Source organism: Macrotis lagotis, chromosome 7 (genome assembly GCF_037893015.1).
Source record: "Macrotis lagotis isolate mMagLag1 chromosome 7, bilby.v1.9.chrom.fasta, whole genome shotgun sequence".
Taxonomy (NCBI): domain Eukaryota; kingdom Metazoa; phylum Chordata; class Mammalia; order Peramelemorphia; family Peramelidae; genus Macrotis; species Macrotis lagotis.
Genome location: NC_133664.1, coordinates 44,546,214 through 44,618,302, shown reverse-complemented (window position 1 = coordinate 44,618,302; position 72,089 = coordinate 44,546,214). Strand labels below are relative to the sequence as shown.

Sequence of the window (72,089 nt, the reverse complement as noted above, 5' to 3'; positions counted from 1 at the left end):
GGTTTTGCAGACTTCTCCTGCCTACTTCTTAAGGTTTCTTATGCCAGAAAAACATCTTATCCCCATTTTTACTTTCTCTACCACCCCCAGATTTGATTTGAGGCACTGTTTTTAAGTTGTATGGAGATCCCATCTGGGTAGTTGCCCCTAGTCTACTATTAGTTTCTATCTATATAGAATATATTTGTTGTAAAGAATTCACTGTTTAATTCCACAATGGAATTAGTGCATCAACAAATGAAGATTTTTGAATATTATATTCTAATTTACATGATTTTGTGAGCAAACCAAAAAAGTTCCATTTATATACAATTGATTTTTAGTGCAGCAAAAACTTTTCTAGCCTGTAGTGGTACAGTGAAATCCAATAACCAATCACTGGATAACAGTTTATATGTACCTTATTCAGGACATAAAATATTCATTGTTATGTGACCAATGATGAGAACTGAACTCAGAATAAAAAAAGCATTGGGAAGTTCTCTTCAGAGGAAGTTGATCATTGATAATTTATCATTTAAGGGGTGGCTAGGTGGCGTAGTAAATAGAACACCAGTGCTGGAATCAGGAGAACCTGAGTTCAAATCCGGCCTCAGACACTTAATTACCTAGCTGTGTGGCCTTGGGCAAGCCACTTAACCCCATTGCCTAATTAATATATAAAATTAATAATAAAATAAAAGGATAATTTGTCATTTAAAACCTTGGTGAATGAATGTTTTAAAGAAGGAGCTAGGATGTCTCAGGGTGCTTTTTATGAAAGTTAGAATATATTTATTGGGTGATAGAGTACTCAATGGATATTCTCACTTGAATAGGTCTGTAATTAGAATTTTAGGCACCTTAAATTATGAAATAACAATTCAAGTATAAAACTTCAATTCTTTTTGTGGCTATACCAGACCACACTAGGGAAGAAGAGTAACAAATTTGTGATTTTAAAGTCCTATTTGTGTTTTTCTTGTCTAAATAGATCACCTTATTGAAAATGAATGATACTTATCATAATATTGTTAGTCCCCAGAGTACCTGAACTTAACAGGTATTTTACATTATGGCAATTACATAGTCTCATCTGTTCAGTAACTTTTTGAGTACAGACTGAACAAAACTCTTCCCCACCTGTTTAACATACTTTTTGAGGCATTAAATATGAATTTTTTAGGTATTTTACAAGGCAAATGGGGTTAAGTTGCTTGCCCAAGGCCACACAGCTAGGTAATTATTAAGTGTCTGAGACTGGATTTGAACTCAGGTACTCCTGTTTCTAGGACCAGTACTCTATCCACTGCACCACCTAGCCACCCCAAATATGAATTCTTATATATACTAATCCTTTTATTATTAACTATAAAAATAATCCTAAAGGATTAATTTGCCCATATGCAAATTAGATTCTTTTTTTTTATTTTGGCAACTAGGTGACATAATGCATAGAGTCTCAGGTCGAGAGTCAAGAAGATGAATCTTCCTGTGTTCAAATCTGACCTCAGACTCTGACTAGCTGTGTGGCCCTGGGCAAGTTGCTTAACTCTGTTTGCCTCAGTTTCCCCAACTGTAAAATGAGCTGGAGAAGGAAAGGATAAACTACTCCAGCATCTTTGTCAAGAAAACCACAGAAATAGTCATGGAGAGTTTGGTTTCCAACCTCATCTTTTAATTAAAAATACTCTCTCCAAAGTTATCAGTGATTTTTTTTAATTGTCAAAACTAACGGCCCTATCCAAATCCTAATCCTTTTGACAGTAAGTAGCTGTCTTCTGCTGGATACTCTCTCTTCTTGTTCCTGATTTTTCTTTCTGTCTGACCATTCCTTCTAGCTTTCCTTTGCTGGTTCTTTGTCCAGGTTGTGTCTACTCACTATGGCTCTGACCTAGAACCTCCTTTCTTTTCCTTCTATACTTTCTCACTTAGTAACCATCCCCTCCAGTCAGATTATTCCTAGATGGAGATATCTAGCCTCAGTCGCCCTCCTGAGATTTTCCTTACTGTGTCTGGACAAATCCAAGTAGATGGTTCCTTTTGTCCATAATAGACATGGTGTCACTCTGGACTCTATTCCAACCACACATATCATCACCACATCTTGTTGTTTCTACTTTAACAAAACATCTCACCAAATATATCCCCCCTTTTGCACCAACCTAGTTCAGGTCCTCATTACCTCGAACCTTTGTTAAGTCAAAGGCCTGCAGGTGCAAGGAAAGTGGTTATTTTTGGATAGAGGAAATATATGGAAAGAACCTATAGGCACTTTATTCATATTTCCTCAGTAAAATTCCATTTGAATGCAATGTGTTGGATTAAAAAATCAGATCTTAAGATTTTTTTAATAAAATTTTTTTAAAAATAGAATTTGCTAAATTACTATAAGGATTCTATTAAAATAGTTTTGAGTGATTATGGAATTTAAAGTATCTCAATTTTTATATTAGTTTGAATATTATTAAACTGTTAAAATTCAAAGTAAAATTAAAGTACATTATCATTTAGATATTTTTAGTCATTTATTCTCTTTATAGACTTTTTCATAGAAACTATTTGTTTAAAAATGAGATTTTACTATATAATAATATATTTAGTATTTATTATATGTATGTATTTCATTGAACACAAGAAAAGTCTTTGCAAGGGCTTCTTAAAACTTTCTTTAGTCTTTGGTGAGTTTTGGTTTGATAGGCTTTTTTATATTTTTATAGAATGCAATTCTCATTTTCCTAAGGCAAACATAGTATTTTAGTAGAAAAAAAATGTGGTAGGGTTTAGCCACTTCCTTTATATGCTTCCCCCCCCCCCCCCCGAAAAAGAATTATAATGGCAACAATGAGGCTAGTAAATGTAGCAATTGTAATTTGGGAGGACAGATTCATTGTCCCATTTCAACAGCAGCAATAAACCTTTAATGAACATCTGGATAGATTGTAAGTGAAAAAAGATAACATACAAAATTATTTGCTAAAAATTGTTCTTTTTGTAACTTAATATAGTGGTCTTCCTGGACCAGTGGCCAAATACTATTTGAGTTTATGAAATGATTTATATGATGTCCGTAAGAAATTTCAATAATGTTCATGTGATTCGGGGTCAACTGTGCAACAACTGGCAGAGAACAAAACTTCAGAACTGGAACTTCTTCTGCTTTGTCTCTGGCTTTGAAGATCAGGGTTGACCAGAAAGGTCATTAGTGATAAAATGTGCTAGAAGTTTGGATCCTCCCCCCCCCCCCCAATTAATTTTATTGCTCCTGGAGAAAATGCTTATATTATGTTGAGTTACCTGTAGGCATTATTTTAGGTTTTGTCATCTTGACACTGTGTTATTAGCTTAGGAAAGGATATATCTAAATGTGTTGTAGCCCTTAATTCTATACAACTTTCTCAAAGTCTGTTTTATAATTTTTTTTAAAAAATAAAACTTTTCAATTAGAATAAATTTAAGTAACAGTCTCTAACTGAATAGTTTAGACTTCATTATTCATTTATCTCCTTTATGCTCTTTTTATTAATCTCATACTCTTCCAAATAAATTACTTTGGGACTCACAGGAAAGGTTGTGTTTAACACTATGGTGCGATTCTTTGTACTTTGCAGGCTTTCCCATCTACATTGATCCAGAAATTATTAAGGGGTTGTACTTCTCCATATCAAGGTATCTGTGGTCTCTGGGTTGTCTACTCTATAAAATGTTTTCAGGTGATTTATTTTTCTTTAAATTTCTACTTAAGATACCTAATGAATATCCATAATGTTTTTACTGAGGCCTAAGTTGAGAGAATATTTAATAAAATATATTTTTTTGTCTAAAACTTCTGCCTTTAAGGTAATAGTAGGTTTGACTCACTTTTTATTTGAACTTCTTGAATTTGATTAAATTGATGTTTATTATGTACAGTGCACTTACAGAGTTCTTCTTCCCATTCTTCCTCCCTCTCCCACTCCTTTTCCTCTTCCTCTCCTCTCCTTCTTTTCCCCTTCTCCCTCCCTATTTCCTCCATTTCCTCTTCCTCTCTTGCCCCCCCCCTTCTCCCACCCCCTTTTCTTCTCTCTTCCTTCTCCTTTACTTTGCTTTCCCCTCTCCTCTTCTCTTTTCCTCTGGTATATATATTAGCCAAGTATAGATGAAAACAAGTCTTTTTACCCCAATGCCTCAGGCAACTCCCCAAGGTTAAGATATAGATAACTAAATGAAATCATAAATCTAGCTCCTCTTCTCCATATTCCCAAATCATCAAGAAGCAAGAGATGCATATATTTATTAAAAGCAGGTTCTAAAAACTTCTAAAAGTACTCTGTGAACCTCATGGTAGTCTGTTGGTAGTCCATGTTATGTGTGACCTGCAAATGACTTTTTAACTCATAGAATAATCTATAATTTTTTTTTAGAAAATACATTTTGAAATTCAAAATCTAAAAGTAAAGGCCATTATCATATTAGCCAGAAAAAAATAAAATTAAGTCTTAACAACTTTATGCAAAATAGCTAATTTTAAAAGTTACAAAAGAGTAAGTCAGGACACATCTGAGAGATAGGATCATGGTCATTGAATGTTAGAGTTTCAAGACACTTTCTTTAGGGGTCATTTGGTCAGGAAGCATGATTTTCCCCATGACTTGCCTGAAAATTCATTATCTTCCAAAAGGCAAGATCAGTCAGGAAGTTCTTCCTTATTCTGAGTTGAAATCTGCCTCTTTTTGGTTTTCCTTCAATTCAGTCCTTTGGGACCAAGCAAAATCAACAGGATCCTTCTTCCTTTCACATAGTTGAGGACAGCTACTTTTCTCCTTTCCTAAATCACATTTTCTCTTCTTCAGGCTATACTTCTCTAATTTCTTCCACTGATCTTTGTGTGAATGCCAGTCCTCCCATTATGGTAGGTGTTCATTATGGGATAGGCCTCAACTTGTTGGTACCCTTCTTAAAATTGTGGCCCCCAAGAAGGTGACTAGGTACTGTAGAAGTGATCTAATCAGGGCAGGTAAACTGCCAATAAACATTTATCAAGTACCTGCTGGAGCCAGGTACTTTGATAATCTCAGGGGATACAATCCCAAATTTCAACAAATAGAACAGATCTTGACCTCAAGCAATTTACAATCCAATGGGAAGAACCCAAGGAAATTATCGCTTGTCTTACTTTGAACTGTATACCCTTAAAGTAAAAATGTTGATGTGCATCTCCCCATGTACTGGTTCCTTCCAATATGAAGAATTCCAGTTTTTAAACTGCTTTGGAAATTTGTTAATACTAAAATATTAACTAATTTTATAAGTGAGTTTGTCATTTTTAGGAAGACCACCCTTCTTCTCAGAAAGTTTTTCTGGCTTAGTTGAACAGATTTTATACCAAGATCTTTTGCCACCTACACTAAAGGCAAATTATTTCATGTTACATGTGTTTACTTACTGTTTCTGTAATTCTTATAACTTCATTTTAATTCTTATTTTATTTCACAGTTTAAAAAATAAACTTATTTTCACTGTACTTCATTTTTCTTATATTTGCTGAAATCTTTTGGGAGCATAACCAAGTCTCTTGCCAAGTTAGTGAAGTAGGGAAAGTTTCTTTTAATAGTGCAACTAACAATATTTTTTAAAGTTTTTTGGAGTCATTGACTGAAAACCACAGAAAATATTTGATTCTCTTATAACCAAAGTGATATTTAAAATGTCAGTTTTAAACATTGCTTTATTATCTAAAACATTTCTGTGAGCTGTGTTCAATTCCAGTGTCAGCATTTCCTAGATGAATTAGAACAGCAACATTTAATAAGGGAATTTGTTAGACTCATTGATTGCTCAGTATAGGTTTATCTATATTATAGCCTCATTCTTTCCTAATGTGCTGAGAGTTCTTTCTTGCGTTTTAATCATCATTACCATCAGCTGGTGTGTGTCTACTTGCAGATGGGGCTATACAAAATTGAGGTGGAGATATGGGACTTTTTCTGTAAAGTCTGTATTAATGGTATATAGAGCACTGCAGAATTACACATTAAGAAGACCAAGTTTGACAACTAGCAATAAAGTGCATATCATAGATGTTAATATGTTGCATTAGATGGTTCCCAGCTATCAGCCAGGCTGTTATTTTTTAATTAATATTTTTATTTATTTGTTTTTCTAACAACTTGCAACAGTAGTATTCACCAATCTTTTTTTTGCAAGATTTTGACTTTACATTTTTTTTCCCTCCCTCCCCACTCCAGAATAGAAAGCAATCTGATATAGGCTCTACATGTATCAGCCAGATTGTTGAGCTGTACATGCTTTGTTCTTTGGAGAGAAGCTGGCATTGGTGGTCTGCTGGGTAGAGTCCAGCCAATTTGAACTCTGTCAATTTGAGCAATCCATTTTCAGTCTTCATTGCTCTCTCAGCTAAGCTCTGGTCAGTTCTTGAATGATACAAGGACTCAGTTTCTAAATTGAGAGGATTTCAGAACATCTCTGATGACCAAACCATTACGAATCTTCCCAGCCTGCATCTTGTGAGTGCAGGGTCAAAGATACTCATGACTATTCCCCTTGAAGAAGTCTAGCAGTTCCTTGGTCATCTCATCTGTTCTTTTTATGGTATACTCAGAAGCAGGAGGGATGTCCAGCTGTTAGTATACTAATCCCTTTGGTATGTATCTTAGATCAGTTTTGAGGAGAGATTTCTATTTGTGGCTGGGTTTAAACATATTTATGGATATAAATTTTAAAAATTAATTAAAACTTTAACTGGTTGTCTTCCATGGCTTATTTAAAACATATGAAATGCAATGTGACAAATTAAATAAAAAGTCACCAGGATTAAAGCCCCTTCTTTGACACATGGAAAAGTCATTCTCAAAGAGGACCGTGTCATCAGGAAGGTGATGTCATGCCATGCAAGTGAACTGATTTAACGGGGGGGGGGGGCAGGATTTGGGAGGAGGGAGGGAGGTGGCTGTGCAAATCACCAGTCTCACTTTCTCTTCTGGAGCTATCTGGGTCCAGAGGCCAGATATAGATCAGGACCACAGGAGATGGTCCTCTGGTCTCTGGATGATTTCGTTTTGACTGATTTTATCTTCAGTTTCCTCTTAGAACCTCCACATGCTCCATGTACCTACTTCTTCACAGTTATATTTCTTTAGCTGAATGCACTTATATAGGATCATAAATTATATAGGATCATTGATTTTGAACTAGAAAGAATATAAGCCATTGTAGGATAGATTGTCTCCTGTTTCACTTTGTATCACCATCACAATAGTAACTGTTTATTGAATTCAATTGAATTATAGGTAGGTAAAAGTTCCCATGCAAGTATTCAAGATAACAGTTTCCTTATTCATATTAGTCCATAAATAAAGAATACTCTGTATCTTTGTGCAAGTATTTTTACCCTTATTGCCTCACATCCAGAACCATCTCCAGTCATCCTGACTCCTACTGGACCAGATGACTCTGGAAGCAACTGTGAGGTTGGTGTCTCGGGAAGGAAATTATCATTGGGGTTGCTGGAGAGACATTTCTCTTTGTATCAGACCTGCACCATGTGAATAACTCACAGTAGGAATGAAGGGAAGTTCAAGTTTTTTCTCTTCATGGTCTTTATTGTCTCTTCCTGCTTCTCCAGCTGTCGGACCAGAAAAGTAATTCTCTTCTTTCAAAGAGGATGGCGTTATCTCCTCCTTCTTTACTTTGCCTTCATTGCCTTTTTCTCTCATTCTGAGACAGTTTCAGAATGCCAGCACCCCACTGTTATTGAGTTACTTCCCTCTCCTTTTTTTAGCTGCACCTCCTCCATGGTTAAGACTGCATACAGCTATATTATACAGGCTTTTTCCTTTCTCAGACTTGGATTTACCCTCATTGTCTCATGTGGTCATTAGCTTCTATTTGGTTTATTTTAATATCAGTGAATATATTACATAGGTAAGATTTTATCTCTTATGTCAAGCTGTCATGCTGATAATTCCCTTTCTAGTTCTTTTTTCCACAAACCTCATTCTTTTTCCATTTTTTTCCTCTGTAGCACTCTCATTTATAACAAAATGTCTTAAAATTCTTAACAAAATCTATTGCTTTAGCTATTCCAGGAAATCCCTGAATGAACTTGTGCTCTCTGTGTTTTTCTTTCAGGTTTTGCCAATAGATATTTTAAAGTAGTTTTCTTCTTCTGGGTTTGATCTTGAGTATCCCTGTCACCTTTTATAATGAGATGTTTCTTCTTGAAATGTACTTCCTGATTTCAGACAAGGTTAGAACCAATCCTGTTGCTGTTTCCTTGGGGTAGTAGGAGTTGGGCTATTATAGGAGTCTAGGGACAGCTTGGCTTTCAGTCCTCCTCATGAAGTCTGAGCTCTGCAAGTTCCTGACCTGGTTTGATTCTGAGCAACACACCTGGGAAATTGTGCCAGAGGGCAGTTCAGGGTCTATGAGATTCCCTCCACCTCTCCATGCTGGGAAGCCCTGGTGGACTAGGGTGACAGAGTGCTTCCCCTGGAGCTCAAAAGACCTGGATTCAAATCAGACCTCAGTCACTTAGCTGGCTGGGTTCCTCTGCCTGTCATTTGATCTGCCTCAGTTTCCTCCAATGTAAAATGAATATCCTAATAACTCTCATCCCAGTGCCTGCCATGTAGCATGCACTTAAATAAAAACTTATTTCCTTCCTTGCCTGATAATTTTTTTCTGCAGCCTTCAGACTGGTCTTGAAGCTGTAACTGGACCCCCTCTCTCCTCCTGAGGTCAGAGCTCCCAGCTTTGGCTTGCTTCTAGAAGACCCTCTTCCCACCTTCCCTGTGCTTAGGACCTAGAACTTGTCCTACAGCTCCAGAGCTGCCAGCTGGCACCTATTTCTGCCTCTGGCTCAGTGTCTTCTGGGCTGGAGTTGGGGTTTCTTTTTACTGTCTTAAGCATAGCGCCTCTCTTTGCTGCAGGGCTCTGCTTGGCTTTCTTTTTTTTTCCAAGGCAAATGGGGTTAAGTGGCTTGCCCAAGGCCACACAGCTAGGTCATTATTAAGTGTCTGAGACCGGATTTGAACCCAGGTACTCCTGACTCAAGGGCTGGTGCTTTATCCACTGTGCCACCTAGCTCCCCCTGCTTGGCTTTCAATGGCTGGTCTGGATCCTCAGTGTCCCCCAAGCTGCCTTCTCTCCCTCTGCCAAACTGGGCTGGGAATGTGACTGCCATGTCAAGGGGAAATGGGGCAACACTCAACTACCCTCCTCGCCACTCTGCCATTTTGGCTCTGCCTTGGTTCTCTGGTCTGTGCTTGGCCTGCCTGATTTTCCTCCTCCCTGTTTAGACTCAGGAGAAAGGAAAGATGCCACTTCACAGCTGCTTGGGCCCCATCTGTCCCCAATCCCGAGTCAGCTCATTTGTGCCAGTGAGGTTTTGAATGGGTCAACAAGTCACTGGGTCCAGGAAGCTCCCTCACTTCCCTCTGGGAAGTTTAAGTAACCCGGAAAGGTGTGCCCAAGGTCCACAACAGAGACTCACCTCCTTAAGATTGGGTGATTGACTGCTGGCAACAATCTGCTTTCATCTAGTTGACCAGGCTTTTCCAGTTAACTCTTTGTAGTGTGTGAACTTATAGCTTAGCCTTTTTTTCCCCTAATGAATTGAATCTTTTAGGGAAAAAAAAATTCAGGCAATGATCAAACTAATGGAAGGCAGACAGTGTATACAAGTGATGAAACTTTGCTCCAAGAACATTCTTTTGCAAATGCCAAATGCTTCTTTAATTCCTTAGTTTCATCTCCCTCTGCTGGTGAAAAAGGTAAAGTCCTTTCTTTGCAATCTGTTTCCACTTTCTTGTGGGTTTAAAGATCACCAAGATCTCTTCCCTTGCCCTGGCCTCCTCTTCTCCTCTTCTGAAATCTGTGAAACCTGGTTTATCATGAACAAAATACTCTTTCATCCTGGGTCTTTTCTTCTTGCTCACTTTCCATCTTGCGTTGGTCACAGTGTCCTGGTTTTCTTCATTTCAAGCCATTCTACTCTTATGCTCTTGTCACCCTGGCTCAGAAGGAGGAGTTGGCATGCTTCTGGAGCCCCTCTACCCCTTTCATAGCCCTCCTTCAGCAACCACCCTCCTTTGACATTTACTCTATTTTTGCTCCTCTTTTCAGATCCTTTTTGTTCCAGGCTATTTCCTTTACCTTTTCCTCCCAGGAATTGGGTACCTGGTTCCCAGGCTTCCTCTCCATTACAACCCAATAGTCACATGAATGACCAATAAAGTGTCCTGCTTTTTCACTTAATCAATTCTCATGACTTCCATCTTTATTCCATCTTAGCTAGCCCCAAGGTAATTCTATCCTCATAGTCTGAGTCCTGGAATTTTCCTTTATCTTATCTTTCCATCTCTCCCTCTGTCTTTGCCTCAGTCTGTCTAAACTTTCTCTTAGTAGTCATCATCAATTTCTCCTGTCTTTTCTTGTCTCCCTCTTCTGCTTTATTATCTCTGCTCCTTTCAGTAGTGAGTCATTCAAAGGTCCATAGCCCCCCCTCCCTGGAGTACCTTGTCTCTAGATCATCTCCCTAAACTTCTGGCCAGTTCCCTCCCTCTTGTTTGTCCCATGAGCTCTGCCCTCTGCTCCTAGGAAAGTTGCAAAATAGAATTTACTGCAAATGTGTGTCATCTTACTTTAATGGGTCCCCATTGCTACACAGAAATCATTTTATTCATCTCCTACTGACTCTTCTAGGGGGTCTGTTTCAAACTCTTTAAACTTTCTTTAGAGCCCAACAAGGCAGCTCTTCTCTTTCCTTAGAACAGATGACCTTTCCTCCTGTCTTATTGAGAAGATCAGATGGTTAGCTCCCCCATCTCCCCACCTCCCATCCTTGGCTTCCATTTCCAGGGTCCCCTTTTCTTTGCCCAGGCCAAGGTTCTTGTCAAGTATGGAGGACACTGATGAGCTGGAAAGCATGAAGAGTATATTCAGGATGGCAAAGGACTTCAGTCATTAAAGGGACTAGGATAATTGAGTCTGAAGAGAAGACATGACATGACTGTCTTTAGAGATGTAACAGACTTCTGTGTGGACTATGCATTAGGCTTGTTTTTGGCCTCTGAGGATGGTACTTGGAGCAGGGGGTCAAAAATGCAGAGAGGAATGGTGAGACAATTTCTAACACAAGTGTCCAAAAGGATAGTGGGCCTCAGGACTTGATGAATCAAGTAAAAACTGACTTGCCACTTGATATGTGTGTGTGTGTTTGTGTGTGTGTGTGTGTGTGTGTGTGTGTGTGTGTGTGTGTGTGGTGAACTAGGTGTTCACTAATGGCAAACTATAAATCCTCCCAACTCTGACATTCTCTGATTCTTGGACTTAGTAAGCTGATAACACCATGATCCTCTTCTGCATCCAGAAATCAATGTGTCATCTGTAAATGTAATTAATTCCCAGTGTCTGCATCGTGTCAAAAAGCACACATTTACATGTAGCTGACAAAAGTGGCAAAGAGAGGAATTTGTGGTGGGCCTTGTTCTGCATCACAAATGTTTTTTTGGTGGAGTCACAGAGAATACCTTTGTGTTTTATAGGTTTTTATAGTTTGAGAAATTCTGTCTGCTGTTGGACTGCATATCACTATGGTCTTAGGACATCATCAGGAGGTCCATCCTACTTTCTCAAATCCTTCCTTCAGCTCTCTTGTCATTCTCTGATTCTTATTGAGTTCCTGGAGCTGCCCATCTTTTGTCCATTCTTTACTTCTAGCACATTATCAGCCACCTTCCTTCCCAAGTCACTCATCTTTGAACCCAGCTCTTCTGCCACATTTCTAAAAATTAATCATTTAGAAATTGTAGCCTCCTCCTGCCCACCAGGCACCTCTATGTTGCCATTGGAATGATCCATAACCTTAATACTGGCATAATATTGTTTTTAAAAAGATATACTTTTGTTCTGAGAAGAGCTTGAATTCAGTTTCCTATCTTTGATCAGTGTAATCTCCTCTGCTTGTTTTCTGTTTTGATAGGTAGGGAATAAAATAGGGAAATGAATGCTTACCAAAGCATTCCCAAAGCATACCTTTGGGATGATGTCCACATGCAGTAGTAAATTGAAAGAAGATTTCCCTGTAAGTGGGGATGTCATCTTGAGATGGTCTTGACATTGGCTGTATTCCATCAAATCTTGATAGATTGTAGAGCATCCTAAATGAGATCTGGAGATACTTAAAAGTGTTTGGCCTATTTATACCCAAAGAGGTAATAAAATAAAGGAAGATTGCCTATTATATGTGTGTTTTGAATTATGCATATGTTTGTGTGTGTATGATAGACTATGTATATTGATAGACAAGGTTAGAGACTCAGATTGAACAGAATTAATGATTAGGTATGTTATAAAGAAAATTTAGAATAAATGACTCCAGATAGTTGAATCTTATCTAATTATACAGGAAAATAAATCCAAGAAAGTACAAGAAAGAGTAAAAAATACTTAGTAGTTAGAGAAGTCTATATGTTTGTAAGGCATATGATTAATGGAGAGATTATTACATTGTTAAGGAAAATAGTTCATTCGAGAATTTTCTTCCCAGCCCAAGATCTGTATTTCTTTATACCCTGTGTAAAATGGTTTATCACTCTTTCCTTTCTTTTAAAAGGAGATGATATAATTTTAATCAATTGATATTCATAAATACAACTTAGATTCTTTTCCTAATAGAAATACTGATTTGTGTATCTCTTAAACTTTTCATTTTATGAATTTTATTTTAATTTTTTGATATCTAAAATTTTACTTTTTCTAGAGAAGATACTCTTCCTGAAACCTCTTCTGAATTTCTTAATTTACTTGATGGACTACTTCAAAAAGAACCTCAAAAAAGGTATTTTGTTATCAGCTCATAATTTTTTGGTGGGTGTACTTTTTCCTCTCCCTTCACTTTCCTTTGCTTATAATTCAGAAATTTTCTTCTGTAAACACTTCAGATTTTTTTTTAATAAATTGATCTTTTTTCTATCTTTGAGAGGAGAGTAAATTTTCTTAATTTTTAGCAGCATTTTTGGTCAGAGTTATTTAAAGTTAATTATTTTGTCTTTACATTTCATGTCAAATCTCAGTGGAATGAATAAATTGTAATTCTTGAATTCAGGTAGTGTATTTCCCTTTCTTTCTCAGGGTTAGGCCAGATAAATGTCAGATTGTTGAATTGGGGTTCAAACCTTCAAAAGGATTGTTATCTCTGTGGGGGGGGCATCTATATGAAAACCTAATTGTGTATTGCAATACAATGTTAACCAAAATGATTTTAATTCATTTCACTTCAGTGAATATTACTGTTTTTTTTATGGGAGACCTAAAGGGGGAGGAAGTTGGATTATTTTTTTAAAAAGATATGATCCCTGTTCTTCATGTATGTGTCTATGTCATGTGTGATATGATACATGTCTAACTCTTATGCCCCGAAGTGCAAAGGAGAGTTATAGTGGACATAAGTATGCTATAATGTTGGCATTCAGGGATAAAGGGAGGACCTGAATTACACATTCTTCATCTTGTACCATAAATAATGACAGTAAGGTCATTGGTTTGGACATCAGTTCTAGGTCTTGTGCACTGAACATCTTTGAATCCCTCTTATCTCACCTAGAAAATAAGTGATTTGAACTACTTAATTATCAATTATATTTTAATTATCTTAAAGCTCTGTCCAGTTCTAAAATTATGATTTTATGCATAATCTTTGTAGGCAGGAGACTTCATTTGAATCATAGTATAAACAAGTCCATGATGCCTCTATGTTACTATAATGTTGTTATAAGAAAAACTGTAGGGGGGAAGAGTCAAGATGGTGGCCTGAGAACAGCCTTTCCTAGGAGCTCTCTCCAAAATATTCCAAAAATCTTAAAATTATGATCTAACTAAATTTTTGAGAGACAGAACACACAGAAAGATCCGGTGAGGCAATACTCCAGCCCAAGGTAACCTGGAAGATCATGGGAAGGCTCTGTTCCCCAGAGTTGGCAGGGGTGGCAGCACAGCCAGGATTGCCACACCAGAGCGAAGGAGGTCTGGCCTTTCAGGAATAGCCGACAGGGTGCCTGTGTCCCTGGCGGCACTGGCTCATGGCATCAGAAGCAGTTTCCTGACCTGCCAACCGAGGGAACACCAAGCACAACTTAGAAGATCAGCAAGGAAACCTCTGCCAGAGTGAGTGGGAGCCAACATGGCCCTCAGTGTAGCCCAGATCCCTGGAAATGGAAGCAGATGTGCAGAGCCACCCAACAGGGAGCCACTGGGCAGCTGCTTCCAAAGCACTCTGGCCCCAGAAGGTAAGGTGGTGAGGGAAGACTGTCAAGATCTTCCATAAGACAGGACTCTTGTGTTTTGTCCCTATCCAGACCCTGATCCCAATCTGGGGCTCCCCACTGCCATAGCAGAGCAGGGATCCTCCTCATGTCTCCAGGGCAGAGAGGTGTGCTTGTGGTCATCCACAGACCAAAGCACAGGCCAGGAGAGCTGTCAGAGTTTCTCATAAGACCTTGAAGGAACTAAGGTCCTTGTGGAGGTGTCCCAATAACAATGCAAAAGCTCAGCAAGCAACCCAAAACCAGAGCACAGACTGGGGAAATAAGTAAACAACAGAAAAAAAAGGAACCTGACCATAGACAATTAATTTGGTCCCATGGAGAATTAAAACATATATTCAAAAGATGACAAAATCCCAAGCTTCTGTGTCTAAAGCCTCCAAGAAATATAGGAGTTGAGCTCAGGCTATAATAGAGCTCAAAAAAGATTTTTAAAATCAAGTGAGGGAAGTAAAGGAAAAATTGGGAAGAGAAATTCAAGAGAATCTGGAGAAACATGAAAACTAAGTCAGCAACTTAGTCAAGGAGATTCAAAAAATGCTGAAGAAAAAAAGTTAAGAGGGGTGGCTAGGTGGCACAGTGAATAGAACACTGGCCTTGGAGTTAGGAGTACCTGGGTTCAAATCCGGCCTCAGACACTTAATAATTACCTAGCCGTGTGGCCTTGGGCAAGCCACTTAACCCCATTGCCTTGAAAAATCTAAAAAAAAAAAAGAGTAGTTTAGGTCAAATGGAAAAAAAAAACAGTCTAAAAAGTTAGTGAGGAGAAGAATACCTTAAAAAGCAGAATTGGCCACTTGGAAAAGGAGATAAGAAAGCTCTCTGAAGAAAACATCTCCCTCAAATGTATAATGGAGCTAATGGAAGCTGATGGCTTTGTGAGGACTCAAGAGACAATAATACAATACCAAAAGAATGAAAAACTAGAAGAAAATGTGAAATATCTCATTGAAACAGCAACAGATCTGGAAAAAAAGATCCAGAAGAGACAATTTAATAATTATTGGGCTACCTGAAAGTTATGATCAGGAAAAGAGCCTTGACTTCATTTTTAAAGAATTTCTCCTGGAAAATTGCCCTGGTATCCTAGAAGCAGAGGGTAAAATAGAAATTGAGAGAATCCACCAATCTCCTCCTGAAAGAGATCCAAATAAAATAACCCCCAGGAATATATTATAGCCAAGTTCCAGAACTTCCAAGTCAAAGAGAAAATATCACAAGCAGCCAGAACAAAACAATTCAAAAATCATGGTGCTACAGTCAGGATCACACAGTACTTAGCAGCATCCACATTAAGGGTTGTAAGGGGATAATAGATAGAGTATGTGGCCATGAGGAGTTCATCCTGAGAGTCATTGAGACCTGGGACAACAGGAATGTCCATACCAGAGTGCTCTGAACTCAGGAAGGAGCTCTGGCCCTTCTCTCTCTTTGTTCTCCTGCCTTTCATCCTTATCTTGTTGAATATTCTCAGGAAGGACCTTTTGTCCTTATCCCTCTGCCTTTCATCCTCATATTGTTCAACTGTCCCAGGAAGGAGTTCTGGTCCTTATCTCTCTACCTTTCATCTTTATCTTTTTGAAGATTCCACATTTTTCCAGGATACAGACCTTTTGTGGCATACCTGTTATACTTCCACAGGCCTGGAGATGAGGGATGCTGATACAAGGGGACTAGGCTTATATATACCCTTATTTCAACTATGTGAGTCAGAGATGTAGCATATACCTGCAATAAACTCCTTGCTTATCTCTCACTGGCTGACTTTCATTATTGAACATGTGGGACATGTCCGGCGGAGCTCCCCGAAGAGGAGAGTTTTAATTCATACATGAATTAAACTGAGACCTGGCTGCCCAGAGTGGACCGCAACAAAGGGTGTGTAGTGCTTGGAATATGATATTCTGGAAGGCAAAAGAGTTTGGAATGCAACCGAGAATCAACTACCCAGGAAAACTGAACATCCTCTTCCAGGGGAAAGGATGGACATTCAAGGAAATAGGGGACTTTCAAACATTCCTGAGCTGAACAGAAAGCTTGATCTTCAAGTACAGGATTCAGGTGAAGCATAGAGAGAGTGAATGAGAAGGATTAATTATGAGGGATTTAATGAGGTTGAACTACATGTATTCCTGAATGGAAAGATGATACTGATAATACTCGTGTGAACCTTCTCATTTATTAGAGCAGTTAGAGGGAACTTTTATAGTCAAGGCACAGGAACAAGCCAAATTTGAAGGTATAATAATTTGTAAAAATGGAGTCAATGAGTGAAAGGGAAATATACCGGGAGAAAGGGAAAAGAAAGGTGGAATAGACTAAGATATTACATAAGAGTCAAGAAATAGCTTTTTGCAATGGTATGGAAGCAGGGAAGGTGAGGGGGAATAAAGGAGCCTTTCTTATTGGAAATGGATCAGAGAGGAAACAACATACATACTTAATAGAGTATAGAAATCTAGAAGAAAAAGGAGAGAAAGGAGATAGGAGGAAGAGTACAGGGTGAGGGAAGGGGGGACGTAGGTGATAGAGGAGAGGATAGATCATAGGTGAGAATAGTCAGATATAACACATTTTCTTTTTTTACTTTTTGCAAGATGGGCTGGGTGGTTGCTGGGTCTCTGGGGTGGGATGTAGAACCAGGGCTGGTTCTCTGACCACTATGCCACATGGCTGCCCCACAGCACATTTCTGAAAAGGGACAGAGTGAAAATAAAATAAATGGCAGTGGAGAGGAATGGATGGAGGGAATTACAATCAGCAACAGCAATTGTGGAAAAGTATGGAAGTAACTTATCTGATGGACTTATGATAAAGAATGCTATCCACTCCAGAGTCAGAGCTTATGGTATTGGAACACAGACTGAAGGACATTTTTTTTCTCTTTCCTTCACTTTATTTCTCATGAGGTTTTTTAATTTTGTGTGTGGGGGGGTATTATGTTTACTTTTACAACAAGACTATTTTAGTAATGTTTAAATAAATTAAAATGTAAATTTAAAAATCATTTTTAAAAACTGTAGAAAAAAGAGCTTGACTGTTGTTGAATTTGTACCACTGGCTCTCCTGAACCTATGAGGAACCTAAAATGACTCTGTTTCTCATCCTAAAGGGATTATTTGAGAGGCTGTCAGTACAATAAAATCAAACTGTTTTATTGTAATACATAAATATATAAACTCTCTTACTGAATAATTAGAATGTAATTTTTCTTATCAACACATGAATTATCCCACTGTAATACTGTTTATTTTTTATGTATGGAGGCAACTTCAGTAGTAGGTAGAGTTATGGCTCGAGAATTCATAATCCCATTTTCTTTTGTCAGAGGGATTCCATAAATGAAGTCTAAGACTATGGTGAATTTATTAATCTAACATTTTTTAAAGAACATTAAAAAAGCATAAAATTAATAGGAATTTTCTTAATAAAAGATAGCAGAAGATCAATCTCATAATCATTTTTCTCCAGAAGGCAAACTGCTTTTCTAACAACTTAAAGTTTTTCACCCTACATTAGTTCTTATCCATTTTTTGAATCCTGAGCCCCTGGGCAGCATCTAGACTTTTTTTTTCCCCTGGATAATGTTTTTAAATGCATAAGATAAAATTCAGGGGATTACCAAGGACACTAATCACAATGAGAACAGATAGCAAAATAACAATAAAGAAAAATTCACAGATTCTAGGGTAAGAACTGCAAGTGTCTAACAGCCTACACAGCATTCTGCTTTGGAGTCCTGCAGAACTCCCCAGAGAAGAGGGAGACATGCGCCATCTCCTGTGCTCCTGGAAAAAGTTTGACCATGTAGCTATTCAGTGTTTATTTGTCTTTACATATTTTCATCTGATTATTAGAGCCATTGTGTGTATTCTCTTGGTTCTCTTCAGTTCAGTTGGCATCAGTTTGTCCAAGTTTTCACAGACTTCTTTGAATTTCTGCTATGTACTATTTCATCTATCATCATTTTTTAAAGTTATTCCTCAATTTTTTTTTCTAATTTGTGCCACTAAGAAACGTGTTGCTTTAATTATTCTGGCATATCTGAAAACAAAAGTTTTTAGAGCCACATTTTATGGATAAGGTGAATGATCAAACTGGATTCAGAACTAGAGTATTGATGAGAAAATTAGACCACTTCTTTGTGATGTCTTATGAAATGATGCTCAAAGTGATTCCTGAAAGAGGGAATCTCAGAACATTTTGAACAGTGACAGTTTTTTGGAGTAAACATGGCCTCTCAAGTGACTACCTTGAAGCTGTTACATATTTGAACACATCCTTTTTTAATATTTCAATCCTGGACACAGAATTGCTAATTTAAAAATCATTCACATTAATTTATAATTATTTTCTATAGACTGCAGTGAGCTTGGAATAGGTCACTTACAGATCTTAAACTCTGGTTTGGTTTGGTCTCTGGAATTGTAAAGCATAAACTGCCCCTTTCTGTACCAGCTGAGACAACTGGATATTTTCTGAAAGTGTTTATCCACTATTTGTGAGTGTTTATTTAGCATGGGTCACATCTTAAAAAGAGATTAGATTGAAAGTTTTTTACTCTTAGATTTATATTTAAGGGGAAATAATTTATAAATTTCTACACTGCAATTCTTCTCTGAAACTTGTTGTAAGAACTAGTTCTAGGAGTATCTAGCAAGTTAGAGGGGCCTTCAGTCTTGCTTCATTGATGGCTTGTTTTGGAGGCTCATGTGTAGAAGGGTGGCCATCAAGGACACATTTATATGGTCCCAGACTTGGGAAACCACCATTAAGAAAGAGTGGGTAGCAATTTTCATGAGTACCCACACTGGTAAAATCACGGGATGTAATTTGTAACCTGTGTTAAGTATTAAGGATATCTTCTGGGGATTATCAATTCCACTTTGGTACCAATTTCAGTCTTTTTTCTCTTTTTTGACAGATTAACTTGGGTAGATGTGTTACAGAATCTATTTTGGAAGAAAACTTTAAACAAAAAAAGATCATGATTCTCCAAACACCCAAGATGCCAGCTTCAAGTGAGGTTCATTGTTTAAGAGGATTTATAGGGGTGGCTAGGTGGTGTAGTGGATAAAGCACCAGCCCTGGAGTCAGGAGTACCTGGGTTCAAATCCTGTCTCAGACACTTAATAATGACCTAGCTGGGTGGCCTTGGGCAAGCCACTTAACTCTGTTTGCCTTGCAAAAACCTAAAAAAAAAGAGGGTTTATAAATTTAATTCTTTACATGAAGTGTATTTATGAATGCACGAAACATCACTGAGCTCTAGTCTATGACATTTTTGCCTAAAGCAGTAATATGAATTTATATTCCTTTGTAAAGAGGAAAGTCTCGGGCATTTAATTGCAAATTTGCACACATGTGCACACATATGTGTAATGTATGTACAGCATGCATGTGGATACTGATACTTGTTTATTCAGATATTGAATAAACAGTATGTGTAGGCACACATATATGCATGTGTATAGAGTACTTGTTTGTTTGGAGATACATAGAATCTAACTCTTTATTGAGTCATGTGTACATGTCTATATTCATGTGTAATATATAGAGCAGAAACAGGAGAACATTTGAACACATTATCAGCAACACTGTATGATGATCAACTATGATGAACTTAACTCCTCTCAGTAGTTAAACAAAGACAATTCTAAAACAGTGGTGATGAAAATGCCATACACATCCAGAGGAAAAACTTTGGGGTCTATAGACCAAAGCATAGTATTTTCATTTTTCAAAACTTGTTGTATGTATTTTTCTTTCTCATGTTTCTTTTCTCTTTCATTCTGATTCTTTTAACAACATGACTATAAGTAAATATGTTAAATATGATTGTACATAAGTAGCCTATATCAGATTACTGGCTGTCATGGGGAGGGGGGAGGTAGGTAAAAAAATGTGGACCTCAAAAGTTTGCAAAAGAATGAATATTGAGACCAATCTTTTTTTTTTTTTTAGGTTGTTGGGTTTTGTTTTTTTTTGGCAAGGCAATGGGGTTAAGTGGTTTGCCCAAGGTCACACAACTAGGTAATTATTAAGTGTCTGAGGTCAAATTTGAACTCAGGTATTCCTGACTCCAGGGCTGGTACTCTATCCCCTATGTCACCTAACCACCCCAAAACCAATCTTTACATGCATTTGAAAAACTAAAATAACATAAAAAAAAGAAAAAAGGGAAGAGGAATTTAGGGACACTTCTTTTTTAGATTATATTTAGTTTTTGTATAAAGGTATTTTGGGGTAAGGTATTTGTGAGAATTAAGTTTTCCTTAGGTTTTGAACTATTAGTTTAATTGAGATTTTGGTTTTTATATACAGTATTTCTGGAAGAATTTCTTGATGTAATTGTAGATTAAGATCTCTTATGTTTAAGAATGTTCTGACACAAGCTGTCAGTGAGATTTGTTTTTACTTTTCTGTGTTAAAAGTATTCAATATTTAATTGATTTGATATTTTTTCAATGGTTAGAACCTTGTACTGAATTTTAAGAGCCATTTTAACCTTGCTTTTATCCCATAAAATGTTTGTTATCCCATTGTAAATTTAAGTAATTTTTGTATTCCTTAATATTGAGACTTGGTTTGTCAAGAGGAATCATTGCCTTGTTTTGCTGTGTGAACTATGGGCAAATCATTTAACTTCTCTGGGTCTCTCCTAGTTTATAAAAATGAGAGGTTTGGACAACATGTCTACAGTGGCTCTTTCTTGCTCTAAAGCTTAATCCATGTTTCTTGGACCTTTGAGTGCCTTTTAAGAGTTTTCTAATGATCATATTTTGTATGTTTTTAAAGAGAAATTTAGAGTTTACCACTGGTGCCATATGACTGATGTTTTTCAGAGAGAAAGAAAAAAATGAGAGAGAGAAAGGGATAGAGACAAAGACACTGTGTGTGTGTGTGTGTGTGTGTGTGTGTGTGTGTGTGTACCTATATACATTCACCCCTTAATTCTCTGAACCTCTGTGTGTGTATGGATGTGTGTATGTGTTGTATATATATGTATGTTTGTTGTGTGTGTATGCAAATTAAAGTATCTATGAGATACCACCTCACACCTCTCAGACTGGCCAATATGACCAGAAAGGAAAATGATCAATGTTGGAAGGGATGTGGGGGAATCTGGGACACTAATTTATTGTTGGGGTTTAACCTTTCTGGAGAGCAATCTGGAATTATGCCCAAAGGGCAATAAAAATGTACATCTCCTTTAATCCAGCAATACCACTACTAGGTCTATACCCTGAAGAAATGATGCAAAAGGGTAAAAATGTCACTTGTACAAAAATATTCATAGCAGCCCTGTTTGTGGTGGCAAAGAATTGGAAATTGAGTGAATGTCCATCATTTGGGGAATGGCTGAACAAATTGTGGTGTATGTATGTTATGGAATACTATTGTGCTACTAGAAACCAAGAGGGATGGGAATTCAGGGAAGCCTGAAAAGACTTGCATGAACTGATGTTGAGTGAGATGAGTAGAACCAGAAGAACATTGTACACCCTAACAGCAACATGGGGGGTGATGATCAACTTTAATGGACTTTCTCATTCCATCAGTGCAACAATCAGGGACAATTTTAGGGTATCTGCAATGGAGAATACCATCTGTATCCAGAGAAAGAACTGTGGAGTTTGAACAAAAGACCATTCTATTACCTTCATTTTTTTTTAAAAAGTGTCTTATGAGCTATATAATTTTGCTATCTCTAACATTTTATTTTCTCCTCAAGGATATGATTTCTCTCTCAACACATTCAATTACAATCAGTAGATAGTATGGAAGTAATGTAAAGATTATCAGGGAAGGGATGGTGGTGGTGTAAAATTGTAAAATTCAAAACCTTACAAAAAACTACTATTGTATATAATTGGAAAACAAATAAAATATTAATAAAAATGAATTCTTACTTTGCTAAGATATTGAGTATAGTCATATAGTATCATAGAATGTTAGAGATTCCTTAGGGATTCTTTGGATTGTTCAACATCAAAATTTTCATCATACAGATGAAGAAACTGAGGGTCAGAGAAGGGACAGGATTTGCTCATGGTTTGTAGTTAGTTCTCTAGTTAGTCTAGTTTCTATAGACAGTTCTAAAAACAGTTTTATCATGAATTATAAACTGGTTTATTTTATTATAAGCAGAAAAATTATAGAGTATTCTTTACCTGAACAATATGATGTAGTATTGAAAAACAAAGAGTATGTACAGGCGATAGGGCTGAATATCAGCCAACAATTTAACAAGTCTTTTAAACTACTTAAGATTTTTATGTCAGTAAATGCCTCTAAAATTGCTATGGCTAATTATGCCTCATTTGCAAGGTAGGATGACCTTTCTATCACAGCCACTGGCTTTATTCATGATTTGTTGTTGTTCCTTTATGGGTGTTAATAAGTTGCTTTCTTATCACAAAAAAACCCAGCTGACTTGTGGCCCAAGTGTACTCTGGGAAGTAGTCAGTTGAAAGAATCCATTATTTCTTCTCAGGTATGTAAAATGAAAAAACAGGAAAGGATTCAATTGAAAATAAAATATGCTGATTTATGACTCATGTAGTATATCATACAATTATTATAAGAACTGTTTGAAAGCTTATACAGGAATTTAAGTCCTTGCCTCTAGTTTTATATTAAACACCAATTGAAACATATTCTTTTTTTGATTTATTGTGAAGGTTAGTCTAGAGACAAATTTTGATGGGGAAGCTAGGAGAATCCTTCTAGGGCATTCATTAGGAAGGAAAATTCAACTTGTGCTGTCCCTAGAGGACAGAGCTAAGAACAGTGGGCAGAAGTGGCAAAGGAGAATGTTTGGGTTTAAGGATATCCTGAAAAGTGGGATTGTGTAGATGAATGGCATGAGGTGAAATGGTAACTACAACTGATAGGCCCAGGCAACAGACTGGTAAAGTCCAGCGATGAAATTAAAGAGCCTCAATACTTTTGCTGATCCCCATTGTCTTTAATTCTCTCTCTCTCTCTCTCTCTCTCTTTGTGTGTGTGTGTGTGTGTGTGTGTGTGTGTGTGTGTGTGTGTGTGTGTGTGTGTGCTTAGAACATGGTATATCAGAATCTGGGAGAGGGCATTGTTATATGTATCTTATGGAACCCTAACAGGAATATGGGGGTGATGATCAACCTTAATGTACTTGCTCATTCCATCAGTGCAATAATCAGGGACAATTTTAGGGCATCTGTGATGGAGAGGCTTTATGATTAATTTTTTATAGATGAGAAACTGAGTCTGAGCTAGGTCTTTGGGAAGGTGGCAGTTAGGGCTTGGGGCATGAAGTAGTAGTTTGGATTTGACTGAGGAGTTGGTAGCCGATCAGAAAGATTTATTTCTGCAGCCAGGTCCCCGTATTCCCCTAGGAAGGATGATAGAAAGCTTAGAAAGACAGTGGCTATTGAAGGCATATAACCTCTGAAAATATGGTAAACTAGGATTGGCCAAGTATGTGCTAGGAGTCATAGTATTTATCTCTGGGTCTGCAGTGACCTCTTATGGAGGCCCAAGGACATTAGGCTTATTGAAGCAGAGCTGCTCTTTTTCTTCCTTTGCCAACCTAGCATGTCTCCCAATTGCCTGTTTTACCTTGGGACTCTTAGAATACCTCTCCTCTAATGATATTTGGCCTTAGGGACACTAACTTGTCCTGCAAATACTGGTGGAAACTGGAGTCTTGAGAAGGAGGAGGAAACTAGTACAGAGACCCTTAGGGTCTAGAGCTGGAAGAAAAGGTTATATTATTTATTAATTTTCTTAAATAATGATTATTATTTATATACATTATTCATATATTTATTTATATATAAACAATATATATAATATAAATATAATATATAAATAGATTTATACATTCATATATAATATTTATTTAATAATATTAATAAATAATAATTAATATTTATATATAATATATATTATATAGTCACCAACTCCAGTGACAACTGAGTTTAGCCTTGGCTATTCACCACTGCAGCTCTCAAGGGCAGAAAGAAGGTCCAATCTGGGCAAGAATTGTAGAAGAAAGAACATAAGACTGGGTGTAACTTTAGAAAAGTGAAGGTCAGAGCTAAGAAAGAACTGCAGAACAGAGAATATCCAAGCTGGATGAAACCTTAAAGTGATGGTCATAGTTGGGCAAGATATGTAGAACACAGAATGTCAGGGATGAGTTGAACCTTAGGAAAGAGAAGATCAGAGCTGAGAAGGGACCATAGATGATGAAATGTGGTCTTTGGGATGAATCTTGGAGTTAGTGAAGGTCAGAGCTGGGAAGGAACCATAGAACCTAAAATGGCAGAACTTAGAACATAGAATGTTAGCTCAGGAAGGGAAGGAAAGCAGTAACCTTTTATCTAGCACCTCCTTGGGGGCAGCTAGGTGGTACTGTATCCATAGCATGGAACTGGGAAAGACCCAAGTTCAAATCCAGTCTTGGATACTTACTGGCTGTGTGACCATGGGCAAGTCACTTTACCCTTTCTGCCTCAATTTCTTCATCTGTCAAATGAACTGGGGAAGGAAATGTTAAACTCCTCCAATATCTTTGTCACAGAAACACTAAAAAGGGGTATCAAAGAGGCAGGCACAGCTCAACAACAAAATAGTGCCCATTACACTAAGCATGTTTTTCCCCAAATATTTTCTCCTTTGATCTTCACAACAAGGTTGTTATTACTATCCCTATGTCACAGATGAGGAAATTGAGGCAAACAGAGTTGAAATGATTTGCCCAGGGTCACAAAGCTTGTAAGTGTCTGAAGCAAGATTTGAATTTGAAGAATCTTTCTGATTCTGGGCCAGCACGCTAACTACTGTACCACCATCTGGGAAGGATTTTAGGACAGGAAATGTCAGAACTAGGAAGGTTGTGGGAACCTAGGTCACATAGGATTGGTAGTCCACAGTCCTTTAGTCTAAAGCTTTCCTTTAAAAGAGGATCAAGGGGTGGCTAGGTGGTGCAATGGATAGAGCACCGGCCCTGAAATCAGGAGTCCCTGAGTTCAAATCTGGCCTCAGACACTTAATAATTACCTAGCTGTGTGGCCTTGGGCAAGCCACTCAACCCCATTGCCTTGCAAAAACTTAAAAAAAAAAAGAGGATCGATGTGAGATCCAAAAGAGAACAAGAGAACATATGGCTCTCCAGTTTAGTGACAGAGGTCAAGCCAGACCCCAGGTATCCCATCCAAGTCCGTGACCCTCTCTTTTCCCTCCTTGTCTCCTGCCAGGGACTAATCCTCCAAATATATGGCCTTGCTCATTCTGTGTTTCTCACATAATGTATTAAAAAATCTGTCCCCTACACACCCCAGATGCATATGTTATGAAAACAGAAATGAAACTTGCAAAAGGCCAAGGACTTGGAAGCGGCTGTGGTCAGCTGGGAGGGGTGGGCAGGGAAAGAGGAATGGACCAACTGATCCACCTCTGGAAGCTCCCATGCTCTCCTCATATTGCCTAGTCTAGGATCAAGCTGGTCAGTCGTGTCTCCATGACCCCACCCCCAGAACACAGCACCCCAGGCCCTTCTCTCCTCCACATTCTCTCCAAGTCTGTCCAAGTTCACAGGCACAAGTAGCTGAGGAGAGATCTGAGAGAAGATAGTACCCCATGTCACCCAGAAGTTCAGTGGCAACTTTGCCCCACTCTAAAAAACCATTCAGATGGGTTCTAAAGGAAGGTTGAATGTGGCATCTTTCAGGGAAGGATGCTGTTTCTAGTCCATCATCCACAGAGTTAGGGAGACTTTTTAGAACTTTTATGAATGGAAGGCTCTCTCTCTCTCTCTCTCTCTCTCTCTCTCTCTCTCTCTCTCTCTCTCTCTCTCTCTCTCTCTCTGCATCTCTCAGATAATCCACTAGGAGTTGTGGGCTGTGTTGTAGTATTCTCTTCCTCATTACCATACCTCCATTACTAACAGTATTGAACATTTAAAAAGTACTTTTTAGCTCTTCTTTTCTCTCTTAAAGCATGTCTACCTTAACGTGGGCAGGGTAAAATCATCATGTTCATTTTACAGATGCCAATACTGAGGCCAAGACCTGGCCAAAGTCACACATCTGAGCCAAGACATGGACCTTAGTCTTCTGAATCCTAACTAGGCCCCTCTCCTATGCATCCTTCTCTCTCCTTGGAATAGATTCCTTGTGCTATAACCTTCCTGTCCTTTTCTTTTTCAACCTCTCCTGCCTCAATGTCCTCTTGACTGTGTACTGGAGGGCAGGCATCATGTCTTTTCTTCCTCTTCTCTCTGCCATAGATGCAGACAGCCATGAGCACAGAAGTGCCTCAAAAATGTTTGACAAAAATGAAAGACAGGAAAGACAGCTGTGACTGGATTTTAAAGTCAAAGGCCCTGGGTTTGAATCTCAGTCATACCCCTTACTTGAGTAAGTTTGGGTGAGTCCTTTAGCCTCCTCAGGACTCAGTTCCCACTCTAAAAAAAGAGAGGGTTGAACTGGATGGTCTCTGGAACACACTCTAAATCCATGGCCTTATATGTGCCCTTAAGTCACTCTTTGCCTCAGTTTCTTCCTTTAAATGAGAGGACTGGGCTAAATGATCTCTGAGGTCCCTTTCAGCTCCAGATCTATGATCCCATGAATCTGTAATTTGAAGGGCTGTCAAATTAAAGAGAGGCACACTTTTTCTGCCTAGACACAGAAGATAGAACCAGGAGCCATGAAAACATCCAGAAGATTCCCTGGTAGTAAAGTGGGGATCTTCTAATGATTAAAACTAGTCCTAAGGGGAATGATATGACTTGGAGATAGTGAGGTCTCATTCTTGGAGGTCAATCTGTGAGTGATAAGCATAAATTTCAATTGTCTTTTTGATTAGAAAAATAAAGTTATTCAATGAGGTGCAATGAACCAAAGAATCCTTCCTAAAGATGACAAACTCAGAAAACAGAGGTCTTTGTAAATTCTGGGGAAAGAACAAGGGTATAGATTAATTCTTAGTTCACCACTTGTTTTCTGCAAATAGAAATGATTTGATTGTACTTGCTGTATGGCCTTCCCCCAGGTGGCATCATGAACTTAAAGTCTCTTAAAGTATCCCAAGCTTTCTTCCTTTTGGACAACATGGCCCCTTGGGGTGCCTTCATTGGTTCTAAGAGCCTAATGAGAGTGCAGGGTGCTTGAGGAGGGGGCTCATTGCCTGATGATTAACTGGCCTCTTAATGAAGTTTATCTGATTTTAATGAACTCTGTGTCTCATAGATTTAAATTTTTTAAAATACTTGGAAAAAACTACTATGTAACATGTTCCCTGTTTGTCATGAAGTGGTAATGAATGTGTTCCATCAGCTGACTGCCCTTTATATAATGATTTTCAGAAATAATTTTGCTTTTCTATTATAGACACATAAAATGTTTTTTTTCAATTCTATTTCACTAACAGAAATAAATCTTGCTGTGTTTAAGTTAGTACCTGAAGTGTGTTTTTTAGGTTTTTGCAAGGCAATGGGATTAAGTGGCTTGCCCAAGGCCACACAGCTAGGATAATCTCAGAAGTCTGCTTGTAATATTGATTTTTTGCTCCGGCTACTAGGTCTTGAATTCCACTCTCATACCTCCAGACTCAAAGGAACAATACAGACAAGAACTTGGGCTTCTCAGTTTCTCTACAGATGTAGACCTAGATTTTGGAGCTAATTCAAAATTGTAGAGTGCTTTGTGTTTTCCAGGGCAATTTCCACAAGTCTTAACACCTTTTACCTTCATAGTAGCTTGGTAGGGAGAGAGAGGACAGAAGTCTCTATTTTTTAGATTAGGAAGCTGACTTTTAGGCTATGATTTAACACTTGGCAGTTTCAGGATGAATGGCCACTTTTCTGGCTCCTGTTTCATTCTTCTTTCCACCTTATCATAATGTCTCTGACTTTCCCTCCTTGTGACCAGAAGTTATAATGTTTGATCCATTTTTTTTTACTCTGCAGTGAGACAATTATTTTATGTTTTTCAATTAAGAATGCTGACTCATTGTTAGCAAGACATAGGTTCTTAGATTCATAGAATGTTAGAGTTGAAATTATCCTTAAAGATCACATAGGACAATGATCCTCATTTTACAAGGGAGGAAACTGAGGTCAACAGCAGCTTAGTGATTTCCACAATTCTCATAGCTAGTCAATCACTGAGCCAGTATTAAAAACCAGGTCTCCTGTTTCCCAAGCTGATCTCCCAAGCCATCTTTATCTTGGCTATTATTTTTGTTCAGTTTTTCAATTGTATTAGACTTTGTCAAATACAAATCAGGTCCTATGGAGCTTATATAACATGTCAGGCCCTTCTATCTTCCACTATATCCCAATCTGTCCAAGCTCATGCTTATTGCTTTCTTGACATCTCATCCACTGCCCTCCCCTTCTCCTTTTTCCTTTCGTGTTTCCCAACATCAGGGTCTTTTCCAATGAGTCATGTCTTCTCATCATGGAGCCAAAGTATTTAAGCTTTAGCTTCAGTATTTGATCTTCCTATGAATTCCCTAAATTGATTGAAGTATTGACTGAGTTGACAATTCAAAAGCATTGATTCTGTGGTGCTCAGCTTTCCTTATAGTCCTACTCTCACTACCATACATTGCTACTGGGGGGAAAAACCATATTTCTGTGTTTTGTTGGCAAGGAAACATCTCTGATTTTCTTAGTATGCTGTTCAGATTTGCTTATAGCTTTCCATCTAAGGAGCAAGTGAGTGGCTTTTAATTTCATGACTGCAGTTGCTTGTGGCCAAGAATATCAATCTAACACTGCTTCCATTCTTCTCTCTCCATTTGTCAGGAAGTGACAGACCCAGTTGCCATGATCTTAGTTTGGTGGGGGTGCTGTTTTGGTTTGGTTTTTGCAAGGCAAGAATTTAAGATTAAGTGACTTGCCCAAGATCACACAATTAGGTAATTATGATGTTTCTGAGTCTGGATTTGAACTCAGGTCCTCCTGACTCCAGGGTTCTATCCACTGCGCCACCTAGCTGCCCCCTCTTAGTTTGTTTTTGATGTTAAGCTTCAAGCCAGCTTCTACACTCTCCTCTTTCACCTTCACCAAGAGACTTCTTCACTTTCTGCCACCGAAGTAGTAACATCTGCATATCTGAGATTCTTGGGAGTTCTTATGCCAGTTTTTCACTTATCCAGCCTAACATTTCATATGTTATATTCTGCATGTATGTTAAATAAATAACAATAACGATATAAACAACCCTTGTCCTATTTCTTTCCCAATCTTTAACCAATTGGTAATTCTGTATTCACTTTTAACTGTTGCTTTTTGATTCCCATAATAGATTCCTCAAGAGACAAGATGATCTGGTACTTCCATTTCTTTGAGGACTTCTCACAATTTGGTGTGATCCACACAGTCAAAGGCTTTAGAACAGTCAGTGAAGCAGAAATAGAGATTTTTCTGGAATTCCCTCTCCATAATCTAACAAATGTTGGTAGTTTGGTCTCTAGTTCCTCTGACTTTTTGAAAATCATCCTGTACTCCTGGTATCTTGCCTGTTATTTCAATTATCTTTTGATTTCCTTCTTTAGCATTCTACTTTCCTAAGATGATGAATATGACATCTATTTTTGGCTTATTTTTAGAAAGTGTTGTAGGTCTTCAAAGATCAACTTTGGCCTCTTTAGCATCAGGGTTTGGAGCACAGACTTGAATTACTGGGATTTGAACAGTTTGCCTTGGATTCAAATAGATAACATTCTGTCATTTTTGTGATTATATTCTAACAATTCCACTTTTCTTGCCCTTTTATTGATTCTTTTGGCTACTCCATTTCTTCTAATTTAAGAGATTCTTCTCCTTAGTAATATATATCACAATATACATTATGATAGCCTGAATTAAATTCACCCTTTCCTTCCATTTGTTCATTGACATGTAGTATGTTGATGTTTAAACTTTCCATCTCCAATTTGACCATATCCAGCTTACCTTTGTTCATAGATCTTACATTCCAAGTTCCTATGCAAATTGATCTTCATGGCACACAACTTTCATCACCAGACTTCGTTACCATCCTGCAGCTGAGCTTTCTTTTGGCTTTGGCCATTTCATTCCTTCTGGGGCTACCTATAATTGTCCTCTGCTCTTCCTCAGGAACATGTCAAACACCTTCTCACCTGAGGGGCTCTTCTAAAGTGTCATCTTTGATCATTTTCATACTATCCATGGGGTTTTCTTGGCAAAGATGATGGAGTAGCTTGGCATTTTCTTTTCCAATGGATCATAGTTTCATTAAGCCCCTCTGCCACAGCATGCAGGCCTAATAAGAATTATTTCTAAAAAATCTGACTGAATGGGAGAGCATTGGTTAGGTGCTAGCAGAAAGGTAACTTTGCAGGAGGTAAGACAGAGTTCTATTTGTGAAGTCCAGAAGTTGGGGAAGGGTTATTATTTGTTTTATATGTTTGTAGAGTCATCTGGGAGGAGAACTTGAGTAATGACAAAAAATGGAGTGATAAGACCCTCACAGGCTGATTGACTTAGAGCTGGAAGGAGCCTTAGAGACCATTTAATCCAAACTCCTCATTTTATAAATGGGGAAATTTGAGGCTTATAGAACTGAAATGAGTTGCATAACATCACTAAGTGACAGAGGTGGGGTTGGAGCCATCCCTTCCTAGTGGTATCTGAAGCTCTGGCACTATGATACATTAGATACACTAAGCCTCTGCAGAACATTGGATCAGGGGCCGCAAAGGCAGGGCAGAGAAAGGGGATCCAACATTTAGGTTAGAAGTCACAAACTTACCCTCAGAGAGACAAATTTTAAAACCCCAACAAAACTACTTTTGAGCATTTATGCAGGTAGGAGAGCCAAGGGCTTGATATCCACCCTCTTGTCTCTTCATTAGTTTCCCAGCCCCCATCCAACTTCTATGCCTGAGCATGGAAGAAGTCTGGGAAATCCCAGTGTCTTAGGAGGGGGAGAGTAGTGGTGGTGCTGAGCGTGGGACTGGAAGTGCTTGTTTAGGTTTTATTTCTGTGGAAAGGATATAGGCTCAGAGGATCCCAGATCTAGCGCTGGTAAGGGCCCGAGAGGCCAAATCACTCACTTTATAGATGAAGAACTTCAGGAAAAGAGAGATTGAGTGCCTTGTTCACAGTCACACAGGTGACAGGCAGAGGAACCAGGATTTGCTTCCCACCATACCACAATGTGACAACCTACTTTGCTTGTTTTTTTTAAATTTATTTTGAGTTTTACAATTCCCCCCCCCAATCTTCCTTCCCTCCCCTCTCCCCCACAGAAAGCAGTTTGTTAGTTTCACAATGTTTCCATGGTATACACTGATCTAAGTTGAATATGATTAGAGAGAAATTGTATCCTTAAGGAAGAAAATTAAAGTATAAGAGACAGCAAAATTATATAATAAGATAATGGGGTCCCCCCCCAAATTAAAGGTAATAGTCTTTGATCTTTGTTTGAACTCCACAATTCTTTCTCTGGATCCAGATGGTATTCTCCATCTCAGATACCCCAAAATTGTCCCCAGTTGTTGCACTGATAGAATGAATGAGTCCATCAAGGTTGATCATCACCCCCATGTTGTTGTTAGGGTATACAATGGTTTTCTGGTTCTGCTCATCTCACTCAGCATCAGTTCATACAAATCCCTCCAGGCTTCCCTGAATTCCCATCCCTCCTGGTTTCTTTTTTTTTGCAAGTGAACTTTAATTTATTATTACTATTATTACAATAATTTTGTTATGAGTAAATATAACCCCCGTTCCCCCCAAGAAAATTAGAAACCTCAAGAATAATGAGAGAGAGAGAGAGAGAATGTACTTCAGTCTATGATAACCTATTTTGAATTAAACTTTTGGAAAACCACTCTTCTGTGAGTAGAGCTAACACTCTCTAATGAGTTGGTCTTAAAACAGCATCTTGTTGGTTGCAGGATTGTTTTTTGGGGTTTTGGGGGATTTTTTGCAAGGCAAATGGGTTTAAGTGGCTTGCCCAAGGCCACACAGCTAGGTAATTATTAAGTGTCTGAGGTCGGATTTGAACTCAGGTCCTCCTGACTCCAGGGCTGGTGCTCTATCCACTGTGCCACCTAGCCACCCCCAGGGCTTTTTTATATGTATACAGCATTAGCACCATTATTGAGATGACAGTGAATCTGTACAGGTCCATGCAGAAACCCACCACCAAGACTTCAGTCAAAGCCTTTTGCAGACTTATTGAGCTTCTCCAGGAAGATTCCTGCATGATATAACTACATTCTATAATAACTGATGACTAGCTCAGGGATCTCTAATGATTTAACTCCTCAAGGGTTTTTGACTCTTCTTAAAGAAAGACCTGGAAGGAATTACACATGCAGATGGGCCTGGGAACCAACACATAAACAACAAAAGCCAACATCAAAGCCTTCATGTTGACACTGACTGACCTTAAACTTGAGTTTAAGTTACTGCACTTGTCCATGATATCCCTGTCCAAGGTACCATGTAACCTTTTGGTTCTCAAAAGTTCTTTTTTCTTGGAAGTTTAAGATATTTTTGGTTAGCTACAATATCCTTCTCATGCTTGCTATCATTTTCTAAGTTTAGCTTTGCAAAATCCTTGCAGATCCAGTGATCTCCAATGAGTTTTATTTGCTTTGTCTGGAATCCAGGCATACTGCCATGAAACCAGGTCTTGATCTTGGGTCTGAGCAGGAGGTCTCAGAGTGGCTGTCCTTCATTTTCTCTTAACAGGCATACAGAAAGGCCATTGGGATTTCAGGCCTTTTCTGCCTACAGTGGCTGAATCTTTGATTCAGTAGGAACATGTGATTTGAGGATGTGTCTTGGGTAGTTCTTGCCTTATAGGTCTATTCTTGAGGTCTTTTTCATTGATCTTCATCACCAATGGTTAGCTGTCCTTTTGAACTGGCTTACAGTGTGAGAAAGAAAATGAAAATTCTCTTACTTGTGTTTCTCAAGGTTTGTGAGTACAGTTTCAAAAGCAACTTTCTTCTTTCTTTCTTTCTTCCTTTCTTTCTTTCTTTCTTTCTTTCTTTCTTTCTTTCTTTCTTTTATTAATAGAAGAAACTCTATTATATTGCCTGGTCTTCTAAAAACAGGTAAAAAACTAACTGCTTTAATTACAAATAAAGGCAGAATAATATCCATTCTTTTTCAGATCTTTTCTTTAGAGGAAATGCAGTTATATAGGAAAATAAACTTGCATTTACAATATTACATTTAAGTTGAAATTTATGGTTAAAAGCTCATAATTAGTCCTGTTTCCTCCTACCCTTTAATAGTGGGAGAATTAGTAACCTTCCTTTAAACTGGTTCAGAAATAGATTTCATATGAATACTTACTGGCAAGCAATAGTCTATCCTAGACAAATTTCTAAATGACATTTGTCCACATGTATGACTGTATAAAAGATTAGTAAAAGAGATTCTTTTCAGTATTTAAGAATTTCAGAGTAATATCTTATGAGTAACAAATTACGAAAATATTGAAATACATCAGTGAGTCAGTGGCAAAGAATTATAATAATGCAGTCATTGGAGAGGGTTTTTTAACTTCTGGTTCTTAAAGGCCAGAGTATACATTTTCCAGAAGCAGTCTGGTTGGGGCTGATGCTATTTCACATGTAACCCAGCACCTTCAACATCAAGCTCTTCATTCTATTTCTGTGGACAAGGTATGTTGTTCAAAGTCATCTTCATCAAATTATGTTGACTTTAAGGGCGTTTGTAGGTCTTTGTCTTTGAACTTTTGTCTTACATATTAGAGCAGACTCATTGCTGTCCTCCCCGAAGTAAGACTACCCTGACTGGGTTTTAGTTTGAAATGTTAGGCCAAGCCTTTCCCTGAAAGTGGCACATGATATAATCATATGTTAATAGTCATCAGTTAAAAAGAAGACTTGCATTTGCAGGCAGTTTTGTGTAAGAGTATGTTTGATGTGTTGTCTGCTCATCCCAGAGCCTAGCAGACAATAATATGCAGAGATTCAGTGCAGGCCACTCTCAACCAATGTCCAAGGAACCTCAGACAATGTGTTTTACTTTGTCACAAGGAAGGACTCAGTCTTGTGGGAGACTTGAAACAAAGAGATGACAAAAGAAGACAATGGAATAGAAGAGAAAAGCACTGTTTCCATTATATAAATATTTCGTTTTCCAATTACATACAATGGTAGTGTGTTTGTATTGAAAGAGACCTTCAAAAGTAGAGTCTAGCTCTGGTATCTGTTTATAGTACATGAGATCATAGCTCTAAGGGACCATGAAATCCAAGTTTTATAAATGGAGAAACTAAAGCCCAGGGAAGTGAAGACTCATTGACCTAGAGCTGAAAGAGAATTCTGAAGTCATCCCCTCATTTTACAGATGAGGAAACTGAGGCCCAGGAAGGGGAACTGGACATCTATTTGTTAGTCTCTCACAACCATGAGTCTATAGACTAAGTTTTGGATGGGAAAGAGAATGATGTAAGGAAGGATGGTAGAGCCTATCCAAGGAGCTGTGCATTGGGATACTGAAGGGTGAGCTCTTGTGGCCCTAAGGTGGGATGGAAAGGGGGCCAGAGAGAGAATTTGAAGAGTTTAGACAGTGGGCTTTCTGGTGGAGTTGATTCCCAATCTATGATTTGAGCAAGGGGATCTTGGCTCTTCTCTGGTGGGTAGAAGAATGGGAGTGGACCTAATTGCAACTCTACCTTCACAGATCCTCCAGTCTTATGGTGGAAAGATGGGCATCTTCCTGGTCTTTTTGGCAAAGATAGGGTTGGGTTTGGGGAACTGGCTTACTCAGGAGGGAGGCAGGGAACTCATGCTCTGCTCAATGAGGGCAGATTAGAGCCCAATGTCCCTTCTAGAAGTCAAATATTTACTATATATGGAATATTTGGGGGAGATGGATACATAATTTAGTTAATTCATTATTCCTCCTCTCAACATGAATTTTAAAAAACAATTTATTTTTCCCACAATTACATGTTAAAATTACAATATGCATATATTAAGTGATAGGCACTGTGCTAGATCCAAGCACTACAAAGTCAAAGAATGAAACAATCCTTGCCCTCAAGAAGCTTCCATTCAATTGCTTTCCATTTCAGGGTGGGAACAGAGAATGGCACATCACTAAAGAAAATACACAATATTATAGGAAGTAGTACATTGGAGAAGAGCAAGGGAAGGAATAAATGTGATTGGAGGGACATCAGGGCAGATTTTCTGAAGGACACAGCCTTAGAATCAGGCTTGAAAAGATAGCTCTGGAAAGGCTGTATGGTATACTCTTTCATGACCCCCATTTGGGGTTTTCTTGGCAGAGATACTGGAGTGGTTTACCATTTCCTTCTCTAGTTCACTTTATGGCTGAGGAAACTAAGGCAAACAGAGTGAAGTGACTTGCCTAGGGTCACATGAGTATCTGAGGTCAGATTTATACTCAAGTCCTCCTGACTCCAGCATTGTAATTCTCCCCACTACACCACCTAGCTATCCCTAGGGCTAGACTGAGCTATCCCTTGGGTGGAAGAAATTTCCTCTTCTAGTTCCAAAGATAGTTCCTATCCCTTTAAATAATGCTTGAGAGTTCAGTAAGCAGGGATAGAAATAAGTTGTTGAGCTGTGAGGGCATTGCTGGCATGGGGAATAGGTGGGGTGAGAAACGTAGCATAGATACAACAAGAAATTTTATTTAACTGGAACTCAAGAGTGCAAGAAATAGAGTGAAAATAAGGGAGAGAATCTGAATGACTGATCAAGGGGACTGAAATTAACTTTAGAAGGTATAGCCTGGGAAGTCAGATTAGGCTGCATGTAGGCAGGAGGGAACCATTGCAGGCTTCTGAGTGGAAGAGGAGAGCAACCTGGCCAGGTCTAGCTGATAACATGTTCTAACAGGTGAAAGTTCCGTGACAGAAAAACCTGTAACCCAGGTAGTGGGGGGAGGGGGAAAGAGTTTACATAGCTACTGCTTATGTTTTGGAGAAGGGTGAGAGTAGACATTGAGTGGAGAGTCATCATCCTGTCTTACAATTGAAAAGATGAGATTAGACCGAATTGAGCAGAAGGAAGGCTGCTCCATTGAACAGGCAGAATCCAAATGGACCTCCAGTCTGTACCTTTTGCCCCTCTTAGAAATAGTGAATGAATGTGCAGAACATTCAAGGAGCCAAATAGAAAAGTGGAGATAGTGGTCAGGACTTCACCATAGCTCAAGACTGCACCATAGCTTTTGAATTTGTCAACTGGGTGCTGGGTGGTGAACTTGGGGTGGGAAGGGGTGGGTGATTGGGAGGATGAATGGTTGCTCTTGAATTCCCTATGCTTTAGGCACCACTTATATGGGCTCTTACCATCAGCCCTGTAGACAATTATGCAGAAATCTAGGACTGGAAGATATATGGCCTGTCTCCTCCTTAGCCATGCCAACTTTCATCATAGATATCTATTTGTTCTGTTCTATCCATCTGAAGGAGCCATTAAGAGTCAGGACGACCTAGAGTTTAGTCCCAAGCTCATAGAAGTCTTCACAACAGTGGATAAGTCACTTGATTTTCCTCAAATATAGAATGGGAAGGAGGGAGGGACTAAATGGCCTCAGATCTTACAGGTCTAGACATATGAACCTATAATTCCATGAGTAGGATCCTTCCTGCCCAAGGTCAAGTGCTGTAATTTGTTCTCAGCTTTGGTTTCTTCCTTTGTCTAATGCAGGGGTGAAACTAGATGGCTTCTAAGGTCCCTTCCACTTTGAAATCTAGGAGCCTTTGGGTTGAGGTGGGGAGTAGTGAAGAGAGCCCTGGACTTGGGCTGGGAAGACAGAAGTTAGAATTCTGTCTAGATTTGTGCCCTTAGGCAAATCCCTTACCTTCATTGGCTTTGGGTCTCATATTCCTTATCTGTAAAATGAGGGGCTGAGGGTGGGTGGTCAGGGGTGGGACTCGGCCTCCCTAGAGGTCTCTGCCAACTTTCCATCTAGGCTCCTAGAATCCTAGCCCCGGCTCTGGTTGTGTGACCTTGGGATCCTTCCAACATCCTTAAATACAGAAGGAGGAGATTGGATTAGGTAAGCCCTAAGGCATTTCTTGTCTCTAACATCCTCTGATTACATATACTCCTTTCAACCTTGTTTCTTCTGCCATACCCTACTAGATCCCACTAGATCTGGGCCTGGATTAGATCCATCTGTCCTGGAGGGGAGAAGGGAGAAGGGAGGGCAAAGTCCTAGGGGGAGTAATTAGTGTCCTTTCATTCCCCTGCCAGGAATGAGGAGAAAGGAAAAGAGTGAAGGTCTGACCAAGGACTCAGTGAATCTCTGGAGAAGGCAGTGGTCACCAGTAATAGCTCAGGGATGTTATTATTGAGCATCTCCTTGGCCAGATGTGAGCAGGTACTGAGGTGGGGTGGGGGGCAGATGGCTGCCTGTTGGCTGGGGAATGAGGCTTCTTGATGCCCAGCTCAGGAAGGAGAAAGGGATCAGTTCAGTCCTTTGGTGACCATGCTTCCAGGAGGACAGAGATGTCAGGGACCTCTGTGAAATGCTGTCAGTTACTCAGTGGCAGTGTCTGTTCTGTTTCTGTTTTTCCCTTATGGAAATCTGGTGCTAGGAGGCAACAAATCTTGGCCATTTTCCCTCCATTGTCCACTGTGGGGATCTTAGTAGTTGGATTCTCCTGGGGATATGAGACTCAGTTGTTTTGGGCTGTGGGAATCTTTCTTGTTGTGGGGGTCCTTAAAACATAGTATGTCAGAGCTAGGAGAGATCTTAGAACAGAGAATGCCAGGACTAGAAAAATGTTTGTCCTTCATTTCTGAAGAAAATCATGATATCAGGGAGCAATGCTATGACAAGCACATGAATTGAATTTGAATGAGGGGGATACTGTACTAAAGTCACCAGCCTCACTTTCTCCCCCCCCCCCCCGAGTCATTTAGCCCCAGTGGCTAGATATGAAACAGGACAACTGAGGACCTTGGATGTGAGGGAATCCAGCTAGAGTGACTTGTCCAAGGTTACACAACTAATAAGTGGCAAGTGTCTGAGGCTGGATTTGAACTCCTGTCCTGAACCCTAGGCCAGTGCTCTAACTTGGGGAAGGGCATTGTTAGAATGTAATTTTTTAATAGAAAAACTGAGTCTGAGCTGGATTTTTAGGAAGTTGATGGTTAGGGCTTGGGGCATGGGATGGTGGTTTGGATTTGAGATGGTTAACAGATCAGAAAGATTTATTTCTGGAGCTGGACCACCCTTACCCTGAATACATTGAATATTGAAGGCATATGGCCTCTTTTTCTCTGCAAGTATGGCAAATTAAGATTGACCAGGTATGTGCTAAGAGTCCTAGCATTTGTCTCTGGGTCTGCAGTGGCGTCTAATGGAGGCACAAAGGACAATGGGCTTCCTGAAGCAGAGCTGCTCTTTCCCTTCTGCCAGCCTGTCATGTTTCCCAATTAACTTAACTCCTAGCCCCTATGGACTCCCAGAGCACTTCTTCTCTACTGAAATTTGGCCTTATGGACATAGTCTGTCCTGCAGAAATGCAGGTGGAAACTGGAGTGTTGAGGAGGAGGAGAAAACAGGTATAGAAGCTTTTAGGGTCTAAGCTGGAAGAAATGACATTTTAAGAGTTCAAACTTTTACACAAGAGGAAACAAAGACCCAGATGTTTGTAAAGTATGTCATACTTTAATAGACATCTCTGATGATCCTTTTCCACCTTTCCTAGTAAAGCAAAGCCCTTTACTCATAGTAACAGCTGAAATAATAGCTATCATTCAGTCATCAAGCATGTTACTAAGCTCCCTCTGAGGATCCAGTTCTGTCCTAAGGCTTGGAAAAAAAGCCAAAGAAAGTCTAGCCCAGTTGGGAAGGCAAGAAACAAGACACATAAAGCAAAATTGTCCGTATTAAGGTATTAAAAATGTGTGATGCATCCTCTTCTGTCCCCTTCTATCCTCTTCTGTCCTCTTCTGTCCCCCTCTGCCCCCTTCTATTCTCTTCTGTCCCCTTCTGCCCCCTTCTATCCTCTTCAGTCCCCTTCTATTAACTTCTGTTCCCTTCTGTCCTCTTCTGTCCCCTTCTATCCTCTTCTGTCTTCTTCTGTCCCCTTCTGCCCTCTTCTATCCTCTTCTGTCCCCTTCTATCCTCTTCTGTCATCTTCTGTCCCCCTCTGTCCCCTTCTGTCCCCTTCTGCCCCTTCTATTCTCTTCTGTTCCTTTCTGTCCTCTTCTGTCCCCTTCTATCCTCTTCTGTCCCCTTCTATCCTCTTCTGTCCCCTTCTGTCCCCTTCTATTCTCTTCTGTCCCCTTCTGCCCCCTTCTATCCTCTTCAGTCCCCTTCTATTCTCTTCTGTTCCCTTCTGTCCTCTTCTGTCCCCTTCTATCCTCTTCTGTCCTCTTCTGTCCCCTTCTTCCCTCTTCTGTCTTCTTCTGTTCCCTTCTATCCTCTTCTGTCCCCTTCTATCCTCTTCTGTCCTCTTCTGTCCCCCTCTGCCCCCTTCTATTCTCTTCTGTCCCCTGTTGCCCCCTTCTATCCTCTTCAGTCCCCTTCTATTCTCTTCTGTATCCATCTGTCCTCTTCTGTAACCTTCTATCCTCTTCTGTCCCCTTCTATCCTCTTCTGTCCCTTTCTGTCCTCTTCTGTCCCTTTCTGTCCCTTTCTGTCCCCTTCTGTCCTCTTCTGTCCTCTTCTGTCCCCCTCTGCCCCTTCTGTTCTCTTTTGTCCCCTTCTTCCCCTTTCTATCCTCTTCAGTCCCTTTCTATTCTCTTCTGTCCCCTTCTATCCTCTTCTGTCCCTTTCTGTCCTCTTCTGTCCCTTTCTGTCCTCTTCTGTCCCCTTCTGTCCTCTTCTGTCCTCTTCTGCCCCCTCTGCCCCTTCTGTTCTCTTTTGTCCCCTTCTGCCCCTTTCTATCCTCTTCAGTCCCTTTCTATTCTCTTCTGTTCCCTTCTGTCCTCTTCTGTCCCCTTCTATCCTCTTCTGTCCTCTTCTGTCCCCTTCTGCCCTCTTCTGTCCTCTTCTGTCCCCTTCTATCCTCTTCTGTCCCCTTCTATCCTCTTCTGTCCCCTTCTATCCTCGCCAATCCCTTTCTATTCTCTTCTGTTCCCTTCTGTCCTCTTCTGTCCCCTTCTATCCTCTTCTGTCCCCTTCTATCCTCTTCTGTCCTCTTCTGTCCCCTTCTGTCCTCTTCTGTCCTCTTCTGTCCCCCTCTGCCCCTTCTATTCTCTTTTGTCCCCTTCTGCCCCTTCTATCCTCTTCAGTCCCTTTCTATTCTCTTCTGTTCCCTTCTGTCCTCTTCTGTCCCCTTCTATCCTCTTCTGTCCTCTTCTGTCCCCTTCTGCCCTCTTCTGTCCTCTTCTGTCCCCTTCTATCCTCTTCTGTCCCCTTCTATCCTCTTCTGTCCCCTTCTATCCTCTTCTGTCCCCTTCTGCCCCTTTCTATTCTCTTCTGTTCCCTTCTGTCCTCTTCTGTTCCTTTCTGCCCTCTTCTGTCCTCTTCTGTCCCCTTCTGCCCTCTTCTGTCCTCTTCTGTCCCCTTCTATCCTCTTCTGTCCTTCTATCCTCTTCTGTCCCCCTCTGTCCCCTCCTATCTTTTTCAGTCCCCTTCTATTCTCTTCTGTTCCCTTCTGTCCTCTTCTGTCCCCTTCTGTCCTCTTCTGTCCCCTTCTGTCCTCTTCTGTCCCCTTCTGTCCCTTTCTGTCCCCTTCTGTCCCCTTCTGTCCCCTTCTATCCTCTTCTGCCCCTTCTTCCCTCTTCTGTCCCCTTCTGTCCTCTTCTGTCCCTTTCTGTCCCCTTCTGTCCCCTTCTATCCTCTTCTGCCCCTTCTTCCTTTTTCTGTCCCCTTCTGTCCCCTTCTGTCCCTTTCTGTCCCCTTCTGTCCCCTTCTATCCTCTTCTGCCCCTTCTTCCCTCTTCTGTCCTCTTCTGTCCTCTTCTCTCTCTCTCTTCCCTTCCTTCTCTTAGGGGACCCAGAGATGGTGTGCTGATCTCAGCTTTTCCTTCTCTTAGGGGACCCAGAGATGGTGTGCTGATCTCAGCCTTTCCTTCTCTTAGGGGACCCCCAGAGATGGTGTGCTGATCTCAGCCTTTCCTTCTCTTAGGGGACCCAGAGATGGTGTGCTGATCTCAGCCTTTCCTTCTCTTAGGGGACCCCCAGAGATGGTGTGCTGATCTCAGCCTTTCCTTCTCTTAGGGGACCCAGAGATGGTGTGCTGATCTCAGCCTTTCCTTCTCTTAGGGGACCCCCAGAGATGGTGTGCTGATCTCAGCCTTTCCTTCTCTTAGGGGACCCAGAGATGGTGTGCTGATCTCAGCCTTTCCTTCTCTTAGGGGACCCCCAGAGATGGTGTGCTGATCTCAGCCTTTCCTTCTCTTAGGGGACCCAGAGATGGTGTGCTGATCTCAGCCTTTCCTTCTCTTAGGGGACCCAGAGATGGTGTGATGATCTCAGCCTTTCCTTCTCTTAGGGGACCCCCAGAGATGGTGTGCTGATCTCAGCCTTTCCTTCTCTTAGGGGACCCAGAGATGGTGTGCTGATCTCAGCCTTTCCTTCTCTTAGGGGACCCAGAGATGGTGTGCTGATCCCAGCCTTTCCTTCTCTTAGGGGACCCCCAGAGATGGTGTGCTGATCTCAGCCTTTCCTTCTCTTAGGGGACCCAGAGATGGTGTGCTGATCTCAGCCTTTCCTTCTCTTAGGGGACCCAGAGATGGTGTGCTGATCTCAGCCTTTCCTTCTCTTAGGGGACCCCCAGAGATGGTGTGCTGATCTCAGCCTTTCCTTCTCTTAGGGGACCTAGAGATGGTGTTTTGATCTCAGCCTTTCCTTCTCTTAGGGAACCCAGAGATGGTGTGCTGATCTCAGCCTTTCCTTCTCTTAGGGGACCCAGAGATGGTGTGCTGATCTCAGCCTTTCCTTCTCTTAGGGAACCCAGAGATGGTGTGCTGATCTTCCATCTTTGTACTCTTTATGTATACCTAACTGCCTTGCTGTTTTCATTGTGATGCTCCTGGCATCCTGATGGCCTTGCCATTATTTAATAAGCAGAGGAGATGAGGTCATGATGATGATGGTGGTTGTGCTGTGTGTGTATACACATACATACACATTTTTATGTCATTGTATGGTCATCAAGTTATAATAATGTGTGACTTTGGTCTACATGAAATTATGTGTATTTTTGCATTGTTGTGCACATGGATTTGTCACTGTGTGTGTTTGTGTGAGTGTGAGGGTGTAACTTAATGCTAGGGTGTATGTCCATGTCTGTGTGGGAGGGTTGGTCTTTGTGGGAATGTGCTTTTTTTATATGTGTGTTTTGGGGCATCTCTAGGCATTTCTGAACATTTGTGTCTAGGTTGTGGATGTGCTCAGTCCTTTTTTGACTGTGTCCTTGAGTGGAGATGATGACATAGAAATAGAGTTGAGCTGGCAGTTGGGCTGAAGGCTAGAGGGTGGGGAGTGCTCTCTCTGCTTTCTGGGGCTGCTCCCCTGGGCTGGCACCTGGAGGGGTGGAAGTCCAAACCCCTGAAATGCTGGGCTTCAGGGGCATGTGGGAATAGAAGAGTCCCTAAGAAAGAAGGAAAAAGGAAGAACATAGTGTTTTGGTGACTTCAGTTTTTTAACCAGAATATTAAAATAATCAGGGGGTGAGGTAAGATGTGCAAATGGATAATTTAATAAGACTTAGAACCAGAGAGGACTTCAGGGGCCATGCAGCCCAACCTCTTTCCTCTGCAGAGAAAGAAACAGGCTCAGAGAGGTTTAGTAATTTGCCCTAAGTCACATAGCTTAGATGTAGCACAGTTAGACTTTGAACTGGGTTCTCAGACTCTAAATGAAGTTCTCTTTCCAGCATCCTATTTTGCCTCCAGGTTCCAGGGTTAGGCATCCCAGGGTTCCCTTCAGCTAGTTGCCCCAGAGTCTTGCTGGAGAGAACTGGAGTCTAGGAGCTAGGGTCATACTTGATATCAAAGCCAGAGCCTCAATGGCAACCAGCCTGAGGATTCACACATAACATCCTGTGTAATTCTTCTTGGGTTTGATCTTGGGGGCAAAGTCCTTGGCATTACTGGCTTCCTCATCATCATTGGCAGTAGCAGTATAGCAGTCAGTCTTTCTCTGTCTTTCTCTTTCTTCCCCTTTCCTTCCCTCCTCCCCCCTTCCCCCACCTCCTCTTTCTTTGTCTCCCCATCTTCCCTCCCTCTCCTCTCTTGTCCCCTTCCCACCTGTCTCCTTTTCTCTTTCTGTCTCTTCTTTCCTCCTTTCCTCCCCCATCTACTTGTCTGTCTCACTCCTTTCCTTCTCTCTCTCCCCCCTCCCTTTTTCTCTCCTGCTCCATCTCCAGCCTAAGGCATCCTTGGGGATTCCCTCTCCCCTGGGCTCTGAGTCTCCAGTAAGGGGAATGTTGGATATCTCTGTCTGCTTGGAGCAATGGAACTCAACCTCACGTTACTAGGCCTGGTATCCTCCACTGTCTGGGCTGATTCATAGAGCCCAATGAAGGCAAGACTGGGAAGCCAGGGTCACAGAATCATGTGATCACAGGACTTGAAGCTGGAGGACAGAGCCCAGAGTCCGAGCCAGAGGACCTGGCTTCAAATCCTGCCCCTTCCTTCCTTCTGTCTAGTATATGTGGTTCGAACCCTTTCAGTTTTAAAGTGAAGGAGGATGGCTAGACTCATGCTTTGTGAGATTCTTTGGCTCTAAATTGATTATCCTAAGAATAGCTCCTATTTTCATAGAGACTTTTCCATCTCATTTGTTCCTCATAACAACACAGTCAGGTGAGTGTGTTTGTTACCCTCATTCTACAGATGGGGAAACTAAGACTGAAGAAGTTGTCTCTTGCCCAGTGTTATATAATTATTAAGTATCTGAGGTCGGGTTCAAATCCACGATTTCCTTACTCGGAGTCCAGCTCACTATCCTCTAGGCTGACCTCCTTCCTTGTTTATTATGATTATGATTTAGAAGGAAACTGAGCTCCAAAAAGAGACAGGGACCTAGCAGGGTCAGTCAGCTAGACCTTAAGTGGCAGGGAAAGTATTCATCCCCCGGTTTAAAAGAACCTCAGAGGCAATCAAGTCCAATTCCCTCATTTTACTGGGAAACTGAGGCCCACAGAATAACTTAAAGGTAATAAGCATCACAGTCAGGTTTTGAACTCAGTTCCTTGGACTCTAGAGTCAGTATTCTTTTCCACATATCACAGACATCCTTTGGTGCTCCTATCACAGCCCAACATTAGAGATTTAGTGGTAGAACACCAAAAGTCTTGATTTATCCCCATATCTTTGTCTTTCCTATATGAATTCTGAATGGGAAGACTCAGAGGGGGCAGGGGATGGGGTTGAAAACTAGTGCAAACCCTAACTGTGTGACTGTGGGTAAGTCATTTCCCCTCATTTCCCCTCCTCTGAGAATTAGTTTCCACAGCTACCCCCTGCCTCTTTTAGAGGTTTGTGACCAGGAGAAAGCTCTTTACAAGCCCTGAGACATTTGGGATATGGGATTTCTGGGCACCCACCCCTTTTGACCCACTGTTTTCCCTTCTACTGGTTAGTGAGCAGCCCAAATTTCACCACAGCTGACCCTTAGGAACTCTTGGAGACCAGGCCAAGCTGAGCATCTTGATGACAATGGGAAGTGCCCACAGGCTTTCCTACCCTCATCACAAATACTTAGCTCTGATGATTTTTAGCTGGGAGCCTCTGTCATGTCACCACTCTGAACTTCAGTTGACTTCTCTGTAAAATGGGACAAGGATACTTAATGGGGGTTTTGGAAGAAAAGCATTTTGAAACATTTCAACGGCTCCAATCAGAGGGTCCTATCTCTAGAGGTGTGTGAGACCTCCTTTATTTTATACAAGAGGAAACAGAAACCCCAGGAGGCTGTCACTTGCCTAAAGTCACATGAATAATGGGCATCAAAAGTGGGATCTGAATTTTTGACTGTGCTCTGTAGGGCCTGAACTTGGACCCCTACTACTGATGTGACCTTGGCCAATCTGTAAGATGAGTAGAGTTGTTCATAATTCAGCAGTTTCAAACTTCATTGGAAACAGATTCCTTCTGGTTGACTTAGAAAGCCACAAATTCTCATCATTCATGTTGTGTTGATTTATTTGTTTTGTTGTTGTTGTGGTTGTTAAACATTTCCCAGTTACATTTTAATCAGATTCTGGCTACACGCAAGAGTTTGGAGTCTCACTTTAGGGTCCTCAGGCCTTGAGTTTGGTCTATATGAGCTTCAAGGTCCTGTCTAGCTATAAATCTCATGGTACAGTGGGTTGGCTGATCCCTCTTAAACCCCAAACTAATAGAATTTAGGATCCTCTGAAGTCTGAGAAAGTCACCTGAATTAGTTGTCCAGGGAAGTTGGAACCCAGATTGGTAGGTTGGGATTAAGCATCTCTGGTGCTGAGCCAGGGTGGATTTTCTTCATGGGGATTAGTGGGGAGAACTGTCTCATTGGCCTGTAGGAAAAGCCTGGGTCCCCTTGGTGTCTTCTATTCCAAGCCTGGCTGAGAATCTTTGAGACAGCTGGCACCTGGGCACTCAGTGCCACAGAGGGTTAAGGGGCATCTTTAGACTTGGATGTACAAACAGCTCATAGAATTTAGAGTTGAAGAGAACTTCAGAAATCAACTTTTTCAACATCCTCATGTTATAAATGGGGAAACTAAGGATCAAGATCAAGGAACTGAGGATGAGAGCTCTAAAGTGGAAGGGACCTCAGTGACTATCAAGTTCACCTCCTTTTTTACAGATGAAATTGAGGCCCAGGGAGGGAAATGAGTTGTACAAGATCATGGCAAGGAGTAACAGGTAGGATTTGAACCCAGACCTCTCCCCCTAAAGCTATATTTGTGTACAAAATTGCAGACACACAAGTATTGATGTAACAGGAACAACAAGGTATCATTCACTGATATATAGACATTCAGTTGTGTATTGCAGTAGTCACAGAAGTGTGCACACATGGTCAGAGACTCCAGAATAGACACAGCTAGAAAATAAAAATGTCCATGGACACGGTACCATGTACCGGTGCATACAAATTTCCTCAAAGTTTTGTTTTCAAAGAGATGCAGGTATAAGCTTACAGGTAGAATACACTATTTATGCAGACAGGTAGAGAAACATGGACACATGCAGAATGTATATGCATTCACACACACAGGCAGTTGCATCTTTGCAACCCAAGGAGCTGGGCTTTTAAATATTGCTTCGCATAGTTACAGGATCATAGGTCTAGAGTCAACCTAGACACCTTAGGTAATGAATGACAGAGAGCATTCTAACTTTCAACTCATACCTCTAAAATGGGTGATATTTCATTCTTTTGAAAATTAAACCTAGAAAAAAAGAAAATCAAGCATGTTTCTTAACTAATAATTAACATTTTCCTTTTATCTTCTTCTCTCAGAGGGCAGAGGGATAGTAAAACAAAACCCTTCTAACAAATAATTATAGTCAAGCAAACCACAAAAATTCCACATCAGCCATGTATGAACACATGATCCATATTCTGAATCTTGAGAAGCTCACTTCTCTGTTGGGATGTGGGGATTATACTTCATGAGTCCTTTGGGAGACAGGACTGTTACTATTATGATCAAAGTTCTGAAGACTTTCCAAATTTTCTTTTACAGTTTTGTTATTGTAGAACTTGTTCTCCTGGCTCTGCTCACTTCCCTCTGCATCAATCCATACGAATCTTCCCAGGTTTCTCTGAAGCCATTCATCCTTTCTCGAAGCAGAATTGCTGACATTTGGGTAGCTTTTTTTTCTGCTGGACCTATTGGGTAAGCCATTACCTTCTCTGTTTACTCAACTATAAAATGGGTCTAATTCCATCTTTTCTATGGAAAACAGTGGGCAAACTTCAGTTAGTACTGCACAGACATATGCAACAGGGTCTCTATATCCCACTTCCTGGGATTCATTTTGCCTTTCTCTCTTTTCTTTTGGGGCTCTAGCCCAATTTCCCTAATACTGCTAGATTCTGTCAGAGAAATCTGAATTCTAATCCCATCTTTGTAATACAAGGAATGTCCCAACTTTGATGGGCCTTAGCCTACTCATCTGCAAGATGGGAGAGTTGGACTTGACCTTGAAGGTTTCTTCTAACTCAAAATCTGAGAGGCTTTGACCTTCCCTTAATGTCCATCTTCCCTTTCTTCTCTCAGTGTTTCTCATTGCTTCCTCCTGTCTGGCTACCCTCATCCATCTCTCAGGTTCCTGGACTCTTGACTCTGCCTCCCCTCCAAGAGGTTCTCTTATTGCCTTTTTCCATCTCCCTCTCTCCTCAGCCCTTGGAGTCTCTGTTAGTTGATCACAGGCATTGACATGTCCTCTGACACACTGAAGTTCACCAAGCTCTACAATTAGTACAAAAATTGCTATGATGCTCATTTTACAGATGAGGAAACAGAGGTGACATGACCATAGTCATATAGTGATTAGTATCAGAGGTTGAACTAGAACTCAAATCTCCTGGCTCCAAGCCTAGTCCTATCTAGTACTGAATTTTTTTTTTAATTCTAGCTACATGCAAAAGCAGGTTTCAACATTTACTCCCAAAATTCTGAACTCCCAGTTCTCTCCCTTCCCCCCACTCTATTCTCCCCACTAAGAAAGCAAGCCACTTGATACAGTTTAAAAATATGCATCCATGAAATACATCACTACAATAAGTCATGTTGCAGAAGTAAACATAACCCCCTCATACACAGACACATAAAGAGAAATCTCAAAAACAAAATGAAGGAAAAAATGTGCTTCAGTCTGTATTCAGACACCATCAGCTCCCTCCTGGGATGGATGGCATTTTCTATCACAAGTGCATCAGGAATTGCTTTAATATTTTTTCCCATAGTTGCTATTGCTAGCTGTATTTCCCTCCATCCTATTCCTCCCACCTCTATTTATTCTATTTTCTTTCTCCTTTCACCCTTTCTTCAACAGTGTGTTTCATTTGAGTACCCTCTCCTGCCATCTTCCCTGTCTTCTATCACCTACACCCCATTTCCTGCCCCCATCCCCCTTTCTCCCCATTCCTTTCCTATTTTCCTCTAGGGTACATAGATTTCTATACCCAAATGTCTTTCCTCTCTCTCTTAGTTAAATAAGAGATAGTGACAGCTGGTGGGATTTGCTCAGGATCCCACAGACACAGGGGTAGAGTCAGAATTTGAACCTAGGTCCCCTCAAGAACCAGCTTCCACTGCATGACCAGAATCTGATCACGAAATCCCATGTGCAGCTGATTGGAATTTGAATTCAGGTCTCTTGACTCTGATTCTTTAACTCTTTCATCTCCTTTCAAAGAGAAAAATGCTTAACCCAGAGGAGTCAATCTAATGGTGGAGTTTCAGGTAGTATGAGACAGAAGATGAATAACCAAAAAGATAGCTCTAGACCTTGGGAGGTTGCAAATGAATGAGGGAGATAAGAAAATGAATTACATTTTGTACCGTATGACAGTGGGCATGAAGGAGCTATCATGGGAGAGTGGGGACAAGATTCTGAGGGGCAAAGCTGAGCAGTAAGTGCCTCCAGATAGAGGCCTCTCAACATGCCCAGGACAGTAGGAGATGAGGCCCAGCTTGGCCAGGCTGTGGATTTTACAGCATCCTAGGTTTGGATCATCTAATACATACTCTTATCTTATAGAGAAGGAAACTGAGGTCCAAGTTGGAAGTAAGAGGTGAAGAGAATTTGAACTCAGGTCCTCCAACTCCCAAACCAGTTCTTGCCTTACGAAGGCTCACGAAGGGGAGTTGAGTGTCCACTGGTGCTTGTGTCACTCTCCTCTCCCCTCAGCCTGAGAGCTAGTTTTACCCTCCTCTGAACTCCCTGAGCACCTGGGGAGTCCATTCTATTTGTAACCTGCAGATGGATGACTTGTCCTAGCCTCCCAAATTCTGCTTCTCCTAAGCCCTCTCTGAGACCCTGCTTTTGCCGGCTTCTTCTGCCTGGCTTACCAACCCATCTGCTCTGCCCAGCCCTCTGCCAGGCCCAGGTTTCTCTTCCAGTCCCATCTACTTTGTCCTTTGCTCTATTCTGATCAAATTCTCCAGCCCTGAACTTTGGGTGAACTGTTCATTCTAATATCTGACATGAGGTGAAGTATGTCTTTGCTCCTTCGCTGGAGCAAAAGGGGGAGGAGAGGATCCCAGGAATTTTAAAGTTAAAATAAAGATAGCTTGTTTTCCATTCAGTTGGATTTCCCCAAACTCTTAGGTTCAATGTGGGGTGTGTTGGAGGATGAGTGTAAGAATGGCACGGCAAGTGATCCTAGGTCAGAGTCCTCAGTGGAGAACTGGGAAGGACCTCAGAGGCTTCATATTAAAAATGAAGAAGCAGAGGCCCAGAGATGACGAGGGATTTGCCCAAGATCAAACAGGTGCTAATTATCAGAACAAGAGTTTGAACCCAAATTCAACTGACTCAACATCCTGCCCCTTCTACCGTGTTGCCTCCTTACATTCTTATATTCTTAGTAGAGGATGGTTTTTGAATTCTTGTCACATGAGGAGTCTCATGAGGGGAAAGCACCCAAGACCACAAGAACTTACCTTTGGTGGCCACATTATGATTTTGATGATCCTTGATTTTTTCACCCCAAATAACTGGCTCATCATGTCATCTCCTCCATCTGGTCCTTAAGAAATTGATCATTTGTACCCAAGTGCCAAGCTTTATTTATATTTATCTTTATTAAGTTTGATTCTCTTAGACTTGGCTCAATATCTAGATCCTGTTTCCCCCATCCAGTGCATTTTTTTTCCTGTTCATTCTTGTGTTTTTTGCAACCTTTAATACTTCTCCTTGGTGACTCCTGAAATTGTCCCAAAGTGGAAATGGGCCTCATTACTTAAGGTCTATAAGCAGAAACTGGAGATCAGTTGACAAAGGTATGATTCCTTTCATTTCAAGTCCATTTTATATTTATTAAGCCATCAGGCAAAGTCTGGAAGAGCATCAGGGTCAAGTTGGGGTTCGAATGAATAGAATGTCAGAGATAGAAGAATCTGGAGAGCGGGATTTGATCCCTAAAGAACGTTTGCAGATATAAATTTTAATACTATAAATTAGACCACTTAATCCAATCCTGACTTATTATATTATATTATATTATATTATATTATATTATATTATATTATATTATATTATATTATATTATATTATATTATATTATATTATATTATATTATATTATATGTAAGGAAACTGAGGTCAACAAAGAAGTAATGAGGTCCCCAAGGTCAGGCAGACTTGAAACTTCTTTTCCCCCTACCTTCCCAAAATCACACCTCATATGTAGCAGAGACAGGATTTTTGAACTCTTGCCATTACTGTATGTCACATCTCTTCCAGAAAGGGAGGGGATCTGGCTCTCTTTTATCACTACAGCTGGTCCCTCCATGGACTCTTTAGTTTTTTGACTCAGGTAAGAACCTCAGAAGAACAGCCCAGAAAAAAAGGATGCCAGCTTTTTGCTACAGTGGTGGGAGTGAAAGAACATAGAATCACGAGGACCCCAGGCTCCAGCTAAATAGATTAAAATGAGTCTGGAACAGAAGTGGGAGGGCCAGGAGGTAGCATCCTGTTGGAACTGGGAGACCACATGAGGCTGGAGTGCAGAATCTGGAACACCAGACCTTAAGGGTAGGGCTTCCTAAGGTTCTCCCAGAGCTGGAGTAGGTGGACAGCTGCCTTGGCCTGAGAGAGGCCAAGGGAAGGTCCCTCTGGAGCAGGGCAAGATGCTGGCTGGGACTGAGAAACAAAAACTGATTTCTCCAGGAATCACTGAAAAAATTATCTAGGTTGAGGAGGAAAACAACTTAAGACTGAGCAGAAGCGTTGATTACCCAGATGGAAGTGGGCAAAATGGGGAACACCTGAGTCACAGGACCTGGGTTCAGATTCTGATTCTGCCACTGAGACCCTCTGTGCCCTTAGGTCATTTCCCTTCCCTGGGAGGTTGTTCAAGGTGGCCTCTAAAGGAACCCTTCAGATTCAGATTTAGAAGCCTGGATGACTTGTATTGGCTTGACACATCATCTAATAAGTCCTTAATAAATGTCTACTAAATTCCTTCTTTTCTCCCTCCCTTCCTTCCTTGGTCCTTCCTTGCCTGCAGGAAAGAAGAAGCAAAGGAAGAAAATGAAGAAGGGGAGGAAAGGGGAGAGGAGGTGAGTGCAGGGGAGGATTGGCTGTACAAAGATGATGGTGATGGTGATGGGGGAATTTCTGTTAAAGAGAACAAGAAGTTGGAGAATTTGGCTGGAACCTAAAATATAGGATAGAAGGGAATGTGTTCTCAGCCAAGTCTATTCAATAGCTTCTTTTATGCTCCTGTTGACCTGAGAAGGAGAATGACTTGTCCAGGGTCACACAGATTCTGATTTTACACCATTAATCCCTCCAGACCATTGGGAGAGGAAAGAAAAAATAGAGGAAGCTCTGAGGATTCAAAAACTCTTGACCATAGACTTTCTCCATTCAGCCTTTTCCTAGTTTCCATTCCCTTATGGGGTCTTAGAGAAGGCCAAAGAGAAAAAAGAAAAGGTTCCACTCCTTCCAGGTGACCCATGGCCCAGGGGATCCTGTTCTATAGGAGGCTCTGACTCTGAGCTCCCATGGCCCTGGACTCACCTTGTTGAGGGGGGGGTGCTGTAAGCCTCCCACCAAAAGAGAGGGGACCAGGTTTCTCTGTCTCTGGCCCGTCACTCCCATTCTGGAGAATCTTGAAGATTTCTGGAGAAATCTCGAAAGCCAGACTTGTCAGATGACCTCCCTAGATTTGTTTCCTCCTCTGTAAAATGGGCCCAGAGACCAGATGAGATAACCTTGAAAGCCCTTCCCAGCTGTAGATCGGGATGCTGGCATCGTCTCACCAGGACAGAGCCTGGGTCTTCCCATCCAGCCCCTTAAAAACCTGGGGGCCTTTCCAGGCAGGGAGGACTTGAGGAAGATCTGTGGAATACAGGAATGAATGGATAGAGGCTAAAGAAAGGTCTGCCGTGTTATCCTCTCTGATTCTCTCGACCCCGCTATGGGGTTTGTGCTGATTGTCCCCGTTTTACAGATGAAGAGATGGAGGTGGAGAGTGTACCCCGAGGCACCCAGCTGGCAGGATTGGAACTTGGGTCTTTGTGCCTTCGAGTCTGAGTTTCTGACCCGTTGCTGGCAGGGGAGGTGGGGCAAGCCTGCCCGAACCCTGGGGAAAGAGGGTATGCTCCCCAGAACCCCCAGGAAACAGTAAAAATGGCAGCTGAGCAGGATGGGAAGGTGCTCATAGCAGCCCAGAAGAGCCTTTTTTCTTTTTTTTGAAGCTTTCACAGGAACTGCACACCAGCGAGGAAGGAAGGAGACCCTTGCACACATGCAAATGAATGGCCTCAATTGGGGCTTCACTTTACACATGCTAACAAGTTCATAAAGTGTTGTTTCCTGGAGGTTTAATGCTCTTTCATTTTTGCTACTCAAGAAGAGAATGTGGATTTCACCGTTTCCCAGAAAAAAAAAATGTGTTTTCTGTTCCTCTAGTAAGTCTCAAGATTTAAGAATGTAGAGTTGGGGTCTTAGGGCGGGAATGGTAGTTGAGAGGTGAAAGGTAAAAAGGTGACCCCTGCGTCAAAAAGGAGGCTGGTGCTCTAAAATGGAAGTGAATGCAAAGCTGTGGGTTGAAGGCCTCGGGGCTGGTGCTCAGGGGGCCGGGGCCCTGGGGGGCTGGACTCCACCGCCTGCGCACCCTGGGCTCTTCCCGCCTTCTCGTCTTCTCTTGGCTTCTTGAGCCCAGCCAGGCCAGCCCTGAGCTGGGCCCGCGGGAGACCCGGATGGAGCAGGCGCCCCCGGGCCGAAAGAGGCAGGAAAGAGGGCGCCCAGGAAGGATCAGCCCTTAATCAGTCCGCAAGTGGCCAAGCTCCCCCTGCCCTGCAGCCCCAGCTACGGCCAGAGGTCTGGAGGCTGTTGGCACCGGCCCACGGATCTCTCTGGATGCGCCAAGGCCGTCCAGGGCAACGTCCTCCTTTGGCAGAGGCCCCGGATTGATGGAGCCATTTGGGAGACACAGACCGGAGCTGCTGGGCCTCCTGGAGGACAAAGAGCCGGGCCTGGGCCACCCCACATGGAGCTCGGCGCCTCCGGGCTTCTCCCCAGACTCGGCCCTGCCCGGCGGTTGCTGCGGCCCCCATAGTTAAAGAATTGCATTTATGGAGGACATTAAGATTAGTAAAGGGGCTTTTCTTCACCAGGAAGGGTGGAAAAGACCATCAGAGACATCTACTAAGCCTTGCCTACTTCAAACAACCTGGGCCTGTTTCCTCTTGGGTAAAGGAAGAACCTGGACTCTTAAATGCCTTTTGTTCCAGCTCTAGAACCCTAAGGGCCTCTGTACCCGTTTCCTTTTCCCCCCCAGACCCCAGTTTCCACCAGGATTTCTGCAGGACAGCTGGTGTCCCTAAGGCCAAAGATCAGCAGAGGAGGGTGCTCTGGGAGGCCATGGGGTTAAGCAGCCTATTGTCTCATGCCCCAAATCCTGACTACCTTCCCAAAGATCCAGCTCTGACTCAGTTTCTCCATTTGCAGAAAAAGGATTAATCATGTCCTGTAAGGCCCCTCCCAGGTCTGACATTTTTTGTTCACCCCCTCCAGCTCTGATATTTCTTGTTGTAAGGTCTTTTCCAGTCCTGGCATTCTCTGCTCTAAGACTTCCTCTAGCTCTGACATACTATGTTCTAAGGGCCCTCCAACAGGAAAGATTGCAGCAGCCCAAAACATCTGAGTCCCGTATCCCCAACTGCGAAGATTCCCCCCATCACTGATTAAAGGTAAACTATCCTGCCATAACCACAGTGGACACTGAAGGGAAGAATGGCCAAGAGTTGTTACTACCTTAGCACTAGATTTCCATGAGGGAAAAACAGAAACGGGACACTGCCACTGAGTCACTGACATCTCTGCCCCTCCTGGAAGCATGGTCGCCAAAGGACTGAACTGACCCCTTTCTCCTTCCTGAGCTGGGCATCAGAAGCCCCATTCCTGAACCAACAGGCAGCCATCTGTGCAGGCCATCCCCCACCCCCACCCCAGTACCTGCTCACGTCTGGTCAAGGAGATGCGCAATGCTAATGAGCTGTCACTGGTAACCACTGCCTTCAGAGATCCACTGAGTCCTTGGTCAGACCTTCACTCTTGTCCTTTCTCCTCCTTCCTGGCAGGGGAGTGAAAGGACACTAGTTACTCCCCCTAGGACTTTGCCTCCCCTTCTCCCTTCTCCCCCACCCCAGTACAGATGGCTCTAATCCAGGCCCAGATCTAGTGGCATCTAGTAAGGAATGACAGAAACAAGGGTGAAAGGAGTATATGTAATCAGAGGATCTTGGATGGGGATTATCTAATCCAGTCTCCTTCTTCTACTATACGGATGTTGGAAAGGATCCAGAGCCGGGCTAGGATTCTAGGAGCCTAGATGGAAAGTTGGCAGAGACCTCTAGGAGGCCCAAGTCCCACCCCTAACCACCCACCCTCAGCCCCTCATTTTACAGATAAGGAATATGAGACCCAAAGCCAATGAAGGTAAGGAATTTGCCTAAGGGCACAAATCTAGACAGAATTCTAACTCCTGTCTTCCCAGCCCAAGTCCAGTGCTCTCTTCACTACTCCCCACCTCAACCCAAAGGCTCCTAGATTTCAAAGTGGAAGGGACCTTAGAAGCCATCTAGTTTCACCCCTGCATTAGACAAAGGAAGAAACCAAAGCTGAGAACAAATTACAGCACTTGACCTTGGGCAGGAAGGATCCTACTTATGGAATTATAGGTTCATATGTCTAAACCTGTAAGATCTGAGGCCATTTAGTCCCTTCCTCCTTCCCATTCTATATTTGAGGAAACTGATGCCCAGGGACATCAAGTGACTTGTCCTCTGTTGTGAAGATTTCTATGAGTTTGGGATTAAACTCCAGGTCTTCCTGACTCCTTCAGATGGATAGAGCAGAACAGATAGATGATATCTATGATGAAAGTTGGTAAGACTAAGGAGGAGATGGGTCATATACTGAATCAGAAAGGGAGTAACTAACAAGCTGTTGTAATAAGACATTGGATTGAAGTAAACTTTCTACATGATTCTTTTTTTAAAAACCTTAAGCAGGGGCTGCTAGGTGGCGCAGTGTATAGAGCACCAGCCCTGGAGTCAGGAGTACCTGGTTTCAAATCCAGCCTCAGGCACTTAATAATTACCTAGCTGTGTGGCCTTGGGCAAGCCACTTAACCCCATTTGCCTTGAAAAAGACCTAAAAAAAAACCTTAAGCAATTATCTCTAAAATTAAACACATTTATTGACTCTCCTAAAGTGTGAGTTCTGCTGCTGGTGAGGCCCAACAGCCCTTTCTGGTCCAGTTATGGTGTGGAGTCATTTGTTTGTTCTGGCTATTTGTCACTAGCTTCTTTTCCTCTAGTAATCTGCATGTACACTGTCTATATATCCTTTCTTGGCTTGACCTTATCACATAACAGCCTTTGTACTTTATAATCCCTTGTGTTCTTCCCCTTGTCAGACACAGTGATATTCCATTACAGGGAGATCCCTTGGTTTATAAGGTTTCTCACCAACTTAGGGCAGTTAGATTTCTAGGTCTTTTACACTTAAAAAGAAATAAAGATGTTCCTAAAATAAGAACATCTCTGAAATGATAGCCTTTTTGTTTTGATTTGAAGGTGACACTTCTGGGAAAATGTGAGATGTCCAGGGAGGGAATACCTGGGTCCAAGGTAAAGATCCTCTTTGGGACCTTGGTGGCTGTGCTTCATCTTCCAGGATGCACCTGTGGTGGAGGTGAGCAACTCTGATTCTGAAGAACAAGGTTCAGGAGAGAGTTCTGGATCTGAGGATGAAAGCAGCATCGCTGGAGAGGTCTCCAAGGAGAATGAAGCTTCCTCAACTGAGAGGAAGAAGAGGCAAGAGAGAAGTTTTGGATAATTGATTGAAGCCTCCCATCTCTGACCACATGTGTGCCTGCTCATGGATTCTGTGTGACAGATTTGTGTCCATTTCATGGAATATCTGCCATGCTCTATTACTGCTTAGCTATTACATATATACAGTTAGGTCTTCCAGGGTAGAACAAAGAGTAATGAGGGAATGGAAGTGCAAGCATTGTGTATGTGCAGCATCTTGCATTACAGGATAGGGGGGTATGTTAGGGAGGAGATGATAAGGCACAGCTGTGTCTGGTGCCCTTGGTCAGCGGGGCAGAATGACCAGCTCCCAAGGACTCCAGCTCACCTTATCTCTTAGGGTGGCTTGCCAGCTCCTGAGACTAGAACAACTGATATTGAGTGGGAAGTCCTAGTGTCTTATTTTGCAGCTGAGGAAGTCAAGGTCTGGTGAGGTGGCGTGGCAGACTATAGACCCTACTCCTCCTGCCGTCTTTCAGAGCAGGCTCCATGATATCATGTTCTGGCTTGGATAGACATTCAGGCATCCTTTGGTCACCTAACTTTCTAACCTCCAAGGCGTCTTCAATTTCTCTCCCTCATATCCAGATCCTTAACAAGGCTGGAGGATTCTCCTTCCACAACCTATCTTGATCCTACATCCATCTCTTCTATCAAGACCACCCCCTGGTGCAGACCCTTGTTCCTCCCTAAATTGTTCTCTGTTGGGCTTCCTAGTTGGGCTCCCTGCTTTCAGTCTGGCTTTCTTAAAATAGTCAGCTCTCTTTCTATTGCACAAATGGGATTGTGTCACTCCCCCCACTCAAAAATCTTTCATGGTTCTCTAGTGCTTCCAACAAAGATTCTTAACCTAGGGCTCCTAAACTTGTTTTTTTTTGGGGGGGTTGGGGTTTTTTTTGTTTGTTTTTGCAAGGCAATGGGGTTAAGTGACTTGCCCAAGATCACACAACTAGGTAATTATTAAGTGTCTGAGGCTGGATTTGAACGCAGGTACTCCTGACTCCAGGGCTGGTGCTCTGTCCACTGTGCCACCTAGCTGCCCCTTGGAGGAATTCTTTAGAACTCTGGTGACCTAATATTCCAGAATGACTGCCTTTTTTTTTTTTTTCTGGTACTCACAGAGAGCCTCTTTGCCTGGAGGGGAGAACATTAATGAGTGACAATGCATACCGACTTATTATCAGATGAGTACTCAGAACTTCTGTATATCAGTTGTTAAAAAAAAAAAAGACAGTGGGAGGTGGAGGCAGAAGGCCTTCTTCAAGAGCTTCTCCAGGACAGTTTTAAACCTAGATGCTTTTTCTTCCTTTCCCCTCTTCATCTTTAACTTCAGGCTGTTTAAATAAAGAATGGGGATCTCTTTAGCAAGTTATAGTCTATGGCAAGAGTTCTTCACTTTTTTGATGTTCTGGGCCCCTTTGGTGTTTAGTTTGGTGAAGTCTTACTCCTCAATCACATTTTTAAGTGCACAGAATAAAATACAGAAGATGACAAAGGCAATCAGTTATTCTGAAATAGTTAACAAAATATTAAAAAAGGTCAAGGCTCCCAAGTTAAGGCTGTTTTCCTTAAAAGTCAGGAAATCCAATGAGATTGGCATCATGGGATAATTGATTTAGAGCTAGAAAAGACTAGAAGCCATTAAATCCAATTAACTTCTGGGAACTAATTAACTATTGCCCTTTTACAGAATAGAAGTTAAGATACTCGTTTCTTACAAATAAACCTGATTATAAAGTACTCAAAGGATTTTAGAGGAGTAAATAAGCTTCACTAACCTGGGGAATCTTTACTGGACCATGGGTGACAGCAGCATCCTCAGAGTCCATTTACCTGGTATGTTAAGGGTCTTCAAAAAAAGAAATGTTTCCTTCATCTACCCAATGGAACATAGAACAAGTGATCCATGGTTGAAATTGCAGAGTGTTAAGAAAGAATGAATGTAAATTATACTGAAGAATCATTTAATGGCATCTACTGAAAATCCATACTCAGGGAAGTGTAGCCATCCCAATAAAATATGGATATGTGTTTTAGTTAAGCCCCAAATGACTTCAGTTTAAGCTTGTCCTTTGTGGAGAGCACACTGGAGAAAATGTACCTCCTGCTTTGTGAACCAAGTTTGGGACACCATGACCTGCCAGTCTGGTTCATAGAGATTCTGTTGACCCTGTCACATTCCACATAGCAACCAACATTTACTCCTGGTGCCTGGCCATTGCCCATGACCATCCTTCCTTTTTTTCCCCCACTTTTCCCATAAGGTGATTTATTCAATGCAAAAGATCTAAAGGGCAATTGAGGATCAACTAAAAAAATTTCCACTCTTCTCATCTCTAAAACAGGTACAGTCTTTTCCTCTTAAAGTTTACCTTGGGCTTCAAAAAGTCAATTGCCATTTCAGAATACCTTTTAATATGTGATTTTTCAACAGTGCTTCCTTGGTTGGTGCAAAAGCCCTTAGAAATGGCTCTAAATTTTCTCAAAACAGACTAGAGTCTTCTATGACAGGGTAAGCAAAGGATCATGAGTACAAATACAACCTTACCCAAGACTTTGCCGAAACCCGATTGTTTCATACCACCAAATGGGGTTGCCACATCAGTCTTGCTGTAGGTATCAATGAAGATTGTTCCCACTTCTAGATTTTCACTCACAGGCATAGCTTTGTTTATATTTCTTGTGAAAACCCCTGAAGTCTGGTCATCCCCTGTATTATTTTCTTGTTATAACACTATTGATATCCCTGTAAGTTTTTTTAATCATTTTATTAAAATTATACACATTTGACTTCATTCTCTTAATGTTTTCTGCAAGCTGTTTCACACAGGATAAAACAGTAAATTATTTTGTAAATAAAATTTACTACAAACCACTCTTCCTCCCTCCTGCTATGGTTATAAGATGTTGGAGGGATAGGGATTGTACCTGAGATTCCATTGATCTAGGGAGCAGGTTGGCAACTGGGCTACAACTTCCATTCTTAGAAAGCTACATGGGATATACTAAAGGCTTAAAGGACTTGCCAGGGGCTATGTGTTGGGGTAGGAGTTGGGACTTCTACCCAGATCAATTCCCATGCATTCCATGTCATTGAACATTTAATAAGACTATCAATGGTATCTATCATTTAATAAAACACGTCACTCACAACAACTCTGTGAAGAAGAATCCTTCTTATTGCTCCTCTCTAGGAAATGTCTACTTCTGACAAAATGACCTCATCACTTTCCTTGGGAAAAATCAGATCATCTCTGCCTCTAAGGACCTAGATGGGATGAGATATCTTTTTGAAAGAGGGACTGTTTGAAGAAGAGAGAGAGGTCAATTATGGAAAGGATCATAAGGCAAAAAAAAGTTCATAGCAGAATCACACATGAGCTGGGTTTTGGAGGAAGGGTAATATTTAAATAGTAAGATTACTCTAAGCAGGAGATGTACCTACCCAAAAGAACAGCAATTTCAAATGGCAGATTGAATTCACAGAAAGGTTCATAATTGAGTTGGGCTGAAATGCAGAATAGAAAAGAGGAAGTAGAATATGATAAGATAGCCAAAGTTCAACAGGGTCCAATTTATGGAGAGCTTTGAATATCAGGTTATGGAGTTTGTATCTTACTCAATAAGCCATGGAAAGTTCCCTGAAGGTTTTAGAACAGGAGGAGCACATCAGTGGTAGAAAAGAGGGTCCAAAGTTAGATAAACACAGTGAGGGGGTGCCATAGTGCAGAGAGCACCAGGTCTGGAGACAGGAAGACTCAAATTCAAACAGCCTCAGGCTGGATGACCCTTCACCCTGTTTGCCTCTGTTTCCTTTTCTGTACAATAGACTGGAGAAGGAAAGGTCAAACCACTTTAGGATCTTTGCCTAGAAAACCCCCTAATGGGGTCACAAAGAGTTGGACATGACTAAAATTGGGTAAACAACAACAACAGAGATAGAGAAACTCATCAGAATATTAGAAGAGTCCAGAGGACTTGAACTAGCAGTAGTAGTGCTAAGGAGAATACAACTACAGGAGAGAATGCAGAGACTGGGTCACCCAGAACTCAAAAACTGGTTGGATGTGGGAGGTAAAGGAAAAGAGAGAACTAGATGGTAACTGGGAGATTGGTGATTGAGCAGCAAGTTGGGGGCAGACTTTGACTAGTTTTAAACACAGTGTGTGTGAGGGGATGACAAGACAACTTAGCAGGGCAACCAGCTGACCATTGTATATGTTGGTCAACCAAGCCTCTGAAGGGGAGAGGGAGCAATGAGAAGAAAGAAAAGGCCACATTGGAACACAGTCACATTCAGAAGGTGGGAGAAGAAAGAGGAGATGGGCAAGGAGGCAGAGAAAAAACAAAGAGGTGGGAAAAGCAAGGAGTCCAAGGGCAAGAGGGGTCAGTAATAGCAAACACTGCCAAAAGACCAAGGAGAATGAAAACTGAAGAAAGGACCTGGAATCTGGTGATAAGTCATTACTGATTTTGGGAAGAGCAATCATAGAAGAGTGGTGAGACTAGACACTAGGGAGAGAGAAGAAAGTAGACTTATTGTTTCCTGGGAGACTGGCAGTAAAAGAGAGGCAATGATGATTTGAAGAAGGCAGTGAGATCAAGACTAGGCTTGGGAAACTGAGTGAAACCTGAGCATATCTGAAATCAGAGGAGGAAAAGCCAATAAATGAAAGATAGGATACATAAGAGAAAGGATAAGTGACAGGAAGATATGGAATCAAGGCATAGCTCTGGCTTGGAGAAGGACCAACTCATCTTCTTGGAAGAAAGGGAAAGAAGAGATTCAGGCAGGTAAAGACAGAGCTTCTGGGATATGGGGGAGGAGGCTAGGTGAGGGAGCTCACATCAGCTATTCTATATCTGTTCAGTAGAGGAGGAGGTACAGTGGTCTGGTGAAAAAAGAGAGGGGGAATGGAAGTGACATTGGGGTGGAATTTTACAGAGAACAGAAAGTCTGGAATAGTTGATGTGGTAAAGCTAATGGGGAGATGATGAATAAACATGTCCCTGAAGCAGTCAGGGTCTAGTGGAGGTCAGAAGCCCTAAGTTTATGCTTGATATATCATCATGGTTTGATTTCCTCCAACAGCCCTCAGTAAATCAAAGCCACTGTCATACTTGGTAGCAGAACCTATGCCACATAAATTACTATGCATGAATGCTATGACTGTAGCTGCTGGCTACTTGAGTTTGGTTCTGCCTATAAGGAATCTTAAGTCAGACTCATGAAAACAAGGGTGGAAATTAAACAAAAATTTATTAAAAAGGTTACAAGACATAGGAAGGACTAGGGAGAGAGAAAGAGAGAGAGAGAGAGAGAGAGAGAGAGAGAGAGAGAGAGAGAGAGAGAGAGAGAGATAAAAGAAAAACCAAGCAGCATTGACTGAGCCACAGGTCAGAGAAGATTGGTGGCCATGAGCTGGAGTCCAACCCAGGTTTTTATCTTGCCTCTCATCTTGAGGGCAAAAGGTGAACTCCCTTTCTTTTACTGGACCAAGAATTAGGTAGAGGGAGAAGCCACATCTTACATTAAGCTACATTAAACTGTTTAGAATTTTTAAGCTTGGAAGAGATAAGTTGACTCTTTTTGCTCTGAACCTGCTCAGTAACTGCCTAAAAGGAGTCTTTTACTTGGCTTATGCACTCCACATGATGGGACCTTGTGCAATCCGCTGACTTCCCAGCTTCGCATACCTTAGAACTGCTTAGTTAAGGGAGATTTCTCCGGAAGACTTAACTCTGTAGTGACCCTGAATCCTTGCTTTATCCCTATTTCCTAGGGGGCTCTATCTCCTCTGCTATTTCAAATGGTTGACATTTCAACATTTAGCCCTATTTAATATTCTTTACCTCTGTACCTGTCTAACTCTCAGCCTGTCTAGGCCTTCCCTTCTATGAGTAACTTTGGCTGCTTAATAATGGAGCTTGCTGTAGTTCACATATTGCTCCAGTGGTATTTCAAGGTGTGATGTTACAATTTGCCTGGAAGCCATGATATCAGGTTTATTTCACTAGGCATGGATTTTGGTGAGAATAAGGCATTCTAACTTCCTAGTCTAATCAACTCTTAGCTCATCACCAGGGCCCTGGCCTCTACAAAACTTCCTGAAGTCTCCTCAACATGCTCCCATGCCCCCCTCCAGCATTCCACCTTGGTATTTTCTCCCTCCATTTGAACATAAGCTCTTGGAAGTTAAGGTTATTTTATTGGTTTGGATCTGAATTTCTAGAACTCATTACAGTACCTTACACATAGTAAATTTTTAATAAATAAAGGCTCACTCTATCCATTCACCCTCCTATGTCTCTATCCATCCATCTCTACCCACCTTTCTGAGTTCATATATCTTTCCATTTGTCTATCTACTTATCACCATCTCAGTCATAAATTGTACAGGAAACCCCCAAATTTCTAACATGTCTGACTTCAGGACATATCTTTATTGTAGGTGATTAAACCAATTAAAGGAAATTTATGTGAAGCTAATCTTAAAAGAGGAGACTCAAGCAGCAGAGATTTTCTAGTCCCTAGGGATCAAGGGAAAACATGCCAGAATAATAGCAGAAGAAAGAAACAAATGCATGCATGACTAAGGCAAAGGGAAAAGGTCCAAGTGGTTTAGGTGTCATCGATATGATAACTAGAAGAAAATGTCGAAAGGTATCTGTGATGTTATCTGGAACATCCACTGAGTTTGCCCCAGATTTAAAGAAGCCTATGGAGTCCTCAATGGCGGAAACATTTCTCAGAATTCCTACCCAGATAGTCTACACAAGAATAGAAATAGTTAAGTGAGGAAATAACATTTTAAAAAACAGCAATATAGGAACTGAGGGCAGTTTCCACGCTGGCCTTATCACTTCTTCATGCATAAGATGGAACAGAATTCAGATACAGAGTTAGAAGTTCACCTTGATTTCTTATCTACCACCCATGTTTTTCCCCCACTGAAAAATATTTAGAAGCAGGGATCATTCTACCATCTTCAAATGGAATATTTCTCACCACCAGCTGCAAGGTGAGAAGAATAACTGGGTTAACTACAAAATTAAAACGGGTTAAAGTGGGGGAAATCAACATTACAATCAGCTTGGGGAATCTAAGGGCAGAAGGCATCTGAAATTCGCCTAAAATTCCCAAACCTAGACTTTCCAAGTTTCAAAATACTCCCCTACTAATTAACCACTGATTAAGGTTAAGAAGTATGCAGTCACTTGAGATGAACTTCCATTCTTTTCGTTTATCTTCCAGTAAACTTCCTAATGTTAAAATGACTTTTAAAAATAAACCAAAATGGCAGCAAGTTCAATGGGATCCATAGAGTTCCCTTTATATCCTTTTGAATGTTTCTGGGAATGTCTCTATTAATTGCCCTTAATCACCAATCACCCAGAGCAGGTTGAGGGCTGACAAAAGCTCAGTAGATATGATCTTGATGGTCCAGGTGAAAGGGTCCCAAAGACAGGGGGTCTTATTTTGCAGGCTACAATTTGTGTTGTCTTCAGTCACAAATGCAGTATTTGACAGACATCTGTCAGTACAGGCTTAAGAAGTCTGGTCCCAGGGAACTAATAAATGTTCAACAACTTAAGGGGGAAGAGTCTGGGAGGCGAAACATATGTAGGACTCCCTTTTAAGGAATCTGTGTTAACATTTTTTCCCATATTCTTTCTATACATACTGAATCTTGGATTTTGTGGAGTTTTGGATTGGAAATGCTGCTGGTGGAAAATGTATTTTAAAGTTCACAGATCCCTGCCTTGGAGAGTGATTCACTAACTCAGCACCTTCTCAGAAATTCATCATTTAGTGGACCATTATTGAAAAATGCCAAAAAATATCTACAGAGGACTTATGGAATATTGGGGAAACATTATGGCCTGTATTTCCTTTCTCTTACTAACCACAGTTTCTTTCTTTTTTTTAAAATCTCTGCTAATATTTCCATTACCCTGGAATATAGTAGGCACATAAGTGCTCATTCATTCATTCATGAGAATGAGTTCATTTGAAACTTTGCTTGGAACATGTATATAAATGGCAATTGGAATCCCACACTGGTCTCAAAGTTTATTTAATGTAACAGAATTGTAAAAACTATAATAGCATTAGAAATAAAAAGGTGGATTATAAATATAAGAAGTGTGTCCCAAAATTTCCAGCCAAGAAATGAGAAACACAACCCATCTGTTTAGAAAGAGGTATTTCTTGTATCCTGTGATGGGACCCAGTTCCTACCTCTGAAATTTATGGCCTGTATCCCCCATGGGATGTTTTTATTTATTTTTTAGGGGTTTTTTTTGCAAGGCAAATGGAGTTAAGTGGCTTGCCCAAGGCCACACAGCTAGGTAATTATGAATTGTTTGAGGCCGGATTTGAACTCTGGTATTCCTGACTCCAGGGCTCTATCCACTGTACCACCTAGCCACCCCCATGGGATGTTTTTAGAGGAGGAAATGGCTCCCATTCCTTAGGTCAGATAGTAATTCTTTTTACTAGTATTAAGAAAAGATACATTATCAGTTGCATTGACTAATTAACTGTCCTATGTCAAAACAAGTACTTGATCTCCTAGTGAGCTAAAGTGTCTGTGATTTTTCCCTTTATTAATGTAGATGCTGTCAAAGATGATTCCTAAGGTTGAGCAGTGATAAAAGCAGTTGGACCCATTCCAAAGGTGCTTGATGTTCTAGCCAGGGAGTGTAGATACTCATAGAGCCCACACCTTAATATACTTCTTAATCCAGTAAACTTATTATCTTTGACCAAAGTGATAAACACAGAACAGTGGGGGGGGGGGAGCTGGGGTCACTCAACATGTCAATCATTTTAGTCAAATCAACCATGGATGACAGACTACATGGGGGCAGGTCTTTTTACTTACAAAAAGTTAATGGGTTAGACCATAACGGAAATAAGATTTAAAAAAAAAATCAGTGTTCCAAGAACTCATCATTTTTTCATTATTACTAAAAAGAACTAGCCCACTTTTGGTGACCAAACCAGGTTTCTCAGAACCTTTGATTGTTGGGGTTCTCTAAGTGGCAAAGAACCACCCAGTAATGATGAGCCAAGAAAGCAGCCACCTAATATGGACATTAATAAAGACATTTTGAAATAAGCATCAGTTTTTCCTAACTAGAACTATCTAACATTGTTGGCGGGATCAGAAAATGGTAAAAATGTTTAGGAATGTGATGTGATAATTTATTATAGAAAGCACAAGAATGGTCATATAGTTTGACCTAGTATATGTTAGGACTTGATCCCAAAAAGACAATAATTGACTGATATGGAAATATGTTAGACACAGCTGTATATGTACAACCTATAATAGATTACTCATTGTCATGGGGAAAGGGGAGGGAAGGGAGGGTGATAGAAAAATGTGGAACTCAAAAACTTACAGAAATTTGAATGTTGAAAACTATTTTTGCATGTAATTAGAAATAAAATAAAATAATATTTTTTTTAAAAAAGACAATAAGAAATCTTTGGTAAAGTCCTCCTCTTCTGCTGCCTCATTGTGGTGAGGAAAAGACTGTGGTTCCTACAAGACCATGACAGTAGAGCACCAACCTCCTGAAGAATTCAAAGACCAGCCTGCCTAAATTTGAGGATATTCATCAGAGTTTGGCCCTGATGGTATGATTTCTTTACCATGACCATTTCCTAAGCTGAAGAGAGGCTGCGATCAGTATCAGTGGAGGGAGTACTTGACTCACCTCAATTGTTATATTCAGATTCCCCAGATATGAGTGTCCCACCATTTCTCATCTCTTGAATAGTTATTTTGAATATAGCCCTTATTTATTTATCTGTGAACATATGGAATTCCTCTTGGTACCATTTTTGAAGGAAGAGATTGTTTTAAAATTTGCATTATTAGAGCCTAGCATAGTACTGGTAAACATTTAATAAGTAATAGTATGTATTTAATAACTTCTTGTTAATTGATTGTAGCAGGGTTTTAATGGACTTTAGTCCACTAAAACTATCAACTGGTGTGATTTCACAATCCCCCTAAGTTTCTCTTCCAAAATAAGAAGTTAATGCTGTCCTAAGCTACATTAATAGAAGGCTATTTTCTAGGACAAGAGAGAGGATTGTCCCCATTGTAACCTGTTTGGAGGACTGTTCAGTAAAGCTATTGACAAGCAGAGGCATCCAGGGGTAATGAACAGGATGGGGAAGGGTCTTGAAACTGTAATGAGAAGATGCATGAAAAGATCTGGATGCACTTGGAAGGAAAGGAAAAGGCAGGAGGAGGTGATGGCTAAGAGGCTGAGGTCAAGAAGAATCTGGTTACCATTTGTAATACTTCTAACAGAAAACCAAGAAAAGTAAATAAGATGCAGTCCTTTATGTACCTGGTTGTCCAAGCTCCCAGAACTTTGTCATGACTCGAATTCAATTGTACAATGCTTCTGCAGGCTGATCTAGAAAGGTGTAATATCAAAGTTACTTCTGCACTGGGTCATGTGGGATGTGCATGACATTTCTCTTACTAGTCCATGATTTGAGGCATTTCTAGTTTAACTGTCTCATTTTACAGAGGAGGAAATGGGAGCACAGAAAGGGTAGGAGATTTTCTCAGGGTTACATAGGGAGTAAGAGGTAATCCAGGATCTGATCCCAGGCCTTCTATGGTCTTCCCTTCAGTCACAGTAAATGTAAAAATATATTGAGGGCCAACTTGAAGTCTTTTCTTCAAGAAAAAGATCTTCCTAAAAGATTTGTATTTCCTAAAAAGATTTGTACTTCCTAAAAGTTTGTATTTCTTTACATATATGTGTAGAATATTTACATATACATAAAATATATATATATATATATATTACCATATCACTGGCAAAGTATTAGTCAACAAGCATTTTTTAAATGCTCTTTATGTATCAGATCTGTGCTAAGGTCTGGGGATTCAAAGAAAGACAAAAATACAATTCCTATCCTCAGGAGCTTATACTCTAATTTGAGAGACAACATGTATATAACTATAACTTATATATGTCATATATAACTATATTTATATGTATATATATATATATATATATATATATATATATAACTATATCAGTGGAGAGAGCACTAAACTTGAAGGAAGATCTGGGTTCAAATCCAGCCTCAGACTCTTACAAGCTATGTGACTAGAGACAAATCATTTAACTCCTATGTACTTCAGTTCTTCATCTGTTAAAACAGACAAACACAAAACAAAGAAATAAATTAACAAAACCAGCAACACTCTGGAGAAGAAAACGATAAACCATTCCAGTATCTTTGCCAAGAAAACCACATAGAAATCATATAGAGGATATGACTCAGTAACAACAAAAAAAATTCTAAATTTAGAATTAGAGAACTAGAGATCAATATATAGATATATAACTATAGTTATATATCTATATATAGATTATATTGTTCTATATATAGATTTCAATGTAGTATATATACATATAAAATGGGTAACATATCTATAAAACTATATGTATGTATAATTATAGCATGTGACTAGAAGATAATCTGAGAGAGAAGGGATTGGAGGGGATGGAAGGAAGGATGAGAGACAGGGAAAGTTCTGGAGAACGTTAGATTTTAAGTGAGTCTTGAAGAAGCCAGGGTAACTAAGGTTTTTGAAGGTTAAGCCTTTAAGGCATGGGGGACATTTAGTGCAGATACAGAGAATAATCAAGAATGTTTGCAAGACCTTAAATGGATCTTTTTTTTTTAAATGAGAGAGGGAAAAGAGAAAGGATGGAGGAGAGAAAGAAAAGAAGAGAAGGGAAGGAAAAGAAAGAAGGGGAGAGGAAGCCAGGAGAGACAAAGAAAAGAGCAAGAAAGAGAAAGAAGGAAAGGGAGGGGAAAAAGAGGAAGAGAGGAAGGGGAGGAGAGAGAGAAACAGAGAAAGGAGGAAGGGAGAAGGGGAAAAGAGGGAGAGAGGGAAGGAGAGAGAGAGAAAAAGGAGGGAGACAGAAGGGAAGGAAGAAAAGAGAGAAGAAAGGGAGCAAGAAAGAAGGAAGAGGAGGAGTGGACAGAAAAGGAAGGAGGGAGAGAAGAGGAAGAAAGGAGGAGAGAACAGAGAGCAGGGAAGAAGAGAAAGAAGGAAGGAGGTTAAAAAAAAGAGGGAGAAAAGGGAGGAGGAGTCTCTACCAGAAAACAGAATCCATATGAGATGAAGAAAACTAGATATTGTTACCCTGGGTGCTTTATCGTCTTCCCTGTTGGGCATCTCTACAAGTAGGGAAAATGAGACCATGGCAGGAATTCAGAGAATTACGAGGTAAGGCTTTGAGACAGGCTGGCACCACAAAAATCTATCTCCTGAGACTTTTGAGGCAAGTAGGATTTTTTTTTTAATCTGGGACAAAAAGGGTTGGGAGGGAAAGTAAGAAAAGGGGGGTAGCTGATGTACTGCAGGAAGGGTAGGCAGTTCCCATCAGAGAAATTCTTATTAATCATCTAAGTTTGTTCCAGTCAAGACCTGTGGTTATGCTGCGAAGCAACCTGGAGCACTCCTCCCTGTGGTCAATCTGTTTGTCCTGGGCTAGTTGTGGTCTGAGTTTGAGAGAACCCTAAGCAGAGTACTCCTGGAAAGAACATGGGAATTTCTGAGTTTGAATGTTGTCCCTTCTACTTCTGGGGCAAGCCTCTCTAGGTCTCAGTTTTCAAGGAAAATAAGAAGTAGGACTCGATAGGGGAGCAATCTCTAAGGTTCCTTTCACCTCTAGATCCCAACATTTCATATTCAGTCAATGAGACTTTTAGCATTTTCTCTTTTCTGAATATCTTCGAATATTGCTCCTTCTTCTGACTGAGGGAGCTTTGCCATCTGCAATGAACTGGACAGCTCCTACCCCAAAATAAATATAAACATCACCTTTGAAAATCCAGAGTAGACTGTTCTCCATTGAGAGGGGGGAATGGGTTGCTCTATTTAATTTATTATTTTAGTAAGTTAGGGGGCTGCTATCTATATAACAAGAACTTCAGAGATTTAGATATAAATTCTATACTTGCCACTAGAGACTAGATTGAAAATGATTGAACCTGTCCTTGATGATTCAGAAGGCACTTGAGGATCTGCCAAGTCATTACAAGAGAAAAGCAACACTGAGGAATAAATGCTGAAGTTTCAGAAGAGAGATTCTACAACTGATACCAGTACACTGGGAAAGAACACTCAGCAGTTTTTAAAGGCTCTTTCCTAAAGTATAGGAATGTGTATTTTTTTTTTTTGGAGAGATTAGTGGTATAAGCATAGATACCTGAAGAAAAATATAGATACTTGAAGAAAATTCCCCTTGATGGCAAAAATAGACCTACCATAGCTTTGATTCCTTCTGAGAAAAGAAATCTATCATAAAGGGCATCCACTGTGTTGTTGGGCTCCACATCACATTCCCAGAATGAAAGTCCTACAAAATTAATGATTTCTACTTAAAAATAAAGCCAGAATAACTTGAAATTATAATAAGTTCAGAACTAATTGCCATCAAGAATTCACATGAATAGTTAGAAGACAGAGAAGGATTAACCTTTTGGATCTCATAAGAATCAATTATCGTTCATGTGCTTTTTCTCCATAGTTCTTTTTTTTAAATTTCAGCAGAGTCTTTCAATTTTATGGTTGTTGCTGTAGTTCAGTCTTTTCAGTTATGCTTGACTTTTCATGACCCCACTTGGGTTTTCCTTAGCAAATATACTGGATTGATTTGCCATTTCCTTCTCTAGCTCATTTTACAGATAAACTGAGGCAAACAGGGTTAAGTGACTTACCCAAGATCACCCAAGCCCATCACTCTAAACACTATAGCACCACTTATAATAGGCCTATATTGTCATTAAGAGGAAATTCACATCTGAAACATCTATCATTATTTGCCTTTCTGTCAACTTCCTGCTGGAAGATCATCCCCCCCCCAATCTATTGGATGCTTTCTATATTAAACACAAATGGGGAAACTCAGGAATAATCAGACAATCTGATCAGGAATACCTGGTACAAACAGGAAAGGGAAAAGAGGGATTTACTTTAGGCTGAATAATTCCTTTGGAATTCTGAATTGGCTATTTACTCTTTGATATTTAAAGAACTTGAGATTTCAATGGAGTGGACTTTCACCTACTGATGTAGTCCCCAAGCTCCCTTCTTTTCACATTCCTCTAGTGACTGAGCTCACATGGATGGACTCAGTGACCTCTCTGCCCTTTACACCATTATTCTTCTCTTTGTATTCAGTTCTGGTCTTTCTTGAGTTCAATTCCCATATTATCAACTATTCATTTGACATTTTGAACTGAATGCTCACATCTTAAATTCAACTTGCACAAGAAATAAAATTATTTTTCCCCTGAATACTCCTTTCATTTTGAACTTCCCAATTTTTGATGTGGGCACTAACATCCTAACAATCAACCAACAAGCTTTTATTAAATGCCTATGATGAGTTGTCATACAAGAACGAAAAGGAAGTAGTCTAATTTAGTCAGATAAAACGACATATAGCAGCTAAGTGGTACCAGAGTGCTCTTCTTCATGAGTTCAAATTTAGCCTTAGATACTTATTAGCTATGTGACCCTGGGCAAGTTATTTCACCCTTTTTGCCTCATTATCCTCAACTAATATGAGCTGGAGAAGAAAATGGCAAATCACTCTAGTATTTTTGCCAAGAAAATCCCCCCAAATGGGGTCACAAGGAGTTGAGCATGAATGAAACGTTCAACAACAACCCACAAGATAAATGATTTGAGGGCAAAGGAATTCAAATTGGAAGGACAGTAAATAAAAGTCTCATGGTAGAAGGTGACACTTTGAGCTTTGCCTTTAAGCAAAGGTGCAATTTTAAGAGATGAAGATGAGGAAAAATTATAGTCTAGGTATCAGGCTGGATTGTAAAGGGCAAGTGGCAAATAGATTTCTAAGGTAGTAGTTAACAGAATATCCAATCTCATGGGAAAGAGCTTTCCTGAGCAGCAAAAGTATAGTCCTTCCCAAGCTTTAGGGAAATTACCTTGTGTAATTTGTGTGTGTGGGGTCTGGTTGTATGGTATATATGTGTGTGTTGTCTCTCTGTGCTGTGTGTGTGTGTGTGTGTGTGTGTGTGTGTGTGTGAACATCACCCACCTCCACTATCTTGGAGCCATCTACAACTCTGCTTCTCCTTCATTCTACCAAGTCTGATTGATTCTCCCTATAGAAACTCTTTTATATTCATCCCCTTCTCTTCACTCACATGACCACCACTTTAGTTCAGTTTTTATAAATTCTCTTTTAATAACCTTCTAAATGGTCTTCCAATTTGTTCTCGACACAGCTAACAAAGTGATATTCCTAAAGTACAAACCTGATCACGACATTCCTCTGCTCAATAAACTCCAGTGGCTCCTTATTAACTCCTGGATCAGATCAAAATTCAGTTCTATTCTGTTTGTGTCTTTGCTACTTGAATTCTATAGGCTCATAATTTCTGCTCATTTTTGTTTCTTTTGAAATCAAATACATTGAATTAAAGAAGATGGTGGAGAGAGGACAGGCACAGTTCTGAAGTCTCCTGATCTCTTCCCCATCTATCACATGAAAGAAACCTCTTAGAAGGAGTCTGATCCAGGAAACCCAGAGAGAAAAGCCAGGAGAAGGAACAGCTACTTCCGGATTTGTCTCCCGCAGCAGCCTTGGACGAATCCAGGCGGGTGAGTCTGGGCTCCAAGGGAGGAACGGCCCCATATCAGCCAGATTAACAGCTGAATGGGAACTGGGAGTCTGAGAGCCGGACCTGCTGGATCAGTGGTGGGGCTGGACGAAAGGGGCTTGGGTCCGCGGGGGAAA

At 40.7% G+C, this 72,089-nt stretch overlaps 1 long non-coding RNA gene across 1 annotated transcript; it reads left to right on the top strand.

Moving 5' to 3' along the window:
* Positions 1 to 46,945: 46,945 nt before the first annotated feature.
* On the top strand, positions 46,946 to 51,456 carry LOC141493655 (uncharacterized). Its single transcript, XR_012470272.1, has 3 exons — positions 46,946 to 47,094; positions 50,150 to 50,208; positions 51,437 to 51,456. It is a non-coding gene; the product is annotated as an uncharacterized LOC141493655 (long non-coding RNA).
* Positions 51,457 to 72,089: the final 20,633 nt, after the last annotated feature.